Below are 72089 nucleotides of genomic sequence, written 5' to 3' on the forward strand. Positions count from 1 at the left end.
CCTAAGCAATATGCATTTCAAATCTATTGTCTGTTGTACATGCTACTAAATTCGAGACAAACGGCCAAGAGAAAACTACTATGTGGCAGTGCTGGCAGTCACACCAGAGATGAGACACTTCAGGCAAGAGTCCTTTCTGGCAAGGCTTGTCCTTGATAAGGAACGAAGTGATGCTGAGCTGCAAATGGGTACTTGGGGAGTAGGGATATGGGTCTGCTTCTAATGACCTTCTCTCCAAGCTGATTTCACTTCTATTCCAGTGGAGCATAAGAGCATCTTCCAGATGCTGGTTCTAAATTCCTGGCTCTCATTGTAATGTCTGGAGGAATCTGTTTAGAGTAGCTTTTTTTTAAAAAAAAAATTAATTAATTTTTGGCTGCGTTGGGTCTCGTTGGTGCGCGGGCTTTCTCTAGTTGGGGCAAGCGGGGGCTACTCTTCCTTGTAGTGCGTGGGCTTCTCTTGTTGTGGAGCATGGGGTCTAGGCATGCAGGCTTCAGTAGTTGTGGCTCGCGGGCTCTAGAGCACAGGCTCAGTAGTTGCGGCGCACGGGCTTAGTTGCTCCGCAGCATGTGGGATCTTCCCGGACCAGTGCTTGAACCCGTGTCCCCTGCATTGGTAGACGGATTCTTAACCACTGCGCCACCAGAGAAGCCCTGCTATTTTTTTTTTAACATCTTTATTGGAGTATAATTGCTTTACAATGGTGTGTTAGTTTCTGCTTTATAACAAAGTGAATCAGTTTTACGTATACATATATCCCCATATCTCTTCCCTCTTGTGTCTCCCTCCCTCTCACCTTCCCTATCCCACCCCTCTAGGTGGTCAGAAAGCACCGAGCTGATCGCCCTGTGCTATGCGGCTGCTTCCCACTAGCTATCTATTTTACATTTGGTAGTGTATGTATGTCCATGCCACTCTCTCACTTTGTCCCAGCTTACACTTCCCCCTTCCCATATACTTAAGTCCATTCTCTAGTAGGTCTGCGTCTTTATTCCCATCTTGCCCTTAGGTTCTTCATGACCATTTCTTTTTTTTTTTTTTTAATTCCATATATATGTGTTAGCACATGGTACGTGTTTTTCTCTTTCTGACTTACTTCACTCTGTATGACAGACTCTAGGTCTATCCACCTCACTACAAATAACTCAATTTCGTTTCTTTTTATGGCTGAGTAATATTCCATTGTATATAGGTGCCACATCTTCTTTATCCATTCATCTGTTGATGGACACTTAGGTTGCTTCCATGTCCTGGCTACTGTAAACAGAGCTGCAATGAACATTGTGGTACATGACTCTTTTTGAATTATGGTTTTCTCAGGGTATATGCCCAGTAGTGGGATTGCTGGGTGGTATGGTAGTTCTATTTTTAGTTTTTTAAGGAACCTCCATACTGTTCTCCATAGTGGCTGTATCAACTTACATTCCCACCCACAGTGCAAGAGGGTTCCCTTTTCTCCACACCCTCTCCAGCATTTATTGTTTCTAGATTTTTTGATGATGGCCATTCTGACCGGTGTGAGATGATATCTCATTGTAGTTTTGATTTGCGTTTCTCTAATGATTAATGATGTTGAACATTCTTTCATGTGTTTGTTGGCAATCTGTATATCTTCTTTGGAGAAATGTCTACTTAGGTAGCCCTGCTATTTTTAAAATAAAATGCCTTTCCATGAAAAAAAAATTAAAAATTAAAAAAATAATAAAAATATATTAAAAAATGTAATTATAATCTATATCAGTTTTGTTCTGATCTCTATGTGTTTGTGTACTCCTTGTTTTTTTTTTTTTTTTTGGTCTTTTTCTCATTTTATATTCTTGCCTCCTTTGTCATAGATTAACTGACCATATATGCGTGAGTTTATGTATGTGTAATTCTTAATTGTCCAGACAGAATGCAGGCTCCTTAAAGAAGTGGGAAAAAGTATAGCTTTGGAGACTGGAAGTTGAACTTTGAGGCTGATTGTGCCACTACCTAGTTAAGGAAGCTGCCTTAGTCTGTGTTTGTGCTTTGCCATCACTAAACTGCAGGGCTAGAACAGATGGTACCTACTAGCAGATGGCATTTCGTTGTAGATCTTAGGTTTCTCTTCAGTTCACCATAGTCTCGTTTAGCACACTGTTAGGTACAGGGCGGGTTTTTAACATATGCTTTTCATTAATTGATAAAACATCTATTTTACATGCATGATGAGGTATGTGAGGCCAAGAAAATTCTAATCTTGTACTGTATGCGAATGTAGAATTGAATCCAGTGCAGTGAAGAAAGCTACTCAGCGGGTAAAACTCAGCTGACCCAGAAATGGTGTAGTTAGTTCAACAGTTTCTTATCAGCACTAATCACTTAAAGTGATAATCAACTTAGTCATTTCTCTTATAGCCAAATTGTAATCCACCAAATTCTCAAGCATTTAAAGATGCATTATGTTTTTAATCAAGGAATTCGTTATCCTAAATTGATGAAAAGTGCATTTTCCAGATCAAAATATAGGAGAGGTCAAAACCTGACCATGGTGTGGGTGGGGCACTAGAAGGTTAAAGGGAAAGGAGTGTGGATGATGAGGTAATGTAGATAGGGATGAGGTCAGAGTTTCAAAAATTGAAAAAAAATTAGAGAGTCTCTTGAGAGTTATAGCTTTGGCAATTGTGTAAGGCTGCTTTTAAGGGTGAAGATGGTTTCTCATTTGGTTTCTGATTCAATAAAGCTACTCAATCAAGATGGAGGACATTTACACTCTACTCCCTGTTCCCTATTGAGAGTGTGCACCTTGCTCCCAACTGTACACTTCATAAAGCTAAATACTATCATTTCACGTCAAATATGACTGGTGTGGCTGGTTTCTGTATGGGAGAGGCTCATCCCAGACGGAACTCGCTTGGGTTTTCTCCTTGCTCTCCTCGCAGGCAACATGCCACTTTTGATTGTTTAGGCTCCTATGATGTGTGCGGCAAACAAGAAGTGACTTCTTACTCTAAGCAGAAGCTGCCTGATAAACAGCAGGGATGAATAATTTATAAGGTAGCAGTATGGAAAGTGGCATTTCACGCTTCTTTCCATGTAAAATGTCGCATGAATTCCAAACAGGCTAAACAGTTTAGAAGAAAACCTAAAATCGCCGGCAAGAGAAAGGAAAGAGCAGGCTCAATAATGTGGTAGTTACGACATTACTCGGGAAGGATTCTGATCCATATATTGCTCTCCATTGATTAAATGTGAAAACAAATTACAGTTTCTCAGATCAATGTTATGAAATAATTATTATATACATGGAAATAGCATCAATAAGGCAAGTAGGCTTAGGTTTTTTTCCACTCAATTTCAGTCAATTTACAGTAAATGAATCCTGAAAAAACTGCATTTTTCATTTTCTAATCATGCAGTAAGCCCTCCATTAACAGAGAACCCCCAAATGGGGTTTGATATATTATTATGCATCATATTGCAAAGTTAACATTAGTCCACTTAATCAGAAAACCCAAGCACATTGGGTCTCTGAATCCAAATCACCAAGCCCTTACTAGCTCTTTATTACTAAAGATGGTTAGTAAGATTAAACTGAAACTGTAGAAGATCAAACTTTTGAAAGTAAGATCACACTTTTATTTGATAATTAATATTTAGTAAGTTGATATTTTGGAAAGCTAAAAATTTAGAATTATCTTATTAAATTCTTGAATTATTACTTAATTTGGCTTGTGGTAATATACCCTTTTTAAAAGAACATTAAAAAAATTAGATTCTTCAAAGAAATCTATTAAATTCCCTTATATGAAATATTATAAGGAACACTCTGGGGGACAGAAAATATTACATTATTACTTTTTTTCTTTAAGGATCCATCACTCAATCTGGATGGGAGGAGGGCAAGCAGTAACACCTTAGAGAATTAGAGATGATGAAATGGAATATTGTTTGGTACTAACTATTGCTCAACAGGAATTCAGAGAGAAAAGGTCAGCCTCGCCTGGAACACTCATGGAAGGCTTTATAAATGGCTGGAAAGTTTGTTATTTAGTTCTCAACTCTTCCCTTTCCCCCCTAGTTTACCAATAATTCCACATGATTCTACTGGCCAAGTAATTTTTCTGCCTTCACCCCATCCATAAGGCCACCAGCCCGAATATGGCAGCATATTTCTAAATGGTAGCCGTGCACTCAGTCAGACATTCCTAATGCATCCTAAAAGCCCCTGCTTGGGTGGTCTTCCTAAATAACTCCACTGTACAAAGAGCACCACTCAATCTAGCTCCTTAGCCAAATGTATAAGGTTATTCTCGACGGGCGCCTAACTTGCCCTTGTTCACAGAGCCAGTAAGTGGTGGAGCCAGGACACACATCCATGTGCTTTGCTTCAAAGCCTACGTACTTAATCCAAAATACCGTATTGTAATCACCAGGGATTTGCCTGTCTCCTGGGAAACTATTCTTTGAGAACAGCAGCTGCACTGTGTCTTATTCATTTCTGCATCATCAGTACCACGCCCATCAGATACTCAATACTAACTACCTGTTAAAGAATTTCAGAAATCTTGTATGTTGAAGGTAGGGGGACCCAATCAGGAAAACAGAGCCTATGCCAGCCACATCAAGAGAGGATATTTAGGGGAGAACTAGCGAAAAAAGTCTTAGCAAGGCTAAACAGACAAAAAGGGGAGTGATTGTTTGTTGGGTACAACATTTCAGTTTTCCAAGATGAAGAGAGTTCTGGAGACAGATCGTGGTGGTAGCTGCATAATACAAATGTACTTACTGTCACTGAATTGTCACTTAAAAATGTTTAAGGTAGTAAATTTTATGTTATGTGTATTTTACCACAATAAAAAAAATTCTGAGGCAAAAAGGGGACAGGAACTCAACCCAGAAGTTGGTATCAAGAGAAAGGGAACCAGCTTTGGGGCTAGGAGGACAAAGGGAAGATTGTGTGGCCAGAGCTAGGGAGACTGGGCTGCCTGTGGTGAGCTAGGGCCCCAGAAGGAGGGGCTCTCTGGTCAGAGCAGAGACACGGAGGAGACAGAGCTAGTGCCAGAGCTGGGGAACAGTGCACAGGCAGGTGCTGGCTTCTCTTCATACGCTGCTCTCTGGTCGCCCCACCGGCCGGACCCAAGGGGAAGCCAGCTGTCAACGTAGCCTGAGTGATATCATTTGCAGAAGTGAGGAGTAGGGGAAGGGCAGGGAATGGATTTTTTTCAGGGAAACATGCACAAAACTGGCACAGGGAAAGATGCTTCAGGGGACAAAGAGCGGGGTCTAAGACACAGTGGAACCGTATTGCATGTGGGGAGTAGGTAAACTAAAGATGCTATTCAGGTTGGGAACGACATATAAACACGTACTTGGGAATAACAGGGACACACGTTCAGTTAATAGAGTGAGGCCAATCTGGGGATATCTTTACGTGTAGGTGGAAGAGTTTTTATATAACATCACTAAATATTTGGAAACGGAAAGCATTAAGTGCACTCTTCAGTAGCATATAAAGATACCATGGACCCATCATACGTTAGAGGTAAATTAGGGCAGTTGCCAAGCACAGACTCCGATCCTCAGAATCAAATAATAGAAAGTCGTGATGTCATCTCTCACAACCTCATTCTAGAGAGGCTTTTATTATTCTACATAACAACCATATGAGAGAGGTATTACTCTTGCCCCTATTTTAAAAGTCAGGAAGTTGAGGTTTAGAGAAGTCAAGTAACTTTCAAGGTCACTCACCTGGGAAGTGACGGAGCTGGAACTTGAATGAGGCCATTAGACTCCAGAGCCACGTGCTCCCCATAGGATCTCCTGCCTTGGTTTAGGCACACTCAGCTCTCCAGCTGCTATATTTGGAGATCTCTGAAGACAGATGGCACAGTTGTCGGTAGCTTGGTCCAATGATTAGTCACTCCACAATCAATACATGATTTTTAATTTTAATTTCCAAATGACTTTTTCTCCCTATGCTTCATTCCTTTATCCAAGTAGAGAACATCTGCTCTGGGAGTTGTACTTATCTAAATTCAATCTCTTTCCTTTCCACACAAAACTACTTCCTATGCATTGAGGTATGAGAGTAAAAATGGATTCGTTCATTAGGAACAATCTTTGCCCTTGGGAAACTTGAATACTTTGAAGAGTTAAAATCCCCTTAGGAAAGTTTCACCAATTCCACCTCCTTTGCCGTTTCTTCACCAATTTTGTCTTCCCTAATTGCTTGTTTGTTTTTATCAGAAGTATTTTCTGGTTTCTAGTTTTTTTTCAACATCAATTGCATGGCTGCTATAGCTTTTATGATTTTCCCTCTACCACATTGTTGTGGTTTGGAAAGATTTTGTTGACTTACCTGATTCTTCAAATTAAGCATGGGAGATTTTTTTTCACTTTTCCTTGCACTTTGAAGTTTCCAAAGTCCTAACAGACGTGAGATGTGGGCAATGCTTGGCTGGATCTCCATCAAGGACCCAAGTAGATTTTCTCCTCTTTGTGAAATTCTCTGAGGCTTGCATGCAGTGATAATGCGGCAAGCAAAACATGTTCTTTCTATATAAAGAGAGAAAGTTATTTACAATAATTTTAAGACATGAGAAACTGCTCAGAACATATTTTATTAGGGGTGTACTTGGGGTGATTTCGAGTTGGTCACAGGGAAACGTAAACAGTCACCGCTCTCCACCACTCGTTCTGGACAAAATCCTCAGGACAGAGAACATATCTTTTTTTTTTTTTTTTTTTTTAACATCTTTATTGGGGTATAATTGCTTTACAATGGTGTGTTAGTTTCTGCTTTATAACAAAGTGAATCAGTCATACATAAACATATGTTCCCATATGTCTTCCCTGTGAGAACATATCTTGAAGCACATTTGGTATATTATTACACATCCAGTAAGTAATTAATTATAATATTTTCAATGGTTGTGAAGGGAGCCTGAGGCACCAGTGCTTTTGGAAACAGATTTTGCATATCTACTAAACTGAACAGCATAATAGCTAGTTTCTGAAAATATTAGTCTTAGAGGCATCGTTCTATCCTTACTGTACTCTTTGTATTTATGCCTGAAACTTCTCCTGTGATGAGGATTTCTTTTAATTTGCAAGTATCTAGAGGTCATGTACCAGGTTATGTTATTTATTACGAAAAGTCCACAATTCCACCACGTGATGAGCTAGTTAATTTACTTCATTTCTCGGGCCTAGACTGTGATCCTAATCCTATACATATGTGCTGACGTGGTCCTAGGGCCAGGGAAAAATGACTCATTCAACATGTACATTGTTTCGTCTGTTTTGGGCAAGACAGTTTTAGATGATGGGTGCAGGGGAGGGGTTTAAAGAGAAAGCCAGCATTGACCTTGATGAGGGGAACCACCTGAGCTAGGCTTGCGGGGTTTCCTGGGTCTTAAATCTGGGCGAACCAGGAGTTGATTCCCTTATTTTCCCCCAAAGAACTTACAATCTAATTGGAAAGAGAAGTGCCTGTAAAAGATGAGAAATAAAAATAAAGTACTCTCAATGGTGAGGAGGGAGAAATAATTTCCAGCTGAAAGGATCTGGGGCAAGGTGAGTGTAAATCCCTTAATACAGCTGGGGAGCTGGAGGAGAAAAATTAAATGAATGGTATTTTGGTAGGAAGGGATTTGATTATGTCAAGGGATTTCGTTCTCCTAGATCTCCTTTGAAATGACCAAAATGATATAAAGCAAAGGGAGACAATGTTGTTATTACCAAAAACTGGGGAAAAGAACAAATCCCTTGAGAGAAAATTGCAAATAGTTTCTGCTGGATAGAGAGCTACAGGCGCCAAATTGAAGGAACACTGGAGGTTGTTTCACAACGTCCCCTTCTGAGAAGTTGGTGCAAGCTTGGAAATAAAAGAAAGCAAATCTTGGGAGAGCTCCATGGATATTCCTTAATTTGGGGTGGTGAGGGCAGGCTGTAGGCAGACACGGGATGCACTGTCATTAGGATCACTTCCACTGCTCTCCTGGGAATTAAGGAGCAATCCAAAGCAGACACTTGTGAACGTCCAGAGTTTCCAGTGAAGCTGCTACACTGAGCAGAGTGTGTAGTAGGGTAAAGCTTTCCTCTAGGCAGTGGCCCTTCCCCTGATAAAGTAGAACTTCTTCCTGAACCAGCAGCCTTCTCAGGAGAAGCCTGTATCTGTGTGCCTGTCATAGAGACCAAGATAAGTGCAGAGTCAGATATGGAGAGCTGACCCCTGACCACACAGAGAGAAACCTAACAGAGCTGGCCTTGATTGCCCACAGTTCTGATTTTCTTCTTGTTTCTTTTAGGCTGCTGGTTTCACTGAACTGGCAAAGCTGACTTAAAAACAAACAAAAACTGCTTGAGCTTAAAGTTTTAGAGGAGACTTCTAACAGCAAGCAGATGGACAGTGAGACCAGGAGCATCCTCCTACTCTATTTATGTGCAAACATGCTAGAAGAGACCTCTCCTCTCTCTAGGATGTGTAAACAGAAAACAGCCAATAGGAGGCTGGCAAAAAGATTTTACAGCTCAAAATAAGGAGAGGGACGCAGTACTCAATCTCCAGGAAGAGAGCTGGTTTTGAAGATTTACTACAGGAAATAAATTATATTTGGGCAATACCTTCTTTATGATCTCAGTAAAATAAAAGACAAGAGGGGCTTTTATATAAGAAGTGAAAGATGACACGGAACTGTAAAAGACCGAGGTGAAACACGAGCTATCTGAAAGTCAAAAAGAAAATGAAAGGAAGTAAAATAATTCGAGAAAATTAAAAATGCAATAGTGGAATTTAAAACTGTAATTAGAAGTCATAAAGTAACAGAACCAATACTGCAGAAATTTTAATTCGTAGATAGAAAACACGCTTGAAGCGGCTAACGGAATACAATGAAATGGACAGAAAAACAGTATTGATGAGAGAGGTAGTGGATTGAACAGACTTGGAGTTCCTATATATGCTTATTTGATGTTTCTGAACCAAAGACTAAAACAAATAGAATCATTTAAACATATAAAATTAGTAATTTTCTGAGCTGAATAAAAACTTAAACCTTCATATAAAAAGAACTCAAGGAGTACCTGGAAAAAGTTATGAAACATGGAAAATGTTATGAAAAGAGAGAAAAATTTAAATTTTCTCGCCATGAACACTTGGTATTTCTACAGTAAAATGTAAAGAATACTAGAAGAATAAGAGCTTTTAAGGGTGCTGATCAAAAAAATATTAAAAATTAGTAACTTTTCTATATACTAACCAAAACAATTTATTAAAGATAAGGGTTAAAGATATAATTAATAATAATAATGATAATAATAACAATAATAATAAATAGCTAGAAATAAGCCTAAGAAGGAAGTGTCTATATACAGAAGAAGTTTTATGCATAATACTATAAAATTTGAATGAGTGATGTGAATGCAAGCTAGAAAAAGTTGAGAATTAGTTCCTATTCTTAGATGAAAAGATTCAGTAATGCACAGATATCAATTTGCCCCCAATTTAATGCAATTCCAATTAGTATCTCAACAAGAATTTTTTGGAACTTGGCAAGATTATTCTGTGATGTGGAATTATCGGTGTCCATAAAAGAACAAAAATATTTTGAAAAAGAGGAATAACAGAGAGTGATTTTTCTATTACAGTGTTATAATGAATAACATAGCTGACTAGATAGTGAAGTCAATAAATAAAAACAGAAAAACAAAAAATAGGGAAAAATGCAGAAGTTTGTAGGATATAATTCAATTTATAGTAAAATCAATAGGAAAAATACAGATTATTTATTAAATAATATTGAGAATGTTTACTATTAGGAAAGTAAAATGTTATTTCTTTCTTTATACTATGCCACAAAATTAATTCTAGATTAATTAGAAACCTAACTATAAACATTAATACCATAAAATAATGAACATAACATGGGGATAAGCATATCCACACATGAATGTCAATTTGATTACATGACACATTAAAATTTTTTTTATATTATAAAACAATTAGTAGAGCCAAGAACACAGAAAGAAAATATTTAATCAACATATGAAGAACTACTGAAATCCATAAGAAAAGTTTTAATACCTTATTAGAAAAAATTTTAAAGGACATCTAAAGTTGATTTACAAAGAAGTAATAATAATAGTGGTCAAAAATTAGAGGGGAACTACTTTTATATGATTCTAATAAAATGTAATTTTTAAATATCATTATTTTTCATTTATGGACTTAGTGCATATTTAAAATACTGAGAATTGTTGAGGACATGTAGAGAACTCTGAAACACTGCTGATGAAATTGTAAATTTGTATACTTCTGGAAGGGAATTTAGAAAGATGTGCTAGTGACAATGCTTTTAGAAATATTTATAAGTTTTGGCCCAGAAATTCCATTTTCCGTTGGTTCCTTAAGAAAATAATCTGAAATATTTGTTTAAAATAAATAATTTCACCATTAATTTTAATGGTGGAAACTAGAAAAATCTAATTAGGCACCGTTACACTATTATTTAAGAAAACTATGGTACATGCTTATCATAGAATACCATGAAAGATGGTATTAGTAACCATGAAAGATGTATTTTCAAAGGCCCTAACAGCTAAATTAATGTGCTGTGAATTAAACCCCAAAATGCAGAAGTTTGTAGGATATAATTCAATTTATAGTAAAACCAATAGGAGAAATACAGATTATTTATTAAATAATATTGTATATTTTCAAAATTTATGCTATTTTTCTGAAAACCAACGAGTTTGCCTCACAACTGTTAATTCCGTAGCACAATATTTGTAGCAAAAGCTGCTTATAATTTCTACTTAAGACAAGGAATTCTGATTTTCTCAGAAACACTACTTACTATAACTTTGGAGAAAAAAACCTTAACTTAAAACTTAAAGTTTCTCTGTTTTCAGGTCAAGGTTTGAACATGAGCTGTATTTCATATTTAATATCAGATTTGCTTGTTCTTATGATGATTTACAAGAACTTTTAAAATGTAGAAGATGTGTGAAGAATTACTCAACTTGGTCAGAAGAGGGAGCTTATAGACAACAAAAAGAAAAAAAAAAGCAAAAATCTATGCACTCTTATCAGAAGTATAGTATTATTTCAAATCCACATATCCACTGCTAATGAAAAAATACGTAGCCAAAGAAATATCTCGATGATAGCTTAAAAATCTGTTTTGTCTTATAATTTGATGAAATATTGAACTTACCTTCACTGTTAAGAGAATTTCATGTCTCATTCTAACAACTGTCTTCATATTATTTGCACATCTGACTACGTAAGTGTTGCTGATAGATAAGAAGTCTGGCTGATGGAGGTGCGTATCTGTATTGCTTTATCTTTTTCTCTTGCGTGTAGTTGGTAAATGAGCCAAGGGATGAGACGGTGCACAGCAAGAAGTCATGAAAAACTGACCACTGAATAATGAAAGATTTACTATATGTTATTTAAGAAAAATACAGGGGCAAAGTTCTCTGTTCAAAATAGTTTATTAAGGATAATGCTATAAATATAAAAGGTGAAATACATCAATCTAATTAAAGATTTTTTTTCTATATCAACACTCAAAATGTAAAACTAGCGTTCTAGTTCCCAGTAATGTGTGAAGTCTTCATAAACCTAACCATGTTGGAGGTGTGATAGTAAACTATAGCAAACCAAGAACCAGAAGAGAGTTTTGTTATTATGATAAACATATGATAGTGAGAAGTATAACCCAGAGCTCAGGATGTAATATTAAAGATAATCCTTTTAAAATTAGTGCTGATGAACGCCAAGTTCTGCATTCAACTCTTGGCTCTATATCTTGAGGGAGAAGTAAAAAATTTGAAGTGGGTTTACACCAGAGCCATAAGTAACAAATTTGGAAAAGAAATCATGACAAAATTCCGCAAATAAGGTGAATTCTTAAGTTAGTTACCTTGAAGAGAGAATTTGAAATTGTTACTCAACGTTTTTCAAATATAGGATGGTTGATCATACCCAGGGGGTGGGACCAGATGTCTTCCATCCTATGAGTGAAAAAAGACAATGAATTGTTCATTTCAGTGACTACTGTAAAACCAAAAAAAGTGAATAATTGGGGAGTTTACGCTTCTCCTCTTCTTTGGTGTGGATCAGTGCTAATCTGGCATGAAGCCTGGACCTGAACAAACTTAGATGTGTCCTATTATTTGTATGCAGCCTGGCTTAGATTGTTCTAAGTCTTTTTTGAATTTATGTGTGTTGCTGATTTAATTTGACAAAAAACGTCTGGTAGGGTCTAGGCGCTAAGGTGGCAAGAAGAATTGAAGGTTCTTATCAAGTAAGGGAGAAAGAAAGGAAGCTGGGGTTTTTAAGCAGAGAGAAAATGGAGGGCTGTTATTCACATCGATAGGAGGAAAAGATATTCTCTTTCTTTATTTCATTCTTTACCTTCTCCTTCTTATCAGTAATCAACCATTTACTTTCACTGTTTTAAGAGATGAAACTGTCCTAAGAAGAGGAGCAAAGCATTCTTTTTTTTTTTAACATCTTTATTGGAGTATAATTGCTTTACAGTGTTGTGTTAGTTTCTGCTGTATAACAAAGTGCATCAGCTATATGCATACGTATATCCCCACATCCCCTCCCTCTTGCGTCTCCCTCCCACCCTCCTTATCCCACCTCTCTAGGCGGTCGCAAAGCACCGAACTGATGTCCCTGTGCTATGCAGCTGCTTCCCACTAGCTATCTATTTCACATTTGGTAGTGTATATATGTCCATGCCACTCTCTCACTTCGTCCCAGCTTACCCTTCCCCCTCCCCATGTCCTCAAGTCCATTCTCTACGTCTGCATCTTTATTTCTGTCCTGCCACTATGTTCTTCAGAACCATTAAAAAATTTTTTTTCATATATATGTGTTAGCATACGGTATTTGTTTTTCTCTTTCTGACTTACTTCACTCTGCATGACAGACTCTAGGTCCATCCACCTTACTATAAATAACTCAATTTCGTTTCTTTTTATGGCTGAGTAATATTCCATTGTATACAGATGCCACATTTTCTTTATCCACTCATCTGTCGATGGACACTTAGGTTGCTTCCATGTCCTGGCTATTGTAAATAGAGCTGCAATGAACATTGTGGTACATGACTCCTTTTGAATTATGGTTTTCTCAGGGTATATGCCCAGTAGTGGGATTGCTGGGTGGTATGGTAGTTCTAGTTTTAGTTTTTTTAGCAACCTCCATACTCTTCTCCATAGTAGCTGTATCAATTTACACTCCCACCAACAGTGCAAGAGGATTCCCTTTTCTTCACACTCTCTCCAGCATTTACTGTTTGTAGATTTTTTGGTGATGGCCATTCTGAACAGTATGAGGTGATACCTCATTGTAGTTTTGATTTGCATTTCTCTAATGATTAGTGATGTTGAACATCTTTTCATGTGTTTGTTGGCAATCTGTACATCTTCTTTGGAGAAATGTCTATTTAGATCTTCTGCCCATTTTTGGATTGGGTTGTTTGTTTTTTTGATATTGAGCTGCATGAGCTGCTTGTATATTTTGGAGATTAATCCTTTGTCAGTTGCTTTGTTTGCAAATATTTTCTCCCATTCTGAGGGTTGTCTTTTCTTCTTGTTTATGGTCTCCTTTGCTGTGCAAAAGGTTTAAGTTTCATTAGGTCCTATTTGTTTACTTTTGTTTTTATTTCCATTTCTCTAGGAGGTGGGTCAAAAAGGATCTTGCTGTGATTTATGTCATAGAGTGTTCTGCCTATGTTTTCCTCTAAGAGTTTGATAGTGTCTGGCCTTACATTTAGGTCTTTACTCCATTTTGAGTTTATTTTTGTGTATGGTGTTAGGGAGTGTTCTAATTTCATTCTTTTACACATAGCTGTCCAGTTTTCCCAGCACCACTTATTCAAGGGGCTGTCTTTTCTCGATTGTATACTCTTGCCTCCTTTATCAAAGATAAGGTGACCATAGGTGCGTGGGTTTATCTCTGGGCTTTCTATCCTGTTCCATTGATCTATATTTCTGTTTTAGTGCCAGTACCATACTGTCTTGATTACTGTAACTTCGTAGTATAGTTTGATGTCCATAAGCCTGATTCCTCTAGCTCCATTTTTCTTTCTCAAGATTGCTTTGGCTACTCGGGGTCTTTTGTGTTTCCATACAAATTGTGCAATTATTTGTTTTAGTTCTGTGACAAATGCCATTGGTATTTTGATAGGGATTGCATTGAATTTGTAGACTGCTTTGGATAGTAGTCATTTTCACAATGTTGATTCTTCCAGTCCAAGAACATAGTATATCTATCCATCTATTTGTATCATCTTTAATTTCCTTCATCAGTGTTTTATAGTTTTCTGCATACAGGTCTTTTGTCTCCTTAGGTACATTTATTCTTAGGTATTTCATTCTTTTTGTTGCAGTGGTAAGTGGGAGTGTTTCCTTAATTTCTCTTTCAGAGTTTTCATCTTTAGTGTATAGGAATGCAAGAGATTTTCTGTGCATTAATTTTGTATCCTTCTACTCTACCAAATTCATTGATTAGTTCTAGTAGTTTTCGGGTAGCATCTTTAGGGTTCTCTATGTGTAGTATCATGTCATCTGCAAACAGTGACAGCTTTACTTCTTTTCTGATTTGGATTCCTTTTATTTGTTTTTCTTCTCTGATTGCTGTGGCTAAAACTTCCAAAACTATGTTGAATAACAGTGGTGAGAGTGGGCAACCTTGTCTTGTTCCTGATCTTAGAGGAAATGGTTTCAGTTTTTCATCAATGAGAATGATGTTTGCTGTGTGTTTGTCAAATATGACCTTTGTTATGTTGAGGTAGTTTCCCTCTGTGCCTACTTTCTGGAGAGTTTTTATCATAAATGGGTGTTGAATTTTGTCAAAAGCTTTTTATGCATCTATTGAGATTATCACATGGTTTTTATCCTTCAATTTGTTAATGTGGTGTATTGCATTGATTGATTTTCATATGTTGAAGAATCCTTGCATTCCTGGGATAAACCCCACTTGATCATGGTGCATGACCCTTTTAATGTGCTGTGGGATTCTGTTTGCTAGTATTTTGTTGAGGATTTTTGCATCTATGTTCATCAGATATATTGGCCTGTAGTTTTCTTTTTTTGTGACATCTTTGTCTGGTTTTGGTATCAGAGTGATGGTGGCCTCATAGAATGAGTTGCAAAGCATTCTTATAATTGTATTTTATATACAGTCTACCGGGAGACATTTATTTTATTGTTTGCATATTTTCATGGGTATCTCTGATCCCTAAATATGACCACATTTCAAGTATGCATGCTCTTTAAGTCTGTGACTTAAAACAGTTATTTAAAAGCACCATTTATCAAGCCCTGACCTCATGCCAAATTTTGGGTGATGTGTGATGGATGTAAAGATGAATGACACACAGTCCCAGAAGCTCACAGCCTCACAGAGGAGTCAGGCATGTCAACATACATTTAAAATCTGCCAAGAACTAGGTCCAAAGTTCAGTGATTAGATACAGGAAGCCATGGAGACAGGATCAGGTATGGATGGGGAAGAGTGATCTGTGGTTACAGAGTTGACCCTAAGCTTTAAAATGATCCCTCTCGGGAAAGCAAAACTCTTGCTACCTCATCACCTGAATTCACTTGACTTACTTTTCTTTTTGCTGTCACAGGATTTCAGAGAGGATTTAACATGTAACGGGAGGAATTCTTCTCTCAGTTTGAAACTGGGTTTTCGGTCAGCAGCAGTCTCTTGGTTTCATTAGGTACCGGGATCCTTATTTCTAATTGCAATTGATTGATTTTGTGATGTCTACATCCTTCCAAGCTGTTAGTTGCACTTTTCTGAATGCTTTCCTGATATGTTCTACATGACTAAGTCCACAAGTCAAATAGCATTGTGTGGTTCCTTGTTAACATACCTGCAGCATTTTAGGAAATTATTTAGGAACTAACAAATAAGTTCAAAGTTGTACTCAGCTGTAGGATGCTCTATGCTGCTCTGGGCATTCATATAAAGAGAAAACCAGCTGCACATTTGGACTCTGAATTAGTGGCAGTCTCTGTTTATAATGCAACCCTACTTTGACAATTCTAATGTTTTTAAAGGAAGACTTAATAGACTTAATATCTAATTCTTCTTATAAGAGAGTTGGCTTGCTAACTCCAAGTTTTAGATTTTTTTTTTTGATGGAGGACGGTTATGACAGGATTCTCTGGCCTTGTGGAAAGCCCTGTGTAATATATAAAGTAATAAGCTGTGTACCAAACTAGAGTTTGCTCTGTGTGACTCTTCAATACCCCACAAAGCTACCCAGCCCTCGTATTTCAATTCATTAAATGCACAGAAGGTAAATTTGGGCTCTTCACTATATGACGCTTCTTGGAAGTGTGAAGAAGCATCACACGAGGGCCCGTGTTTCTTCAACATGAGTTCAGTACCGTCCCTGGGCCAGACTGTGCTCCTTTTCAGGGGCTTTCCTACAACAGCCTGGAATTAGGTCAAGGATTGTGAAATCGGTCCCTCTAGGTCACTGGTCATTAGTGGAAACTCAATCGAACCTACCTTTACCGGTATCCTAAAGCAAAGTAGTGCCAATAACTGAAACAACTCATAAAGTCTTAGGATAAATTGATTTTCTCTTTTTATCTGAAATCAAAAATAAATGTTCTCTTTTTACCTGACAAATTACCTCCTATGCATTTATAACTTACGCATTTCTCCAGGGATTTACTGCATTTTAAAATGAGCACTTGAGAGATCTGTGCACATATGTGCCCATATATGGCTTCCTGTTTTATTATATCAGGCAGTTGCCTGCTTCTGAGTAGGAGAGCGATGAATAAATGTCCCATGGCGGGTTGCTGATGAGAGTGTCGTGATTATTTTGTTGGAGACAGAGTGTGCTTGTATCCCCATCTATTTTATGGAGAGGAGCAAGGTGCTTGCTTTCCAGAGATCCTTACCAAAGTCCTCTGCAAATGTCCTCTGTGAAAATTCCAAATGTTTGGAATGATCGTTTCATCATCAGGAGCACGAAGCTGGACATCTTCGCAGATGCTCTGAGTAACTCGATCTCTGCTGTTGCAAAGTACTATTTATCTGCAATCTAATTTGAGGCTCATTGTGAGTTTGTATTCAGTACCCCCCTTTTTATGGTTGCTTCAACTCAGAAGAAGAGATTGAGAAGCTGTTACAATTTGGTATTTAAAAAATGTTACCTGGTGAAATCTATGATCAAAAAATTAAGGAAAAAAGCCCACTAAAATTGTATAAACATGAAGTATACATACACATTTCCTACAAGGTGCTCCTTGCTTACTGGTATATGATGACAGAGACGTTTCATTCCCCCAAATCTGCAGTAAAATGGAATTTCAAGGCATGCCATTGTTCAGTTCATTTTTTCAAAGAGGCCACAGACACTTCCGATGGTGTCAATAGTACAGTAAGTATTACGTATTCCATGGGAGGATCCGGGTTGGCAGATGAGAGACGCAGCACAATTTTCAATAGCTTGCGGTTATTTTCACGCGAACCAGATTAGGGGAAAATAGCAATTCTGAGTGACACTGGAGAAATATAATTAAAAAGACTTTGCTCCCTGTGCTTGTTCATACCCTGCAATTGGCCATGGCCGGACGTTACGGTTTGTAGTCATGCACATGACATTGTTTCCAGTGACATTCTGGCCTAACCCAGGGAAGGAAATGCGAGCAATTTGTCAACAGAGTTAGCCTTTGAGATTTCTGCTTTTACAAACCGAAGCTCTGACTGGTACCTGAACTTTAGAAGGTTTATTTAATGCTAAAGAACTTCAGCGTTTTCAGGTTACCCTTCAGTTCAGGATTTTCTACATGTTTTATCCAGTGATCCATGACTTACCTCTGCTTAGCCCTCTAATCCCCTTGCTCTTGAGGTTGGCTTCTCTCGGCGAGTTTCCGTAAGTTTGGGCACGTGTTTGGCCCGGAGGCATGACAGGCTGGCTGAGACAGCACCTATCTTCTGGCTTTTCAGGCAATGGCGTCTTTACTTCACACTCCATCTGACTGCTTTACTTTTTTCTACCTCTGCAAACTTAGATCTTTTCACCACTTAGAGGCTTGAGGCTCCAATTACAAATGCTCTGAGGCACCCATTCCCTGTGCCATCCTGTTTCTGCCATTTATCTCCAGTTGCTATACTGTCCTATAGAGTTTCTGGGTCCTATCATGGTACCTGCATAATGCTTTACTGCCCCTGAAATGTGAAGAAATAACACCGATTTGTCATTTAAACCAATGCTTCTCTGCCAGTGTTCTGATGATGAGCCCATGGGCTAGCATGTCAAGTGTGTTTGCTTGTGGAGTGAAGAACGCACGGACTCAGGTACAGCTGTGGGGCTTCCATGGAGTCAAGGTGGAGACAAAGGGCTCAGGAAGAACTGGGATTAGGCTAGCAAGTAGATAAGAAAAGACAAAACAGAAACACGGCCTTGTTTCATTCTTCCCGTTTGGATTGGTGGTTTAAGCAGCAAATTGGCCACCTGCAGTTTTATTCGCTTACAGAAGAAACTAAGCTTCATAAATTATCTCAGAGAGTGCCACATGAGGAAAACTCCTGGAAACTAGTGAGCAAGCTACTGTATACAGAGAGTGACATCGTGGCTAAGAAGTGGAGTGGAATTAATTTGCACCTCAGGCCAGGCCTCTAAAATATTTTTCGTAATCCTTTTTTTGCTCTTACTCTCTTGCGTGATTCAAAGAGAAGGAATCCAAGATGGTGGAGCCACGTGGTGAAAAGAACCCAGATCCCTGAGTCACACTAAAAATAACAGAGTCCTTGGTGCAGGAGAAGGGAGGTTCATGGCAGAAGGGTTTGGGTTGATTGGAGGTGCCTAATCTCCTCCAATTTCTGGGCACATGCTCTGGGACAAAGAGACGAGTGGTCGAATGCTTTAGTAGGTGTCATGCCCGAGCAAGCACTGGGGATGTCTGAGGTGAGAGTGCCAAGGACTAACGGGGAGGATTTGACCTGCGGCAGGTACTCCTCATAGAGACGGTAAATACTGGTGGATCTGTAGAGTGTAGAGGAAAGAGAAAAACTGACAGAAGATCTCTGAAGTCCTTAAAGATTCAGGTGCCTGAGTGGTGGTGGCTGACCTTCTGCAGGCACCGAGAGAGACGGAATGCAGGAAGCAGTGGCTCATGCATCCCACGTTTGTGACTAATGAAAAGGAATTGAGAAAAGTCCTCTGCACTTGTGTTCAAAGGCGGACTATGGTGAATGTCCAGAGAATGGAAAACAGGTTTCCCCAGGTACAGAAATACATTGCAGACTCAGTGTCATTGGAGATACAAAGGGACCTTGGTTCCTTATGTTATTAGTATTAATTTGTAGGGAGGAGAGAGGGATGTGGCTGATGCATCTCTGAGGGTAGAGAACTATACTGCAGAGTCAGACCTGGGGGGCAGAGTGAAGGTCAGTGAGGCCCCATGACTGAGACCTGTCATGATAATGAGGCCCTGGAGTGATGACAGGCTTGCCCCACACCTCGAGGCACAGGGCTCTCCAGATGCCTCAGGGACCAACACAAGCAGGATTGCTGGGACCAGGCAGACAAACGACGTCTAAAAGTCTACAGTCTGTATGGTATGATTAAGGTAAAGACACAGAATAATACACCCAGCTTTCTGTTCTTTGGAGCAGTGTCTTACACCCAGGTTGGAAAACTACTATCCTTAAAAAAATGGGGATTTCTGATTTCTGGATGATGGTGAAACTCTAGGACTTGAGGAAGCAGACATATTCACTTCTGTTATGGTTGTAGGGAGGGCGGGATTTTTCTGTTAAAATCCCCAGCATGGTAAGAACCTGCTTGATTCTATGGGGGAAGCAAAGGATGGTTTGGAGTGCCTGGGGAATGAGGGACAGGGGACTCATGGAAGAAGAAGTGAACCCCATGAATGTTATGAGTTCGTATGACAAGTTGATTCTGGTCCTTCCTCTTCTCTCAGGTGGATGGAGAGAAATCAGGGAAGCTGAAAACTCGTCAGAGAATTCAGGGACTCTGCTAGTTAAATCTAACCCTCACAAACTGCTGCTGCTCTTTGGGGGCTAAGGACACTAGAGTCCCACTCCTTGCTCACAGAGGCCGATTAGAGTTGCCCTCCCCCCCTCAAGACTGAAGAATTAGAGCCAGGATTGACGTGTGTGTGTTTGTGAGAAAACAAAGGCTGAGACAAATAAGAGCGAGGAATAACGACTTCACCGGGCTCACACGCACAGCTCTTAGAAGGGAAGTCCACAGTCACACCCACAAACAGTAGTGTTTGGTGTGTGGTAGGTGCTTTCACTCTGGGACCAGACCCAAATAAGTGTCCAAATAAATAATTTGTTTATATATTTCCTACCCATCTGTCAGTGAATAAACATATAGGGTAGAGCCTTGGCAAGGACTACGAAGTCTTTATGCAGTGGAGGATGGAACAGGGAGAAGAAGGAAAAGATATAACAAAATCTAGCGTTTCTTCCCATTCAGGGGATTAAAAACAAATTTTGTTCTTTCCCCATATGTGCATTGAGGGAGAAAGCCCTGCTGAAAAATTAGCTAGGACACGTTATACCATCACTCCATTAGAAAAATTACTATTTTACATGTGTAGTGGTGTGAAATGGGTTTCTAGAAGAGTGTTAGTTTTACTAAGGATTTGAGAAAAATAGATTCAATCTCAGGGTAGGTGCTCTGATGAGTAAACTAAGAGAATAACAGCCAGTAGGCTGACAGCGAGTCCTGCAACCCAGACCAACACAATGTTCTTTACTTGGGGTTGGTGCATGGGAAATAGACCAGTTCAAGAGAGGGAAAGAGTATTATAGCTTGGCATGTGAGGAATTGCCTATAATGCAAGACAGGGTGAAAGGTTAGAGAAATTCAATGGGAAGGACCTGATTTTTTATTGATCAAAACAGCTTTGGTCAGAGGCTGTGTCTCTTCGGTGGTAGAAATAGGGATTAAAATAGGAATTGACAACAAAGTCATGTTTCGTGTGATAGCCATGGGTATATTTGAGTAATCAGATGAAGGACTCATAACTGACTTCTATATTGAGCTGTCTTCTTACTGACACTGTCAGCATCCCCATCAGTACCACCATGGCTTCCATTTTTATTTAGCTTCTACTGTTTTTGGAAGTATGTTGGGAACGTTTCCATCTGTGACCTCACTAATCCTAACAACAATTCTGGTAGATAAAAATATTACTGACGTTCATCATACCTGTTTTTACGCTTTCTTCTTGAGCACAGAGAGGGCTGCCCTTCCTGTCCTCCCCCTGGCTGGGCGTGGCTATGTGCTTATTACTAGCCAATGGACAAAGAGGGGAACTGGTGTGTGCCACTGTCAGGCCCAACACTCAACTGCCAGTGGGAGACTCTGCTCTACCTTGTTACGGAAATCCAGGGGGACACTTTGTGTTAAGATGGCAGGGTCAAATAATTAGGTGGCTTGGATCCCTGAGATATCTTCTGGTCTCACAGGGGACTTTGCATGAATAGGAAATAACATTACTGTATGTATTACTATAACATTACTATATTTATTTATACTATTACTATATTGAAAACCACTGTGTGGGACTGTTTGTTATCACAGCATCACCTAGACTCTCCTTTTTCTACAAACTATACCTCCTATGAGTTACATTTTACAGATGAGAAAACTAAGGCCTCAGGAAGTAAGACGCCTTTCTTGATATTGCACGTTAGGTCATTGAGCTGGAGTATGAATGTGTCTGTTTTTGCCTTCAAAACCTGACGGTAGTAAAATAGTTTGGGTAAGTTAACCAGCTAACTGGGATCTGCTAGACCAACAGCACTGTAGAGGAATGGTAGCTTAGAAAAGCAAAGGGGAACGTCTTTGGGGTATAAATGAAACAGGTTTTGAAGAAGAAATGCTTGTGTTTTTTTTGTGGTGACATATAAAGTTACCAACACAAAACACTTGGGAACCTGCTTGGAAATGACTTAGTTTTCTTGTCTAGGACCTTGTATCTGTGTCTATATTTTAGGTTCTTCCTCTCATGAGTTGTTCCCAAGTTTACAGAGGTCCCTGCTGCCAAGTATGGAATACAGAATAAAATACACAACCACCACAAAGGACCCTTTGCTGTGGTCTGACACAAGCACGGCTCATTCATTCATGCTATACTTGAAAATATTAGGAATAACTGTGGCCATCGCTACCTGTGGCAAAACACCTTGCTGTGGATGGATGCACTGCTAATGACCTCCCAGCATGAAATATGGCTCCAAAATCATTTCTTGGTTTCCAATGCAGGGTGACTGGGGTGTTTTTCTACATCCTGAGTAGTGCCTGAGCACCTCTGTGTGGTGCTTTCTGAGAACAGAGTGGGGCTCCGTTTTGTTAAATACTGTGGGTACGGATGATTGGCAACCGCAGATCAAATGAACCTGTCAGAGGAAAGACCATGTGGGGAAAAAGTACTACAAACTGCCTTCAGATATATAGTTTCAGTCCTTTGACATTTCGTTCGTCAGGATGATTTCCTTGTTATGACAACTCATGTTTTTCCATTTCAATTCTTTAAAGAATGATTAACAGAGCTTCTAGCTCCCCTTCCTTCAAGACCAGCCGTCAATGTGGGATAGGAAAGAAGGCAGGGCGTGTTCCTTACAAGACTGCAAATTCCTTGGCAGACAGGATTTGGCCTTACTCACTCCTCCGCCCAGATCCCAGCCTGGTACCTGGCACACAGCAGGCTCTCAGCGCTGGATGAGAGAGCAAGGAGATGACCAGCCTCTGAGCTCACTCAGGCTCAGATGCCAAAGAAGCTCCTTGACACCACTTCATTTCTATGTTTGAAATGTGAATTCTTGTCTCTAGAATAGTAAAGAAAATAAATAATTGTAATATTGTAAAACAGAATATGAAAGGACTGAGGTCAGCTGGTTGACTAAAAAGTAGAAGACCAGTGCCCTAAACTTGAACCCTTTTACCATGTGATCCTGCCTGGAGAAGTGAGTCTGGGGAGAAGACTGCAGTGTTGCCCCTTTCTCTGTCCTGTCTGCATGTCTGTCTGGTCTCCAAAACTGCCTGCATAAAGCAGTCTAGGGCTTCCCTGGTGGCGCAGTGGTTGGGAGTCCACCTGCCGATGCAGGGGACACGGGTTCGTGCCCTGGTCCGGGAGGATCCCGCATGCCACGGAGCGGCTGGGCCCGTGAGCCATGGCCGCTGGGCCTGTGCGTCCAGAGCCTGTGCTCCGCAACGGGAGAGGCCACAACAGTGAGAGGCCCGCATACCACAAATAATAAAAAAAAAAAAAAAAAAAAAAAAAGAAAGCAGTCTAAGCTCCTTCAGGGAAGTGCTACGGAGGCAATGCGTTTCCATGCCAGGCTTCCTAAGGATTATGAGAAGCAGGTTTTGATACTTTTTAATAGTAAAATTTAATTAAACTAAATGTACCTCAGGGAAGAATAATGTATGCAAACTTATCACAAAATCAAGCACCATGCTGAGAAAAAGTGAGAGCGCAATGTGGATGAATTCCAAAATATCTGGCTTAAGCAACAAAACCAACTTATTCTGTTATTTCCCCTTAATATGTTGTGTGAGTCTTTCAACAGTTGGTTGTTTAATAATAGTAATCTTCAAGCTTATTTCTCCAATCAGCCCGCCTGTGACAGTCCTTCATTGTCAGTAAACACTGTGATACAATCAGTCTGCCGCAGATGCTCCTTATTCTATTACTGCGGCATAATCATTTGGGGGGATCTGTGAAACTAAGGCAAAATCTCACAAAGCTATTCAGAAATATGGATTGAAAATGGAAGGCTGGAAAAATAGCTTGTCATAGCCCATTAGCAGCTACACAAGCTATTTAAGGAATTATTTTTCAAACGGTTCCTTTTTGCACATTACTTAAAAAAAAAAAGATCCAAACTTGTTTATTCCTGAAGAACAATGGGAACATTTATCACAGAATGTTAAGTCAGTTTGCCACATACTAATACGTCCACTGGAATAAATGATGCGGCTTGACTTAAGGTTAGTGTGTGCATTTTTCTCAGAGAGAAACAGCATTTCTGGTGTTATTTTTATTGAGAAGCGAGGATATTAATGTAGTAGAATTTAATGGTATAATTTCATTTATCTTTGATGAGCAAGATTCTGTACTTAACGACTGGCCAGTACTTCATCAGAGAGGATATTCGTTCTTTCATTTTTTTCTCTTTCTCCACTGTTTTGTAAATGTTCATTCACAAATCCTGCTTCCCTCCAGCCTTCTCTAACACTGGTGTCTTTTCTCCGATCATTGATTTCTCTTTCTTTATTTACCGATCAACGGTGTTAGCTTCATATTTGGATACACTATTGTCCTCTGAGATGTCAGCAATTTTACTTGTTTTTCTCAACTCCTGATTAAGAAAACAACAGGTTTTTGTTTTCTGTTTTCTGTTTCTTTTTTCTCCCTATACTCCAGGAAGGAAAAGAAGGCATCTAATACTTAACAGTCACTGTGAGCCTATTATTACACTTGGGGCATTCTACTGAGCTCTTATGACAATGGAAAACTGACATTAAGAGGTACTGAAAAACTTGTCTAAGTTTTTTTGTTGTTGTTTTTTTTTTTTTTGGCGGTACGCGGCCCTCTCGCTGTTGCGGCCTCTCCCGTTGCAGAGCACAGGCTCCAGACGCGCAGGCTCAGCGGCCACGGCTCACGGGCCCAGCCGCTCCGCGGCACGTGGGATCTTCCCGGACCGGGGCACGAACCCGTGTCCCCTGCATCGGCAGGCGGACTCTCAACCACTGCGCCACCAGGGAAGCCCTTGTCTAAATTCTACCGATCGAGCATATTGCAGAGTCAACATTCAAAATCATTTCATTCTGACACTCAAGCTCCTGGTCCTTCCACTTGCCCAGGGTAACATGGTCAATTCCGCCCTTATCTGGCTGATCCTCTAACAGCACAGTTAGAGACAGCATAAGCATGGGCTGTGTAGCCAGACGTACCCTAGAACCACTTATTCACTCTACCACTTACTGCCTTAGCAATTTACTTAGTTTCCAGTTAAAATGAGAGTCAGCTTACCAATTTAGAATGAAAACCTTGTAGGTAATGTAGCACGATGCCTAGTTATTAGTGACAGCCAGAGAATGAGATTACTACAACTACGACCCCAAGTGTAGTGTGCACATTCATCCCGGAAGAGAGTCATGAATTATGTTCCTTGATTTGACTATTTCTTTAAAGCTCAAAATTTCTACTCCCCACTCCCTCCATCACCCCCAGGCCAATGGAAAACAAATACTTATAGGTTGCTTAGAGGACCTGCACGTTTAGACCCCTGTGCTGGTTACACTGCATGTGAGAGTGATAAGACTCACACTTTCTGCTTTCCCCTCAGCCCCAGAGAGAAGTGTAAGTGCTGGTAAGCATTTGGGTCGCATCATTCTGGAGCCCCTGTTCTGCCAGCAGAAACAAGATGGCCGGTGACACTCAACCTCAGTGTATGTGAGCCCGATATATGTATGGCAGATGTGTGAAGAAGAGATAGGTAATCTCGACCTTGACCACTGCTTCTGGAAGCCCACGCAGCCATAAGAAGATGCTGCTGTTTTCCACGAGGTGTCTTTGGAGACTCTTTAGACTTTCTAGAACATACAAACATTTGAAATCCTCTCAAATGTGAATTTCTGTTGATATATTCACAAATAACTATTAATCAAGTCTGGAGTAGAGATTTATGATATTTATGAGAAGCACATAGAAATGGGAGAAAATATAAATTTCAGGGTCCTAAAATGAGCATTTCCAAAAGGGTTCTCCCTGCCAGTATCTTCAGTGATGTTTTCTGAATCCCACTCTGGGAAAGCAAAGGGGCATCTCGTTTTGTTATCCCAAACTCTTCTGCAGAGGATGGCTGAATGAACAAAATGTAAGTTCACCATGTGTTATGAACCAGGGTGATTCTGCTTCAGTTCATGACAGTTTATACCCTAAGTCTATACTGGAACTTTCTGATATCTCCTTTGGTGCTTATTCCTAAGAATGTTTATTGTTTTGTGTTTTTTAATGAGTCTGTGTGAGAAGCTAGCGGGCGTGGTGGTGACGCACATAAGGAAAAACGTCTGGAAAACTTCCAAGCATTTCAAAATGTCCTTCTTCTCCCATCTCCAACCAACTGCCCCCAAGCAGCACTAGGGCGATGCACCAATTTGCAGTCAGTCCCTTTAGGTGGTTTTGAGAGAACAAGGTGCTCTGTCAGCCAGGGAAAGCCGTGTGCTGAAATTTAGGCGAAGCTGTGAAAACCACACTCTCCCCACCTTACCTTCAACCCAAATCATCTGCCTTATCCACATTTCACAAGTATCAGTTTTGTTCTAGAGGGTCTGTCTAGTGTGCAGGATTTTGTGTCCCCAGATGTCCACTGTGCATATGCAGGTAACCTCAGTGACATTAATCTACCACCAACCATCAATTAGGGTATAAGCAGAGATCAAGCTATCAGGCATCCCACTGAGAAAGTAGGAGGCTTTCCAGCTCGAGGGTTTTGCCAGGAAGGAGGAAGGTGAGGTAGGAGTGACCTGTAGGTGATTTTTTTTGGGTGTGTATATGGCCTGTCTGTGGGGATAAGTGAGGAGGGAAATGTGGAGGTGTCAGATGAGACAGTGGAAGGAGAGCCTAAAGACACACTCTCTGTATTAAAACATTGTAGGATATTAAAGGGAAGTGGATCCCAGGTTTCTTTATGAAATTGCCTTACGGGTAGGGCCTAGATGGCCCTAATGTTCTCTTCAGCTGGACTAAACTTTCAATAGGGTCTTCCTGCTTCTAGACCCCTGACCTTCCTTCACTTGGAGGCTTTACTCCAGAAAACTTGCAAGTAGAAATTCTTTTCTCTACCTTTTTGAGATGCAAATCTTGCTAAAAGCCTCTGGCTGGCTTACAACTCAGGACTGTCTTTCTCAAGGACCTGGGAGTCATCCCTTTGAAATGTCATGGCCAAGGAAGACAGCACACTTATTTCCCAGTTTCTGTGGGAGGGCAGGAGCCTCACTTGCTCCAAGTTATAAAGGCCAGCTAGTGAACACAGATGCCCTAAAATCCCACCGTGTCAACCCTTTGGCGCTTTGTTTCAGTCAAGTTCGGGAGTTAAGTGCGGCCCTCTCTCCCGTCCTACAATAGCCTCCAATAAAGGCTTAAAGGCTCTCCACCTGCTTAACTGCGTTTGGTGCAGTTTCTGCTTTGATAGTTGGGTGAAAATGCTTGGTTTTCTTTCTTACAAACAGAAAGGGCTAAACTCACCAACTGCTTTAAATTTTCCACAGGCTTCAACAGAAATGATTCCTGAGGCGTGGAGAGGGCCTCTTCTGTGGTACGGTGCGAAAACCCACAAACTCGATACCTTTATTGAAACAAAGCAAAACAAAATAGTAGAAACAGGTCTTTTTTTTCCAGGTGATTTAGCAACTCTTTATTCCACTGGGTCACCACTTAGGATAGTTTTTAAAAGCGCATCATCGGTATCTAAGTGGTACAAATCACAAGTTCAGGTAGAGGGCAGCTCTTGGTTTCTCCAACAGGCAGATACAGCCCTTCTCTCCATGTTTCCATGACTTTTTTTTTCCTCTAAACCCAGAAAAGTGATATTTAAAGTCAAGCCCTTCTTGAGAAGCTTGTAGGGTAGAGCAAATGAAACCATCTACGGTGTCAGGCTCATTCCCGGCTCTGCCTGTTTCTCTCTTCTTTGCCCTTTGGTAAATAAGCAGCGTCATTTCTCTAAGGCTTTGTTTTGTCTCTTAAAGAGTGGTGAGAATAATACCTATCTTTTCTAATTATTAGGTGGAGGAAAACTCAGAAAGCCTTGAGCCTCCGGACTGAATGCATTATATAAAAGTAATTACTCAGTGTGAACAGCTAGGACGTATTTTATTCTAGTCGGGGGTGCCTCTGGTATTTACTTTGCATAAATAGAATGAGCTTAAAGGAACCTCAGCCATCACCTCCTCTAATGCTCTTATTTTACAGATAAAGAAAATGCATGATTCTGTGATATTATGAAACTGAAGTCAGTTAGGCTAAGTGTAGAAATTCCCATGCTTGATCTCCTCCCCAGACCTGAAACGTTGCCCACCCTTGAGCATTGTAAGGAGGAAGAGCCCTTCATTAACAACCTCTCCTGAGAATCAGCTGACTTTGACGAAAACAATTCCCCCAATCGATCAGATCTCAACTCAACATCAACACATCTTTCCTCCCTCCACCAACTCCACTTCTTGATAACTTTGTTTACCTGTGTCTGTAAAGGGAAGGTTTCTGCCTGACCTTCGAGACACTTGCAGAATCTCACAATAGGGGCTCTTCTTCCTACTGTCACAGTCTCCCTCCCCCTGCTTGAATTGGTCCCCTCACTGTATTGGGATAGACCCCCTCCCCTACAACGATGGCCTTCCCCCTCCTATTGCAATAGTTTTCTCAAATAAAATCTCTCCTTACCTAAGTCCAGGTTTGGTTTTATTTGATATTTCTACTCAACCATTATACCAGACACTTGTTAACTCATAGTTTTTGCACTGCTCACTTTATACTTATTTGCATTATTGGTTATCTTTCACCAGTCTAGCTCTTATTTCCCCAACTATAAAATAAAACTACTTGATAGGGTCCCTGCTTTATGTACGTATTTTTTATATCTTCCTTCATACACAGGACTATACTCTGTATCAGGTAGGGGCTTAATGACTATGTGTTGTTTGAAATTGGTTTATTTGATTTTCTTCATATAATTAATATCGCTATGTACAGCATATATTTAATGAATATCACTTTTGTGCAAGTGTAGAAAAATAGGAATCATAGGTCTTGATCTTCAAGAATGCATGCTTTAGCTAAGGAGATAAGACTTTTTGTCAGGCAATTAATAGCTAAGTGACAAAAGCAAAGGTATATATATTCCGATGGAATGAAGAGAGAGATGTAGCTTCCTGAGGTTAAAGAATTCCGAGAGGAGAAGGGATTTTCAGTAATCCTTGAGTGAAACTAAGAGGGAGAAGAGAGAGATCATTCTAGGCAGGTGAACCGACTGAGTAAGGACTGGAGCTGGTCTGGACAGTAGGACATCATTTAGGAAGTGGTTAGATAGAAATTCCAAGAGTTTCATGAACTTCAGATTAGAAAAGGGCTTGATTTTTCATTTAGCATACTTTTAAACCAATTTACTGATTCACTGCAATTAATAATTATATACAATTAATTATGTGTTGACTTTTACTGGGCTAAATATTAAAGGGATTAAAAATAGGAGATGAAATGGATACAGGTGCTTTTACTGCACAAGATACGGTAAGAACTTCTAGGAGTCCAGTTGTTATAGACATTCTGCCTGTTGACAAAAATTCATCAACAATACTTTTTCACATTTCTGTTTTGATTGAAAATTACTATGACATGATTCCTCATAGTGAATGAATGGGATAAGTACCTCTCCCATGAGCTTTTGCCAAGATACTTTTTCTGTGTCTCCTCCTGCAGTGGTGAGATGGGTTTTCTTGAACCTCACTGATAGTAGGCAAGAAACTGAAAATCTTCTGGATTATTCTACCTCAAAGACTGATCTATTACTCACATCATCTTTTCTCCATGGCTGTTTTTTACATCTTATTACTGTCTTGGGACACAATTTTGCTTTTGCTTTTGGGTATACTTATGTAGTCTGTCTGATAGATGCTAAAAATGAAGTCTGTCAGGTAGATACTAAAATTGACAGTAATGATTCTCTTCTATGTGAATAAAAATAGCTAAAAGTATGGAAAGAAAGAACAGCCATCATAACAAAAAGCTGCATGAAAAATAAGCTTTGCGTCTTGATTTTTTTTTGTACCCTCCTCCCCTCATTTTTTGAGAAGCAGTTATACCTAATTAGTTTTCTTTAAACATAGATTTATGACCACTGGAGGGGGGCACCTTTTTTTTTGCGGTACGCGGGCCTCTCACTGTTGTGGTCTCTCCCGTTGCAGAGCACAGGCTCCGGACGCGCAGGCTCAGCGGCCATGGCTCACGGGCCCAGCCGCTCCGCGGCATGTGGGATCTTCCCGGACCGGGGCACGAACCCGTGTCCCCTGCATCGGCAGGCGGACTCTCAACCACTGCGCCACCAGGGAAGCCCGGGTGGCGGGGGGTGCCGCCTTTCTATGAAGAGACCAGGAGCGTGAGCAATGAGAGCACAGCTGTTAAAGGCTCAGACCCGATGTGGAGCGTAATTAGCAGAGAAACCAAGCCAATTGTGATGGGACGTTGTGTAGAACAGATACTCCTCCTCTATCTTCTAAGATGGCTTTGATATTTTTTGTTAGTTTAAAGAGATTCTAAAATCTGAGTGAAAGTTAAATTTAGAGACACACACACCAAATCTTTCTATTAACTGCTACAGCTGGTTCAGATGAATGATCTAGTACTCCTGTGTGAAATGCACACAGCGATAAGTTAAATGTGCACTTTAAGATACTCTCTTAGGCTCTGGTACAGTTTAGAAAAATTCCTGCATAACATATTAAGGGCTGAGATGATTGAGAATATTTGTTTTAGCACTGACTTTCTTTGTGCATCTGTGAGATGTCTGGGGTACATTTCAGATGCTCAAGGAGAACCAATATATAGTTTTGTTTTGTTCTACGTAGGGAAGTTGTAGCCTCTTTAATCCTCCATTATTCAGCTTCTAGAGACCAAGGCATGAATGACAGCAATTTAGTTATCATGTTCTATTTCCAGCAGAACTGTTTGTAGTTTAGCTCAAAATATCTATCTTCTTAATTTTAACTGGTTTTGCCAGTTGCCAGTTAAACCAGATTGCAAGTGAAAATGAATATCATCAACACACTTAAATATTTCTGTGCATGATACAAAGCAGACTGTAGACAATTATAGACTACTGGAAAACGTGTTTCCACAGAAACTTTCTTGGAAATTGCTAGGAGTGTGTTAGACTTTAAAATCACTCATAGATGTATGCCCGAAATTTTAGTAAATTAGAAAAATATATTCTGCTTTAAAAGTACAGGTCTTCCACCTCCTAGAGAAATGGAAATAAAAACAAAAATAAACAAATGGGACCTAATGAAACTTCAAAGCTTTTGCACAGCAAAGGAAACCATAAACAAGGCCAAAAGACAACCCTCAGAATGGGAGAAAATATTTGCAAATGAAGCAACTGACAAAGGATTAATCTCCAAAATTTATAAGCAGCTCATGCAGCTTAATAAAAAAAAAACAAACAACCCAATCCAAAAATGGGCAGAAGACCTAAATAGACATTTCTCCAAAGAAGATATACAGACTGCCAACAAACACATGAAAGAATGCTCAACATCACTAATCATTAGAGAAACGCAAATCAAAACTACAATGAGATATCATCTCACACCAGTCAGAATGGCCATCATCAAAAAACCTAGAAACAATAAATGCTGGAGAGGGTGTGGAGAAAAGGGAACCCTCTTGCACTGTTGGTGGGAATGTAAATTGATACAGCCACTGTGGAGAACAGTATGGAGGTTCCTTAAAAAACTAAAAATAGAACTACCATACGACCCAGCAATCCCACTACTGGGCATATACCCTGAGAAAACCATAATTCAAAAAGAGTCATGTACCAAATTGTTCATTGCAGCTCTATTTACAATAGCCCGGAGATGGAAACAACCTAAGTGTCCATCATCAGATGAATGGATAAAGAAGATGTGGCACATATATACAATAGAATATTATTCAGCCATAAAAAGAAACAAAATTGAGCTATTTGTAATGAGGTAGATAGACCCAGAGTCTGTCATACAGAGTGAAGTAAGTCAGAAAGAGAGAGACAAATACCGTATACTAACACATATATATGGAATTTAAGAAAAAAAAATGTCATGAAGAACCTAGGGGTAAGACAGGAATAAAGACACAGACCTACTAGAGAATGGACTTGAGGATATGGGGAGGGGGAAGGGTAAGCTGTGACAAAGCGAGAGAGTGGCATGGACATATATACAGTACCAAACATAAGGTAGATAGCTAGTGGGAAGCAGCCACCTAGCGCAGGGAGATCACCTTGGTGCTTTGTGACCACCTGGAGGGGTGGGATAGGGAGGGTGGGAGGGAGGGAGACATAAGAGGGAAGAGATATGGGAACATATGTATATATATATATAACTGATTCATTTTGCTGTAAAGCAGAAACTAACACACCATTGTAAAGCAATTATACTCCAATAAAGATGTTAAAAAAAAAAAAAGTACAGGTCTTCCTCAAGTGTATTGGGTTACATCCTGATAAACCATGTTATGTCAAAAACACATTTAATACATCTACCCTACCAAACATCATAGGCTTAACCCAGCCTACCTTAAACGTGTTCAGAACACTTCCATTAGCCTATAGTTGGGCAAAATCATCTAATACACAGACTATTTTATAATATAATGTTCAACAGCTCATGTAACTTACTGAATACTGCACTGAAAGAGAAAAACAGAATAGTTGTCTGGGTACAGAATGGTCCCAAGTGTACTAGTTGTTTACCCTCATGACTGAGAGCTGTGGCTGGCTGCCCACTGTCACAAGAGAGGATCATACCACATATCACTAGCCCAAGAAAAGATCACAATTCATAATTCAACGTATGGTTTCTACCGAATGTGTATCGCCTTCATGCCATTATAAAGTTGAAAAGTTGTAAGTCGAACAATTGTAAGTTGGGGACTGTCTGTATATTATATTTAGGGCAGTGAAACTGCTCTTTATGATATTATAATAGTGGATATATGTCACTATACATTTGCCAAAACCCATAGAACGTACAACACCAAGAGTGAATCTTATTGTAAACTATAGACTCTGGGCAATTACCACGTATCAATGCAGGTTCACTGATTTTAACAAGTGTACCACTCTGATGCGGAATATTGATAGGGAGGCCGTGCATGTTGGGGACAGCGGTACATGGGAAATCTCTGTATCTTCTGCTCAATTTTGCTGTCAACCTAAAACTGCTCTAAAAGATAGTCTATTAAAATTTTAAAAAGCATATTATGTAAAGAGAGTAATAGACTTTAAGGCAATGATTCATACATTCCCCTACAGTTTAAGTATGGTACATATAACATTCATGTTGCTCACAAGATAACTTTGATAGCCATGTGCCATCATCGTAAACACTACAAATCACTAAACATTCACCATGAAACTGCTGATCACCCTTTCAACGTCTCCCTAAGCACCTGCCCTAGGTTATCCCATCATCATTTTTCTCCTGGACTGTAGCTATAGCCTGATAGGACCCTCTCCTTCTACTAGCTCCTTCCAAATGAACTTAGAATTGTCTTCCTAAAATGATCTTCAAGGTTCACAAATTGCAACACAAGTCAGACTACTCAGACCACACATGTACGTCCTGTACCCTAGCCCCTCTCAAAATGTCCAGTCTTTTTATCACACTCTACCCCTTTCTCTGCTAGTAAATCTGCACACTAGCTGCACCTTGATATGTATTCTGGTGTCCCCCATCCTTAACCCTATCCTTTGGCTCATCTGTTTTCACATTTCTGTATGTTAATGTCTTATCATCAAAGGTCCATATAAATGCTACCCATCTCACACACACAGACACATACACACAGACACACACAGACACACACACACAGACACACACAGACACACACACAGACACACAGACACACACACACACACACACACTATTAGCCTTGAGATTATACTTCTCCAGGAATGGCATTCACAATATTTACCTTCTGCACAGCTTCTACCCACTGATCAGAACCTAACTGGTTATAAACATCCAATATGTTCTGGTTGAATGGTTAGCCTACAGCCCTTAGGATCTCTTGATTGGTTTCCCTGAGTCTTTTAGGAAGAGTTCAAACATCTTTCTGACTAACACAACCCTCCTCTGTGGTCCCATAGCACCTGTGTGTATCTCTATCATGGCTCTAACCACACTGTGCTTGAATCACACTTTGCTATGATTTCCATGCTCTGCCACGTAGAACGGCTGGCACACACAGACATTCAATAAAAGTTCGCTGGTGAACTGACTGAATTACAAAAAAAATGAATTGAGGCCAAAGACCAATTTTATCCATCTTCCCATAACTGTTTATACTAATTGCATCCATAAAGTGCTAGAAAAACATTTGTTGAATGAAACTGGAGCAGTTGTTCTCTAATGAAATCTTACTATTAATCATTTAATAATAGCAGTAACGATGATGATGGTAATAATGATGACAATGATACTACCAAACAATTGTACAGCATTCACTGTATGCCTGGCCTGTATTCAATGCTTCAAATGTACTTATTTAATCCTCATATCTACCCCTGTGTAGTGGTTCTATTATTTTTCCTGACTTGTAGGTGAGAACTGAGAGATTAAGTAGATTGTCTGAGTTCAGGCACCTCGTCTGTGGCGTGGCCACACTTCTATCCTGGGCAGTCTGACCCCAAATCCAATGCTCTCTTGCTCTGAATTCATTTTTGATGAAAACATGTTTTGATCTAATGAACCTATGATATATACGCATTGTTTTCCTTTCCCAACCGCCTGTCCTTTCTATTAACCACTGATACTCAGGCTTTGACCCTATTTCTCTGTAGAATATTTTCAATCAAAAGCTTGTAAATAACTTTCTTAGAGAAATCCTCTAAGACCTGCAACCGTTGTCCGCACGCTAAACTATTTCTTTCCCGCCTTCCATGAAATTACTCTTCTGTCTCCATATCTGTGTCCACCCCTTCATGGCTTCCCAGCTGAGGACACCTCGTGAAAGTTTGTTCCTCCTTCACTCTGCCTGGGCCGCTCAGCTTCTCGGTGGCCTCTTTACTCCTTAGGCATCTCCTGCCACAAATACCTCAATATCTTTTCCTCTCATCCTAATTATTCACCCACATTTCAGTCTCAAGTCTACTAAATAGATGTTGGTTTTTCTTTCACAATTAAAAACAAGCACCTAAAGAGTATCACCGCCATCTTAAATCATACTCTGAAATATTGATCCCTTAATTATATTAATAAACATGATTGGCTGATCCAATCAGCCAGTGAATCAGCCAGTGATCTCTTCAAGTTTCCTGATCCAATCAGCCACGTGGTGGTTTCATTTCTCATTTTTGCTTAAGGAATTGCTAGTTTGGCTTTGAACATCATCCTTGAGAGCTTGGTTTACATCTTTTTGGTTAAGAGACAGGTGAGCAAGAGCATAACTGTTTTCAGTATTAAAATACTTCTCTACCAATTGATAAATAATCACTGTACTCAGCCCCCTGAGCAAAGTCCCTCCAATCAAAGACCTTCCCTCAGGACCCCTGGACTTGCCCACAATCCAACAAATAAAGGAAATAATATTCCCAAACACAGCAGGACTCTTCTCAGGCTCTGTACCAATACCAAGGCCTGTACCATTCTGTTGTTAAATATTTTAAGTATTGCCCCTGAAATGAGAAGTGGAGAACTTGAGTGGGCTGGCTCTTATACAAGATCAATTCAAGAAATACTCCTTTTATAGGATTCTTTGGAGCTTTTACGAAACTGCAGTGGAAGGTAGGATCTATGATGAGTCTATTGTCTCTCATTATAGGATTCATGTGATAAATTTCTTAATTTCTCTGGGAGCACCTTTTTTCTGGGAATGTAATTTGCTTCTCAGGAAATCTCTTGTTTCTTTTAATCTAACAGAAGGACTACATTATAGTATAGTTTTCTTTTTGCTTTGTCTTTTAGGAATTCCAGAATTAAAAATAATACTCAATTGAACAATAAAATTTTACAAGCTATTTGGTACATCTCTCTTTCCTCCTAAATGATTTATTAATTTAACATTTTTATTTATTTTAATACGATTTCACATTAGTAGCTGCATCAAAAAAATTTTTTTTGGGGGGGGTAGGTGGTAAAAAATTATACATAAATGAAGTATGCTCTGTGTTCTACTGGGCTTAGTGCTTTGGGTACCATGAGCTGCAGGGTCACTGCTGTGGTTTACCGTGTTCTCCTGGATGCCTCCAGACTTAGATCTTTATGCTTCTAAATTCAGGACTAAAGTTTCTTACTGTTAAAGATGAAATGGGTGGGAATAAATACTGAAAACACATTTAATTGTCCATGTACTTTACTCAAGAGTCCTCCTCTGAGATTTGTATATCCCTAAAGTTGACCTAGCTAAAAACAGGGAGAGAAAATCTCCAAATGATTTATTATTATTATTTTATGTTTTGCCTTATGTATTGAATTACTCTATCTGTGAGTAAATCCAACTACTCTTGGTACTTACTTAGTTCATGGACAATTACAGTTTTTCCAGTTCTTTCCTTTTCCTACCTTCCTTGTAGCCAAACCACATAAACATGTCTATTTTGTAGAATTAGTGAAGGCAGAAAGAAGTTACATTCAAAGTTGTCATCTTTGCTAAAGGTGATTTACAACGAGTCTAAGAAAAAGTGATGTGAAATGTTGCATGTTGAGGAGACCAATTAGAGTGAATACAGGTTTTAAATTTTCTATGCATGTCATTTTCAAGAACATTATTTTTTTAAATCATATATACCATGGATGAGAGGCCCAAATGAGAACCAACCCTATTTTAATACTTTCTATTTATTTCCAACAGTCTACCCATTCCACAAATTTACACACAGTATTCTTTTAGTCTTTGTAGTTCCCATTCTTTGTTCAAGACTTTATACATGATATGTGGTCAGTGAATGTATATCCAATTTTCTTTTATTATAAACTATGCACTGTGTGCTTTGCTCAATGGGGAACAACTAAGTTCCTTTTCTTTTTCTCACAGTTTCTCTGTATTTTAAATGTCTCTTATTTAAAGTTCTGCCATTCTGCCAATCAAATGAATAATTATTATCATCCATCTGTCCTACCTTTTTAGCTACCCAATCAATCAATAATATATTGTGTGCCAAACATGTTTCCAAAAGAATACATACATAAATTAGACATTTTTCTTCTGATAAATATGCTTACCTTTCAGACTAGAAGATAGATATATAAGTAAATATTTTTCTATATAACGTAGTAAAATTAAACGGAAATTTGACAAAGTGCTACAGGAACGGAGAGAAGAGATCAACTCTATCCTCAGGAATTCAGTAAATGCTTCACAGAGTCATTGATATTTGTGCTATTGTTCAAAGTATGAATATGAATTTCCTCGGTAAAAGGAAAGAGAGCAGACAATGGTAGTCCAGATGAAGTGACGACTTTGTTCAATGATCTGGTTTATTCAAGGAACCTTGAGATGCTCAAGTTGCATGGTGGGGAGAGGCGGTGAGTAAATGCGGACAGGTGGAAAAGTGCTTTTATACAGGACCTTCCAAACCATGCTGGCCCAGTCGGTTTGGGCTGCAATTACAAAAATACCATAGACTGGGAGCTTAAACAACAGAAATTATTTCTCATAGTTCCGGAGGCTGGAGGTTGGAGACCACGGTGTCCCCAGGTTCTTGGGGAGCACCCTCTTCCTGGATTGTAGATGGCTGTCTTCTTGCTGTGTCCTCACATGGTGAAGTAAGAGAGCGAGGAAGAAAGCTCTCTGTGTTTCTTCTTATAACTAATCCCATGTACCCCCAATTGCCCTTAATCTCCAAATACCATCCCATTGGAGGTTAAAGTTTCAACATATGAATTTTGGATGGGGGTGGACACGAACATGCAGTCTGTAAAACACGCCTAATAACTTGAGTTTTAGTTGGTAGTAAAGGACAGAGACGGCTGGCCAAGCAGCAAAGTCACAGCTATCAACTTGTGTTGATAAGCGTGAACCAGAGACAAGGGATGAGGTATCTCACTTAGATTTTTGTGTGTCCATTTAACCCATGGACAAGGCATACTGCAAAAATATGGGAATTTATGATTAAGAAAGTAGAAATGGTATGTTCTTCAGCTGTACATATAACTAAAAGGGCTTCTTTTTAAACAAATCTAAATGAATAATATTCATGATGAAAAATTGGGAAGGTATGCTACTATTTATTAAAAAAATACGGTAGTGATTTCTTTATCATTCTAGATTATTGTGGGAACACTGACCTCTATATGTTATGCCACAAATTTAACTTACACCTAGAAAGTATTTATGCTAGACTTATGTGACATCTGCTGAGAAATCTAAATTACCAGTTGACAAAGATCATTCAGATAGGAAAATCTAAATCTATGTAAAAACGTTGAAGGGAGCAGATTTGGGCATCTGTAGGGGAGAGATGATAAATCATCCACTGATGTCAGAGGAAAGTGCGTGCTTCTGTATTGTTGGTGCGTCATGTGGTTCAGGTTGGAAATACAAAGCTAATTATTTTTCTTTATATATAGCATCTGTCCATGAAGGGCTCAAATAGCATTTATGTAATGGTTTCTCACAATGTTTCAGTGGAATAAGGGATAACCTATGATTGTAATTTATGGATCAGCAGGGATTGCTGGAAAAGTACTAGAAAGGTTGCAGCATCAACTTGTTTGGGATTTGGTACAACAAGCAGGCAAGACCAGAGAAGGCTGCAGTAGGTGGCTGAATTGCGGAAAGCAATGTACTGTGTAGAGACAGCCCCAGAAGTGTCATTAGAAACGGCGATTAACAATGCCAAGATGGAGGCATTGCCAGCCTATAGGAAATAAAGAAATATATAAGAAGCAACTTATCTCCCCCAAATTAAAAATCATTAATTTTCCAGGCCCAACACGTTGTCTAGTGAGCTCCATCATATTATTTATTATCCATTGTGTTGCTTTTTGTATTTGCAATAGCAAATATTTTTTATTTTGTTTTGTAATACGGGGTGAACACGATTTAAAATGAAATGAAAATTTATTAGGTCATTATTAGTGTATTTCTATATTCATTAAAATAAGGAAATGAAGGAAATCGGGAGAGTGTCTTATGATTTAAGTGCTATTCTGTAGGAATTTCAATGTATTCAGGCATAAAAAGTATCCTTTTAAATAATCTCTCCAAAAGAAAAATAGGTAGAATTATTCTACACTCTGCATGAACAGAGCAATTAGGAGTAGATCTTTTGTTAAATAGATTAATAGATAATTAGTCATTAAAAGCTTCAGAATTCTCTTCCTTCTCCCATGGTTCTTTGTGTTTATATGTGTGTAATGATAGGGGTGCCTCATTATTTCAATTATTTGCATGTATTGAGTAATAATCTGTTTCAGGCACTGTGCCGAATTCTTTACATGCATCATCTCAGGTAAATCTTAGATAACGTTTTACGCAGTTGATATTGTTCCCACTCTACGCGAGAAAAACAAAGCACAAACTATGGAATTTAGTAGTCGCCTTGGACCACACACCCACTGATGGGCAGAGTCAGGATTATGAGTTGAACCCGAGCTCCATGATTCTTCTCAGCTCTGCCTAACCCCTTTAGGGATGGAAAAAGCAGAGAAGAGAAAGTCTTGAATTCCTGCTCTCTGGCAGGAGGTGTTTGCTTTGGGCAGAGCTGTAGATGGGGAAGTAGCTGCAGGATCACGCCCAGGAAACACTGAGGGGCTGTCTGGGTGACATCTGTCTTCGTCTTCTGGGGGCGGCACCAACCCAGCATGATATGACTCCCAGGATAAAGTCAGGAGGGATGAAGACTCTGGCTGTGTGGCCAACAGTGCTGACAAATTAAGTGGAGAGAATTAGTGAGTCCTCAATATGCTTCTAGAGGACATGGAGTGACTGGGACAGCTGGGACTCCAGCCATGACATTGGGTTATTTATATCCCTTTGCTCATCACCTGGAAAGTCTGGGAGAGCTGTCTAAGAAAATGGAATTGTACAGATGGCCAACGGGCACATGAAAAGATGCTCAACGTCGCTAATCATTAGAGAAATGCAAATCAAAACTACAATGAGTTACCTACCACCTGACACTGGTCAAAATCGCCATCATTAAAAAAATCTACAAACAATAAATGCTGGAGAGGAGGTGGAGAAAAGGGAATCCTCCTACATTGGTGCAACGTAAATTGGGAATGTGAATTGGTGCAGCCAATCAGGCTGCTTAACTCTCTGGACCTGTTTCTTTACTGTCACTGAGGAGTGAATAGATAATGTCCATATTAATTTTCTAGGGCTAAGTACCACAAACTGTGCGATCTCAACAACTAAAATTCATTGCTTCACAAATTTGGAGGCCAGAAGTCCGAAATCAAGGTGCCGACAGGGCTGCTTCCCTCTGAGAGCTGTAAGGGAAAGATCTGTTCCAGGGCTCTCTGCCTTGGAGATGTCCCATCTCCCTGTGTCTTTTCATTTTCACCTCCCCTCTATGTGTGTCTGTCTCTGTGTCCAAATTTCCCCTTTTCATAAGGACACCAGTAATGTTGGATTAGGACCCACCCTAACGACCTCATTTTAACTTGGTTACATCTGTGAAAACCATATCTCCAAATAACAACACATTCTGAGGCACTGGGATTTAGGACTCCAATATGTCTTTTTTTGGAGGGGACGCAATTCAACCCATTACAATGTCCAAAATCTTTCCTTTCAGCTTTAACATTTTGTCAAGGCCAGATATGTGCTAGTTTGTATCCCTGAGGTTATTTTAGTGAGAGAAACACAAATGCACCTGGTTTCAGCTGAATGGAAGGAATTTGTTAGTTCACAGAATCCAGAAACATGAAATGACAGACACCAGCCAGATCCTTAAATGCTGAGAGGATTCTCTATTTGTTCAGCTCTGCTTTGTATCAGCTTTATTTCCCTTCTTTATAGATTGACTTCTTACATAACCAAAAAGTTGATGGCCGGCATCTTCAAGTCTTCCAAGGGTAAGGGAGGGGAGGGATAGGTGTGGATAACTATCTTCCTTGGAGTTTGAACAATCACAGACCGGGCATCTGAGGGTCCAGCTTAGACCAGGTGCTTCCCCTGGAATGGGGCAGCTGTAGCCCCACCCACAAGATTAGGTAGGAGCGGGACAGATATTTCTGAGGAGAATGGTAGTTCATAGAGTCGGCAGTTCCACAGAATTTACTACAGTTATGCCATTTAAAAATGTGTCATTCCCATTGATTGTCTGAGCATGTGTGATGCAGGACTTGTTCAGATCTCTGCCTGCCTGGTACAGAAGTAATCACACTGGAATAATCGTCTTGGCTGCGAAGGCTAAAATGAGCAGGCATTAAACAACAGTGTGTATGAACGCAGAGTGAATGGCCAAGCCGTGGGAAGAGGCAACACAAGGAAGGAAATCGCAAAGTATGAGGGGAGCTTCGGAACAGAGCATGTGTGTGCAGTTCCTTTTATCTGAGGCCTTGTTCTGCCTCAAGAAGGGAAGTTACACTGTGCAAGGGGCACTTGGGCAGGCAGGTGAGTGTGTGCTGGGCTGAGGGACACACGGACCTGATCAAAGCTCACAAAAGACGTAAGAACAAAGGGCGGGGATGCTGCGTGATGCTCACTTGATGTAACATTGCCCTGTATTGGTCACTGTCTGCCCACTCCTCTAAATTCATGTCTGCACGGAAACTGCAAATGGGACCTTATTTGGAAAGACGGTCTTTGCAGGTGTAATCAAGTTAAAATGAGGCCCTACGGGCTCACCCGAATCCAGTGACTGGTGTCTTTCTAGGAGGAAGGAGAGGGTGATTTGGACACACAGGCACACAGCGAGAATGTCATGTGACCACAGAGGAGGACATTGGAGGGACGCAGCCACAAGCTAAGGATCTGGAGGGTTGCTGGCAGCCTCCAGAGCTCAAGGAGGCAAGGAAGTGTTCCCCTTTGGAGGAGCCCTTGGAGGGAGCACACCCTTGTCGACACCTTGACTTTATACTTCTAGGGCCCCACAACTGTGGTAAGAATAAAGTTTTGGCGTTTAAACCACACAGTTTACAGTAATTTGTTAGGACGGCCCTGGGAAACCACCACAGACAGCATGCTTCAATTTTAAGCAAGAGCCTGTGAGCACAGACATAACTCCTTTTGAGGAGGCTTATGGCTTGTTGTAGAAGTCAAAAGTTAAGCCACTTCAACAATTAAAACCCAGAACTAACTTTCTGTAGTGGAGGTCTGTGAGGAGTGACGCTCCACTATAATGTTCTCTTTGGGGACCTGCTCAACTGGGCTCAGGGAGTCGCTAATTTTCACCTCTGTGTTGTCAGATATCCTAAACTTCCGAGGTTGAAATCAAATATACATGGTTTAGAGAAGAAAACCTATATCAAAGATTGAAGTTAATAAGAAAAATTTCTCTGAGCGTTCAACATGTCATTAAAACACACAATAAAAAGCACAAATAACACAGAGCGCTAATTTTCCTTCTTTTGTATCTTCTCGTTTTATTATTTTTTTTCTATAGCCTTTAGTGCTGTCTTAATTCCAGAGCATTGCCTGATTTGGATGGGAAATATCAATTTCCTCTACTGAAATTCTTCAGATTGCTTCTCTAAATGTCAGTTGTATTGGGCTTTCCCTGAAAAAAAAATGCTGTCAGGGAAGCAGTTTGCAGATCAAGTAGATAACAGAAACCAGGAGGCTATTATTAGCTATGGAGAAGGCAGTGAGCTTGCTGGTTACATAAGTGAGAGAACTGGTAGCCTTCTGGGAATGAGGAGAGAAATGGAGAATTGATCAGTAAGGAAGATCTGGGCTGTTTCTCATTATCTCTGTTTTCCACCAAAAAAAAAAAAAAAAAAAAACTAGCCAAGAATTGTGTTCTGGCCCTTCTGTCTGTCTCCTGTCATTTGAATCCAGTCCACAAAAGAATAATGTTTAAAGTGTTTCAACGTTGATTATAAAATCCCTAGGTCAAGTCAGTGGATACAAGCGAGAAGTAAAGAGTCAAGCACCTCTGTATGGAAATGTTATATCACACCCTGCTTTTGCTGTGTTACAGTTTATAAAAGTGTAGACAGCCCTCTCTCAAATTTCTTCACAGTTCATAACAATCTGACTGGTGGTTTGCAATTTCTTTTCTAATTAGATTTTTTGGCATGTAAAAATGCAGGGCTGCTTTAGTTCTAGTCCAGGGTTTTGTTTTGTTTTTGTTTTCCTCCACCTTTTTCTTCTTTTTCCTTTGTTTCCTTTTTATTCAGCAGTGGTTTGTTGCCTTCTGTTATTTTCTCACCCTTGGCCATGACATACTTAGTTAATTTCTGGCAGACTCTTGCCTAATGCTTGTCAAGTTCCATTTCTCTCTGTGTGTTTTCTTAGTATATAAAGCTCAACCATCACTCATTGTGTTTTTGAAGATAATGTTGGTTGTGAGCCTCGGAGGACTTCAGTAAACTTGCAATAAATGACCTTTTCCAAATGCAGGGAACAGTAGGCAGGGGCACAGCTGATAACCAGCGCATGGAGACGGTATCAGTAAAAGCTGTCAGCGCCCCGGCAGAAACACTGAGAACTGCCACAGGCAGCTCCTCAGAATAGAACTCTTGCAGGAAACGGTTTCTTTTCAGTGACATTGTCCTTAAGAGCCTCCAAACATTCTCCCTCTGTCGGCACACTCCACCTCCAATCAAAAATCGAAATTCTAAACCAGCAGACTGAAATGCTTTTCAGCAAACCACTCAATGCTTAATCTCCTGAAAATTAAGGAACCAAATCTCCAGCTGGGAGAGATTCAGAGCAGCAGCCTCCAAACAAGGTCATCTTCGTGTTCTCTCCTCAAAGCACGCTCCTGTGTGCTTGCTCACATAATTAAGGACGAAACGATGCTAGGTGAGGGGTACATGGAAATGAAGTCACATGTGTCATCTGATTGTATGGAAAGGATAATATATGAAACCTGATAAAATTCCTAGGCCAGTAACTTGGCTGCTACTGGTTTACAATTAGATGTGACAGAGTAAGGTAGGAATTAGTTGTTTTTCGTCTGAGTGGTACACCTGCCTAGTTTTCTAAATCAGTCCAGCATTTTCTGAAGCACATGCAATGTCTTGGGCAAGTTCAAGAATCTCCCCCTCATAATAAAAAAAGAAAAGAAAATTTGTATGTGTGCGTTTTAATCTTGAAAGATCTAAATGATTGGGTGACTAAAAGTAAACTCTATCAATAAATAATAAATGGTACAGTTACCCAAAAATAAATGAAGCAAGTGATAGGACACCCTGTTTCTGACCTGTGAATCTAAGCAGAGATCCAAGTGAGCTTGCCAGACTCCTCACCAATGAAAACCCTAGGTTATAAATTTGTGTTTTAAGCCCTAAGTTTGTGAGAATGTGTTAGAGCAGCAATAGGAAACTAATGCAATAGGCGGTCAATACGTATTTACTGGTTGAGTTGGTGACCTGAGATGAGCTGGCCTGTCTTGGGTGACTTATATATCTCTGACTCAGTCACAGGGGACGGGATGGTCTAACGGGTCAGGCCTGACTCAGGTGTCTATTCCTGGAACGTGGATGGAAGGTTGGGGAGGAATGATTTCTCACAGCATGCTGAGGACTTTTATAGAGGGAAAGAGGGAGAAAAATTACAGAAAAATAACATACGATTCCCACACGAGCACCAGGATTCATCTTGAGAACAGATGGGCAGCCTCCTGAACACGACTGTCAAAATCTCCATCTGTCCTACAGCTCAGGAAGCACCAGAGTTGAATTACAGAGAAGAGCCCTCTGTGGACTGGAGAAGCTGAGGCAAACCTTTCACAGCAGGAGACCTTAATTGGGGGTGTGCATTACCATCACCTCTGGGACTTGGTCAGTATTCAGATACCCAGAGTCTGCCCCAGGCCTAATACAGTACGACGTCTGGGTGTGAGGCTTGAGCACCTATATCTTAAAATTGTTCCACAGATGAATCTGATGCAGGCGTTAGTCTGGAGTAGGGGTCGGCAGGCAGACTTTTCCCGTGAAAGGGTCAAACAGTAAATATTTTAGACTTTGTGGGCTATGTGGTCGCTGTAGTTAATATTCAAGTCTATCATTAAAGAGGAAAGTAGCCACAGACAGTTCATATACAAATGGATGTTGTGGCCGTGTTCCAATAAAGTTTTATTGACAAAGGAAGATTGTGGGTTGGATTTAGCCCCTGGGCTGTAGTTTGTGACTCCTGGTCCACAGCATGAGGATCTGTACAGAGAAGCAGACCTGGAGGGACAGCAGAATTCCCAGGAAGGTCAGAGGTTGTTAAGAGAGACACCAGCACCCGGTGGATGGGGCATGAAGGATAAACCCATAATTTGCTTAGAGAAAATAAAAGTGCCTGATGAAAAGCATACATTTCTAAGAAAAGACAAGGCTATAGTTAGCAATCATATGCACATTAACATTATATTCTCTTTCCCAGTTAAATTCATAGGTTGGAGTTAAAAACAAAACAAAACAAGACAAAACAAAACATCGTATTTAAAAATAAAAAGAAGTAAAGCCTGTTATTTGCAACACCATGGAGGAACCTGGAGGACATTATGCTATGTGAAATAAGCCAGACACAGCAGGACAAGTACTGCATGATTCCACTTATATGTGGCATCTAAAAGAGTCAAACTCACAGAAACAGAGAATACGCTAGTGATTACCAGGGAGATGGGGGAAATTGGGAATTGTTCAATGGGTATAAAGTTTCAGTTATGCAAGATGAATACATTCTGGAAACATAGTACCAAGAGTTAACAACATCGTATCCATGCATTTCAAAATCTGTTGAGAGTAGACCTCATGTTAAGTGTTCTTACTACAAAAAACCAACTAAAAACCAAAGGGGAACAAAGAAACTTTGGAAGGTGTTCGGTACCTCTATTACCTTGATTGTGGTAAAGTTATCACAGGTGTTTGCATACGGGCAAACTCATCAAATTGCACATAGTTAATATTTGATATTTATTTGCATTCAATTATACCTGAATAAGGCAGTTAAAAAAGTTTTAAATGAAATTATGGTTTCAGGATGTATTAATCACATATCTATACCTGCTTTGTCCTTCACAAGTTTAGAGGAGTGAAAAATTGAGCAAAGTGAAGTTAAAAAACTGAAGAATAAAGAAAAAATTAGAGATTACCTACAAGACAGTTTGTTTTTGGCATTTAATATCCCAAAGAGAAAGGACTGAGTGGTTTCTTAATTTATCTGTTATTACATGGAAGAAGTTCAAAGTAAGGGCTGTACATAAGGTATACACTTAAATGTTATAAAATTGAACAGGCTTTTAAGTAGGTTGCCATTGAAAATAAGTGTGGATTCTCTTTTATTTAGGAGAGGTTGTGTTGTAATTTCATCATTCTAGGCCAGTGACCTTGGACAAGTCACTTAACATTGAAATAATGATAGTATCTACTCACAAGGGGCTTGTGAAGAACCAGAGATAGTGTTTAAAAAAAATGTTTTGTAAATGGTAAAAAAATCATAAAATATGGGTTGTTAAAATATGATAACAACTCTCTTGGATGTACTGGAACTGTTATCCTTAGAAGAATTCTATGCTATTCTGGTAATTATGGGATTCATTTATTTTCAGAAATGCATTTTTTCTAAGCACTTTGAAATGATACTCACACATATAAAACAACGTGCTGTAGCATTATCTGCATACTTAAAATGGGAATATTCTCACTTCATGATTAATGTGAGGGTGAGAAGCTCGCTCAAAATATTTATGGCATGTTTAAGGCTGATTAATTTTATGATCTCGCAAACCTGATCTGTTTCACAGTTTCTAAACTAAAATAGGATGTATGTTATTGAGCTATAAAGGTCTTGGAATGAAATTTTCTCACATCTTCATACTTGTATATGAACAAGCATAAGAAATGGCATTTTGCTGGCGGAGCTTCAGCTCATACTCCGCTGCCTGTAAGCACTGGTGGGTACAGAGTCGGGTTTGTACGTGGGGTGGTGGTTTAACATTTTCCCCAACAATCTGGATACACTTATTGTTCAGTATGGGCTTTCAGTTTATAACTGGCAGAAGAGATTGTAGTTTGTTTGGGTATAGAGGCTGGTGGGAGGAGGTATAGATAGATTCTCTGGAGTGGGTTTACAGCATCTCATTCTGGTCTGGCCCTTGGATTCAGGATTCAGGTTAATCACAGGAGTGAGGGTCCAAGGCTGTTGGAACTGTATTTAGGAGAGGACTGTAATGCTCTTGGCAAAAATAAGTGAAAAAGTGATACAAAGTCCAGGAGACAATTATTCCCATCACTTCTGAATGGGACGGGCTCTGCTGTTTGATGAGTCTCTAGACAACAAGTGTAAACTAGACTACGGATCACAGGGAAACCCATGCACTGCTGGTGAGAGCATACCCCAGAGTAACCCTCGTGGGTGGAGCATGAATATGTAGCACTTGGTGAAATGAGGACTGATTGTTATGCTATGAAAGACCCACCCCCCGCAACACACTCCCTTGTATGTAACCAGAGAAACCTAGTCTAGTTGTCAGAGTAGTTGAAAGTTATTTACTGTTCAGTAATAGGAGAATGCATATGGATACACACATGGAATATCACAAAGCAGTTGGAAGCAATGAATGATGTGTACATACTGCAACTTGGACAGATTTTTAAAAATACAGTGTTGACTAGGAAAAGTTAGCAGCAGAATAAATCCATAGTTCATTGCCATTTATGGAAATAAAAACATTAAATATTTTAAAGGATCAAAAACACACCCACAGAAATACAGCAAGCAAAGTAGATATCATGAGGAGCAGAGGAAGAAAGTGGGAACTGAAACTTTATGAACCAGCATACAGTGACAGCAACATTTTAAAAATTTCTGTTAGAACTGGAAGTAAAGGGATATATCTGGTCTTGGGTTGTTTGACAATATAGCTAAGTCCTTTATTTTGAAATGATCTACTTGTTTCCATTTTATCTATATGATTCCCCTTATTTGCTTATCAAATCTGAATGAATTTTAAAAAGTAGCAACAAGAGGGCTTCCCTGGTGGCGCAGTGGTTGAGAGTCCGCCTGCCTTTGCAGGGGACACGGGTTCGTGCCCTGGTCCAGGAAGATCCCACATGCCGCGGAGCGGCTGGGCCCGTGAGCCATGGCCGCTGAGCGTGCGCATCCGGAGCCTGTGCTCCGCAAAGGGAGAGGCCACAACAGTGAGAGGCCCGCATACCGCAAAAAAAAAAAAAAAAAAAAGTAGCAACAAGAAGATTAATACAGCATCAAGATAAGGAACTATTGATATCTAACTTGGCAGCTTTGATTCCATTATATAGTAATTGGTAGATGACCCAATATCTGAAAAATATTGAATATGTATATATATATATATATAATTTCTAAATTAAGACATGCCAGAAATTTGGAGAACCTTTTCAAATAAATGTGGATTTAAGAGGTAAGAAGCACTCTGTCTTCAGGAAACACCACAAGTATCTACTCTTCGTGAATTACATGCAGCACCTAGTGTTTATGCCAAAATTTGCCTCTTTATCAATTTTTAAAATGCCGTTTATAGCTCCTTGGGTATTGGTAGTTGGCAAAAAAGAAACCTTGTTTTTCTATCTAGTCTGCATACTTTGGGTTTTATTTCTGTGAAATCAAAAGACTCTTAGACACACAGGAAGTTGACAAAAGTTGGTCAATTATTAATGTTCTATAGAATTAAGTTTTGCTGCCCATCACTTTATGTGCTTTTCTTTCGGTGGCAGACAGAATAATGGGCCCCTAAGATATTCACATTCTAATCTCTATAACCTTGATAATAATGAACGTGTTACCTTACACATAAAAGGAGAATTAAGGTATCAAGAAGATGAAGTTAAGGTTGCTAATCAGCTGAATACAAGACAGGAAGATTATCCTGGACTAACCAGGTGAGTCCAAGGTAATCATAAGGGTCCTTAAAAGTGTAAGAGGGACAGAGTTCAGAGTCAGAGGGATATGTGACTATGGAAGAATGGTCATAGAGACGGAACAATGCTGGCTTTGAGGATGGAAAAAGGGGGCCAGGAACCGAGGAATGCACACAGCCTCTAGAAGCTGGAAAAGGCAAGCAAATGAATTCTCCTCCATTGCCTCCAGGAAAGAATGCACTCCTACATTCTTGATTTTCTTCCCAGTGGGGCCTGTGTCAAACACCTAATTTACAGAACTGTGAGATAAGAAAATTGTGTTGTTCTAAGCCACTGAACTGTGGTTATTTATTATGGCAGCAACAGAAAATTAATGTACTGTTTGTTATTACACAATCATATGCCTATACAATGATATGCCCTCAAATTTAAGCTGACTGTTCCTGCTGAGTGTATCACTTCTCTTTTTGTAGAGTCCACTTGGTTTTAAAAGCCATTAAGTTTTGACCTCAAAAGAGGTTTCAGAGTTAACTGCATTAAAATTGTAGAGTACTTATTTAGTCATTCCAAAATGAGGAAAAAAGTCTATGTAAAATATTAATATTTCATGGAAAGAACAAACCTCAGGCTATCCTCAGTAATTAGGAAAAAAGTTTTAAAAGAGAATTAACTTTTAATTTTAAGTTAATATTACAAAGTTTTAGTCAGCACTGTGTTAATTTTGTTCAAGTTACATGGTAACCAATATGAATTATTTTTTGGCCTTGGTCAAGAAAGTTTTGGGAATAATGTTATTACACAAATTGTCTATAGTAGCACAGACTGGTTATAAAGAATGCTTTTTTTTTTTCCTTTGGTATGGAATGTCTGAAGGTGACAATGTATGTTTTTCAAGAAGTGGTTCACATTATGATTTTTTCTAGATTTTACCAGTTTTTAATTTAATTGGCGTGTGTAATTTATGAACGTGTGTAAATATGTGATGAGAACTCAAAAGGTGAATGTGGCCTTATGAAGCATCTTAAGTGACCAGTACCCATTCTAGGTTGAATACTGAGATATTGTGCCAATGAAATAACATAGATGTGAAGGATTTGAAGTGATCCACCCTGTGCTCTGACAATCGTCCTGAAGAGAAGGAACATGACATAGCCAGTAAGCATCAAAGATCAGACCTGAACAGACTCAACCAGGTGGGGTTTCACAGGCAAACACATGTTGAGTTTACTGCTCCTCAGTTGCCGTTGAAATATCCATTAATGGATGAACCACTAGGCAACATTAAGATGCCTAAATCTTTTGAGAGATTAAAAAATGGAATGTGATATTTAAGTAGAATCAGGCTTTAACACATGCTGTGGGGGAATAGAGCAATACAAGTGCAGAAAATTTTTCTGGCAGACTTGGACCTATTTTGAGAGGGGAGGTTTAAGTGTGTGTGTGTTTATTATATTGAACTGCTGCTAAATTAATAATTAGTGAACCTTCTGCTGAAAACTAAAGGAGATGCTTTCATTTCAGCTTCACATATTAGCAAGTCAATTTGTATGCTTTCCAGATTTTTTTTAACAGAATGATTTTATTACACTGTTTTCCCAAGTTTTTTCTTCTTCCAAAAGTATACATACAGCTTGCATAATGGAGAGCCGTGTATTTGGTGTAAAGGAACCATAGCACTCACGTGCATTCAATCATTTTGAATATCCCTCAATACCACATGTAAATCCTTTGGAATATTACCAGTGGTTTACATGGGACTTAGAGATTCAGCACCGTTCATTCCCCTCAGGAAATGAAAATTCATGGATACCTTCAAGCTAATTCATGGATACCTTATAAAGAGTTATACCAAATGGGTATGGTGGTATTATATGGTAACATAAGAACTTCAGCCATTGAACTAATATATTTCTATAGTGGTGTTAATGGTGGATGAAATGTATTGAATGAGTTTATGTGAGTTGAAGTATTGAGGAAATTTACATATATTTGCACATACGTACCACTTGTCCCAAGTTACTCCACAGAGCTCTATCTGTTCTGTCTTCTGTTTTTAACATTGCAAGCAAGTTGCACTCAAAATGTACTGATTTGTACAAGCGATATACAAATATGTAACTTCATTTTTTTGCAACTAATCCCTTGTCCTCCACCCCCATCCTTGCTGAAAATGCCTGACCTTGCCCACCACAGGGGCTGCGATCTCTCTTGTTTTAAAAATTCACCATTTTGAGTTCCTTACTCAGCTCTTTAGATGGTTTCCCATTTCCACGCTTCCCACAATGCATCTGGATGCAAAAGGAAGTATATATAATACAATGAATGGGTGGAGGATGACGGGGGAGTGGGCTGCTCTAGGGTCCACATTTGTTGTCCCTCCTCGTTGGTTTTATCCTCTCAGTCAAGGCCCGACTCTGCTGTGCTAACTCAGGTGGCGTCCGTCTCAGGTTGACGCGCTTTGGGTACACCCTCAGCGGCCTCCCCTCGGCTGACCGAGCACCGCCATGTTGGATGCTGCACCACTTGCCATCCGGGAAGCAAAGAATCTTCCAGCCTCTGTCCAGAGAGTGAGAAACATCCTACCCAGGATCTGCACCCACCTCCAAGGGATCGCTATTGCAATCTCTCTTCTGAGATTCAATTCAGGGGGGTTAGGGGAGAAAAGACAGTAAAGTCTCACCTCATGCCCCCCCACCCCCCTCTCTCATGCTCAAGCGCCAGAAACTACAGTGGCCAGAAGAAATTTCTTCCTGTGAGGTGCAAACTTTCCTCACCTTTCCCTTATCTGATATTCTTATGTCTTTTCACTAGGACTAAATATAAAATTATTCTCAGATTTGTAAGTTTTGCTCTTATTTTGAAAAATCATGTTTTGCGGGGAGGGGGTCTATTGTATAATCTGCCTGCGTACCCACAATCAAGCCAGGCTTTCAACGCACGGTCTTATAAAGGAACGTAAGGATGCCTGCGGAGGAGCCCAAAGCAAAGCTAGGCTCCCTCTGCTCTAGGCCGTCTCCCAAGAAGTGGAGGGGCCAAAGGGGGTCCAAGTTTATGCTGCTTCTAAAAGTTGGAAGGAAAAAAATGTCTTCTTCCTTCTGGGCATATTCTCCTTCTTAGAGTCAAAGTTGGGATCTTCCACATATAGCAGCCTCAGTGTGGCTGTTGGTTGGTGTGCTTTATTTTATTTTACTTTATTTTTACTTTCAGCATCCTAGCAGAGAAGACAGTACTTTTGCAAGTACCTGGTGAAGGGCAGATTGTTTCCTCTGGTATGATGAATCTCTGGTTTCCAGGATGCCACGATCACAGCTGGTTCCAGGATTCCTGGAACCTGGCTTGGACAGGTTGGCCCTTGTCCGTGTGTGTCGCTGGGAGAAGCTAAGTCCTAAGGAAGAGGGCTGGAGGGATAAGCTGGAGACAGGTTCACAGGGGCAGGAGGGCAGAAGTCAGAGCTGGGTCCTTCCCTGAGCTAGCTAGCAGACAGTGGAGGTGGACTTGGCGAGCTGATAAACTGAAGGGGTGGAAATGTTCTCAAAATTTAAGGGAACAGAGTTGGAGCAGACAGCTATATCTGCTTGTAAAACAAATTAATCATATCTGCCTTCATGGCCACCGGAGGGAGGAATCCATGGGTTGAGTGCCTTGTGAAATATTGCCACGTCCCTTGGGGAGTGCTGGAAATGAATTTCTCACCATGGGATGGATGAGCACTAAAGACACCACCTGTAAATAGGAGAGCACCAGACTCGCCCTTTACAACAGGAAGTGTTTACCTGAGGTCCCTGAACTTCTAGGGGACCCTTCAATGGTAGGCACGGGTAAGTTTACCCTCGATATGGCTCGCAAACTTGTGTGCATGTGCCTTTGCGCATTTTGTCTCAGGAGATATTCTGGTACTTTCAGCAGATTCTCAACAGAATCCCTGATTCCAAAATATCAAGGGCCATGACATTAAAGGAAATGCAAACAGGTAACTTCTAACTTGGTACATGAAAACTCTTGTCCCTTTCCCAGAAATTCCATTGGAAAAAAGCGGTGTCACTGATCACAGAATTCATTTTCCAGTTTCATGAATCCCATTAGTGATAAAACTCATGCAAAAATGTCCACTTAAAAGAGAACAACAACAGAAACAATAAGAAAAGAGGACAAAGCCTGCCTTGGGCCCCCCATGAACATGCTCATAGGACCTTTACTATAAACTGGTGAGGAATTAAGAATTTCTTTAAATCACTGGGATTCTTTACAGGGATCCAGCTTTGGAAAATTCATTTGTGAGCCAAGCAGTGTGTGTGAGGACACGCAGTAGCACATGATAAATAAGTTAAAGTTTCTTTAAGGAATTAACGATTCATTCTCAGGAGGCCTTTATTTACTATAAAAACCCAAGTGACTTTTGTCCTTATCATGCTGATAGTTACAGGGAAATTGATTCTCTTCACAGAATTTCCTGATGGTCTTCATAAAGCATCAGATGCTCCTGGCCTTCCCCTCCTTGTTTCAGTAGCTGCTCTGCACTGTTCAGCATCATCCTCTCGGCAGCAATTAGAGGTAATAAGTAGGAGCTTACACAATTGATGGTGTAATTCGCCTGGACAGTGTGGAAGCAGCAGTTACGAAATGCCTCGCCAAGCAGAGCTCTTGTACCTGGTGCCTCCCTCCCATCAATTATCCACATAGCAAAGCCTAATGAAGGCACAAGGCAGGTGGTGTGGGGACTGTAGGAGTTCGGATGCAGAGCTTTCTGGTCCAGCTCAAAAGGACCAGACTTTGCTTAGTATGATTGCTATGAATTCCTTCTTCCACAACCCTAATTGATGCCTGTCTTAAATTAACCCTGAAAAGGTTTTGAGGAAAAGGGGGAGTAGAGGGGAAGGAGGAGAATGTGTATGATCTTCTCCTTATATGTCTTTCTGCAACAGTGTTTTTGATCTCTAGCATATCCTTTTGAGTCTTTCTTAGCATTACCCATCTCTCTGCTTATGTTGCCTATCTATTCTACATGTTGTCTCCTTTGTCTATTAGCACTCCCAGCATATTATATTATATAATATATAATAGTATATGCTCCCAGCATATTATATTATAGTTTTAAATTCCTGATCTGATAATTCCAACATCTCTGCCTTTTCTGAGTCTGGTTCTGATGCTCGTTCAGTCTCTTTGAACCGTGTTTTTGGCTTTAGTATGCCTTGTGACATTTTGGTGAATGCCACATGGCATGTACTGGGTAAAAGGAACTCTGGTAAGTGTTGGTATGTGGTATTGTTAAAGAATACTGGTAGTCAGATTTCTCTCTTTTGAGCAGCCCTTCCTAACGTTCTTCCAGTCTGCCTCTCCGTCTTCTCCTCTTCACAGTTTGAGTGCATCTAAGATTTGTTGCTCTGCTCTATTTCATAGGCTTAAGGGAACAGAACAGACCCCTCCAACTTTCCCATTTCAATTTTTCAACATCTCCTCATGTTGCACAGAATAAGCAAAGTGTAAGGCTGAATAAAAAATTAGGTACAAAGTTCCTCAGAGTATTGTTAGAAGTTATAGTTGATTAAAATTTGAGACTGTTACTTGTGAAAGATTGTCTGCTTTATGGAGAAAAGGCCCAGAGTATGAATCATAAATAAATAAAATGAATAATCCCATTTCCCATAAGAGACAGATAAAAATGAATTTTTTTTCTTAAAAGAAGTCAAACTGCAAAGAAGGAGAATAGGACCAATTGTGAATTTAAATGATGCCCAAATATTGCAATGATAACTGCATTTCTCATAAAGAGTGAAATATTTCTTAAGGATTACAGATTAAATTTAATTTCAAACCTCTGCAAGGATAATTTATTAAGTGGAAGGTACCATTTTACAAGGAATTACTTCTGTACATAGATTTTTTTTTTTCTTTTTCTCCTTTGCGTTCTCAAATCACACCACTTGATTCTGGATTGAACTTTCAGAAAAGTTTTTCTAAATGCAAACACTTTTTAAAAATAATGTGGTAAAAATATGGTTTGGGAGGTTGAGCCAGGAGAGTAGATATCACCAGTTACCAAGTGGTGATTTTCTTAACTATCAGAGTCTCAAACATAAGAAAACATTTATAAACCGAGAGTTAAAATCAACTGCACTTAACATTAACAACATGAGGATGGGGCTAGCTATATTCAATCATTTATAGTTTCAAGCATATTTTCCCTCAATCAATGTTCAAAAATACAGTTTGAAAGAATGGAATGCTATTTAACTACAACGAAGTGGAATAACTGGCAAAGCATTGGTACCTGCACATTTACTTAACAATAATCTACATTCCTCCAGAGCCATATTCCTATTTGAAAGTTTGAAGGAATTGGTCTAGATTTCATTTTGCTGAAACTCTGTATATGATTAATTATGTCTGTCAAAATTTGTGCCTATTTTTCCTGTAATAAAACCTTATATATCTGGGATTGATGGCAAGAAAACTCTAATATGCATGGACTGAGCATGATCTGCCATGAACCTTCTCACAACTAGACTGCTTCTTGGATTCTGATGATCAGTTGGTTCATTTGTGTGACTCTGTTGAACACATGACGTTGATAGTGAATGAGATAAATGGCACTATCAGTTCTCAGAAAATCCAGGATATCTGAACTTGAAATTACTCTAGTCAAATTGGGATTTTTTCTTTGTGATCAAATATCCCTGCATGCCTCTTCTAGATTCTCTCAAGTCACTTAACTTTTCCTGTGCTTCTGCTTTTCACATCTGTTTTTGGGAAAATGACACCTATCTGTCTCAGTCTTCTCCTGTGCTTTTGGGATGATTAGTAATTCTGGGAAAGGAAATGTCAAAGCCCAGAAAGCAGGTTGGGGGCTCTCTCAGACATCCTAGGATCAATCCACAGAGAAGCATTGTTTATTTATCTATTTATTTATGACCACGCTGTGTGGCATGTGGGATCTTAGTTCTCTGACCAGGGATCAAACGCATGCCCCCTGCAGTGGAAGCGTGTAATCTTAACCACTGGACCACCAGGGAAATCCTGAAGCATTTTATAAATAAGGAAATTCTGAGGATAGTGCAGTTTTATACCCCTGGATATTTTCAAAACTGCTTCTTTTGGAAATTCTTTGGGAAGAGGAGCTGTTCTACCTAAAGGTCATATTTTAAATATTTATTAGAAAGTAGTCTTCATTTACTGAGGGAACACTGTTTGCTCCAAGTTTTGGGAAAGTGGGATGGTAGGGGGGTGACTAGCTGTTCTTGCTTTTAACCTTGATAAATCATAGGTCTCTTTCCAGGGTTCACACTTATGTAAACCATGTTGGGCCAAGTTGGAGAAATTCAGGAGGGAACTTTGTGTTTGTTTTTGCTCTGAGCTCTTGTTACTATCCAGCTATGGTCTCGGGCAAAGAGACATCGGTGAAAGGTGTCCTGAGATTCCCATGATTTACCTTGTGACTTTGGATTTGTTACTCAAGGTTCTATTAAATCCTTTCACAAACACTTTGAGTTGTAATTTCTTGGCTTCAAGTCCCAGGTGAAAATGAGCCTCAGAAAGTAAACGTGAAGTCAGAGGGCCGCTCAATGGCTCCATCGGGGCTCGGACTCTGACGTGGAGCCACCCAGGGCATGTCCTGTGTTTATGACGTTTCCCAACTCCTTTCCTTTTTGTCAAAACTTCTGTCCCAAAAGCATTCCCTCAGGGCCTGTTCTGCTGGTTGATAGCCTGCTAAACTTATAAATGAATCCAAGCTAGTGTTCTACTGAGTGCTATTTTTCTGGGATAATGTAACTGCATTTCAACACAGATATTCTTCAGATAACTTATTAATATACGAGAGTGGATCTGATGCTGACATTAGAGTCACCTGGCCAACTGGTGAGGCAGACATTTGGGGGACAATTTGGGACTGTTAGCATCCTTCAAATTGAAGTGTGTGGTAGGCAGCCCCTACTTTGGAAATTCAAGAGTATTGGTCTTGATAATGGTGTTTCTACCCTTTTGCATGAATATTATTAAGAAGATATATATGGGAACACCAGTCTCTTCCAGTATAATGTTATAATTTCGTCCCTGAATATTCATAGGAATTTATGGTGTGGTTATACCTCCTGTGTATTTGGAGAAATACCCCCATTATATTCACTTAGGGCTACTGTTCTAGAGGCCTCACTGCTTTCTAGTAGCCTCCATTGCCTATGGCAGGGCTTTCTGGTGCAGAACAAGTCACCATGCATCTGGGTCTCAGTTGTCTCACCTGTAAGGTAAAATGGTGGCACTCAATGGTCTTCAAGTTTCCTTGCAGTTCTAATACTCAGAGTTTCAATGTTTGCCCTGCTTTCACTGGCTTCTAATCTATCCCAAAATGTCTTCAGATTTCTGGGTGGTGGAATGAACAATCTCTGTGTGTAGATTCAAGATAGAGAAAATCTGATTCTAGGAACTTGAAGCTCTCGGTTGCAGTAATTGCAGCTCACCTCTGACCTTGAAAGGCCATTCCTTGGCGGCCGTGGAACTCATTACTTGAGAGCGGTTTGCTGTAGCCCTAGTTTCTCTGCCTTTGGAAGAAATAAAGTTCCCCTGCCTCATTTCTAACCTTCCTTTCATGGCAGTACCATGATTTTACTGACTCCTCAGGAAAGATCTTACCCATCTCCCAACATTCAGTCACTTCTGGGTCTGATGGATGAAGAATCAAGGTCTTGTACCTTTTGCTCTTCCAGAGGTAATAAATATAGTTTGCTGTGTCCACATGCCATAGATATAGGCACCAGCAGATCAGAGAGGGAAGTAGAACATTAAGCACAGAGAGTTCATTCACTCTTTTTCATGATAATGTGTTTTTGACTGCCAACGGTAATCTTAGCTCCTCTTTTACTGGACTCTTTTCTTTCCCCCACCTCTCTACCCTATATTTTAAGAGGCTATATATTCATATAAATCCTCAGTTTTTCTTTTTTGAGCCTAGTGCACTGAGCATTTCTACTCATGCATAAAATATGCCCTGAAAATTCCCATCATGGCTGCCTAAGTGTTTATTTATTTTTTACTTTTTGAGAGTCAGGCTCTGAGATGGTGCCTTTCAAGAGACAAGCAGTTATAGTTTTGCTATATGATTTGGTTCAGTTTTTTTCCTTCCATCTTGTTTGTTTATCAGGAGTATAAAAGGGAATTAAAGATATTATAGAAAGAGTTTCCCTTGGTGGTTACTTTTAGGTATTTTGTGAATAAATGGAATATATGGGTTTTAAAAAGAAATAGAATTATGGGAAATAGGATGTATTGTATATAGATCAGGTATTATGAGAAAATTCCTTGCAAAGTTGATCTGAATAATGTTGAATGACTAATTTTAAATTTCATGCAATCTAGATATGAAACAGGTAATTTAATCATAAATTTTCTATATTTTGATATTGGATTCTGGTATAATCCTTAGAGTAAAACCGGATCATTTTAAATTATTTTGGTAAATTGCCTAGTTGTATATAAATGAGGCAAAAAAGAAACATTTTTGTACAATTTTGTAGCTTTAAAAGTTTTTATTTCCTTTATAGCTCCAGTGTTCTGATTTCTAAAGATAAGGTGAGGAAATGAAGGTGTTTTATACTAACATGCTAAATTTTAAAATAATTTTTGTTTAGAATATAAGAAACTGGGCTTCCCTGGTGGCGCAGTGGTTGAGAGTCCGCCTGCTGATGCAGGGGGCACGGGTTCATGCCCCAGTCCGGGAAGATCCCACATGCCGCGGAGCAGCTGGGCCCGTGAGCCATGGCCGCTGAGCCTGCGCGTCCGGAGCCTCTGCTCCGCAACGGGAGAGGCCACAACAGTGAGAGGCCCGCGTACCGCAAAAAAAAAAAAAAAAAAAAAGAATATAAGAAACTCAAAAACTACATCTTTGTTTTTTAATAATGAAGAATAATTTCTGAGTTACTGTTAAGGTGGACAGTATTGTTGGCCTCCTCTGAAGTGTACATTTAAAGACCAGACTGGAAATTTCCCCCATAGAGTTTTTTATGGGTGAAAATAAAAATCCAATTGTTTTCAGCTGCAACTAAGAAAATACATATGTGATAACCTATGCACAGCTATAAATCAGATGAGCTTTCAGCATTGTTAGAAGTGAAGTGCTCATGAAAGAGGCTGGGAAATGCCCACTGAAACCTTGGGCTGGCTCTGACCAGCTTATTTATAGCTTACAAGGATGAAATACCTCCTCCGGGATTTACTTACTACAGCTCTGCCAGGTGTTTCACATTCATAACCCCAGACTAAGACAACAGCCAAAGTCATGCAAGATCTCACTGCCAGAAGAATGCAAATTTCCCATTCTGCCCCAAAATTGTCTCAGAACGATATGTTTTCTCCTTCCTGATCTATAAGAATTAATATCCCAGTCCACAAAGAATGCCAAACTATGTCCATTTTCTTTCTCTTTCTTTTTTCACTTATTAGTCAAGCCATATTCTTCTAGCTTCTATTTTTTTATAGAGAGAATAAAAAGTTTGAATGATGATTTGAGATAGTGCAAAAATTCTATTTTGGCATCTGAAGTTTATCTAGATTAACTGAAAATCATCCAAATTGACTGGATTGTTTTTAGTAAATATTTATAACTTATAAATATTTAAAAATATCTATATTGGTTTTTCAATTGGACCAAAATACAAGAGCATAATATGAACATATAGGTCCCACTCAGACATCTCCGGTGCATTTATACATCTGAGTATAGAAAAAAGCAGACTCATCTTTAGCAGAGGTGTGCTTAACCTTGGATCAGACTTCTAGTGACTTTGAAGCAGTCGAAATAACTTTTAAAACTCCTGGCGGAGGGATAGAAGGATACACTATGATAGGGTTAACATCATTCTGTCAATATACATCTAATATTGATCAGACATACTATATTTTATAAAAACTGACAGCTTATAACGAAGCAATTCTATCAATTAATTTATATATAATCACATGGATGCTGAGAGGAAGGATTTTCACAAGTCCATGGATGTGCTAGAGTGAATATCATTATAGATGCTCCTGGGAGAAAATATGCATGAGCTGAAAGACGCTTTTAGGCAAATGATTCTCTGCCTGATGGAAGGATTCATATGATCAGTGCTGTATTTTCAGTAGTCAAGTGTTACCTTCAATATGTCTCCTATAGCTTGAGACACACTTTAGCTCATTCTTTCCCTATACTTTGGAAAGGAAGCAGCTACAGTAGCAGTTAATCATGATCTAGCTATAGACTTAATCAGGGAAGAAAACAAGAAGCCCTATCCTGATACAATTTACCCACAAAGCTTTCAAAGCAGGCAGCCCAGAGTTGCCTAGAGTGAATGAAATCAGAATCCTGTGCAATGTAGATGCAATAATTCTTTATTTCAGCACACCTATGCACCAGGTTGATATAGCTATCATTTGTCACAAAAGGCTTTTTGGAAACTAAGTGCAAGGTTGTCCCTTTAGCTAGAAGCTTACTTGGCTAGAAGGAAAATTGCTGGGGAGGGTGCAGAATAACTCACCTCCACTCTTCCTTCAGAAATGAGCTTACCCTGCATTTTCTTGCATTTAAATGGAAGAAAAGAGAGAGCTGAGTACTCAGGTGATCGACCTCGTCCTTGGGGGTTGGAAACCTATTAGAGAAGGCTTTACAGTTTCTCATAAGTGCAACCCTTTTAGGAGCTCTCCAGAGACGTCCTTCTGACCACTGCTCCCCTCAATCTCCACTCCCCACAACACAATTCTAAAGTGATTTTTTAATGTCCTTCAATTTCTCAGTCCTCATTTGTAAAGCATTCATAAAGGTATTTTTGAAGAATTTATGTGATACTTTATTCCTGGGAGAAAATAACCTAGTCAATGACAATAGTAAAAACAGAAACTTCTTAAACAATCTGGTTTGCTTTTCTGAATTAAGAGCCGAACTTACACTGTTACGGCACCTCTCAACACCTTCTTGTAATTTCTTGCCCTTTTTCTATTTCCTCTACTAGATTCTAAGTTCTGTGAGGCAGGGACACTATATGTCCTGTTCATCCTTGCATCTCCAGATGCATATAAGATTAGTTGGTACTTACATATTTGTTGATACTTACGTAAATGAAAGCAAGAAATAGGACACATGGAGAAAATATTGTGAGAGTACAACACATAATTCTCTCCCCAATATTGAGGATTCTTGTAATTTGACCAACCAAATATAAAATAGGGAAAACTGCTCCCTCAAATTAGGGATGACTCTTCTCCCCGAGCCAGACCTATTTTTAAATTCTTTTTACATAGGCAATTATGCAAACAGTTCAACATGAAAAAAGACCTGAAGACAAGTCAAAGGTTGTTTTATTGCTACTTTCATATCTACTTAAAGCAATACTGCAAAATATTCAGAGAGCCCCATGGTGACCTCAGCCTTCTATTTACGTAGTTTCAAGCCTTGCCTTATGAAATGAAAGTTTTGGGAACCCTTACCACACAGGTTTTTGGAGGATAGACAGGGACTATTTTAAAAAACCACTAGACATCTGTTTCAAATTGCAACCCATCTACTTTGGGCTCTTAAGGTTGAAAAGATTGGCTTGATGACATCAAATCATAACCCTATCACTTCACTTCTGCTAGGTTTTCTAGACCCTTTCTTGTTAACTGTAACATAAACAAAATGTTCACAGAAATTTTTTCATCGGATAATTTATTTGGGAACTTCCCAAACATTACATGTTCAATTTGATGTAATGATGTGAAATTTGTTATTCTGCAAAGATTCACATACATTATAGTGTGACTTACTTGAAAACACCGTTGTTTTCATCTTTTTTTCCCCAAGAGAAAGGGAGAAATAACCGAATACTATACGGTAGATATTAAGGGTACTTCATGCCTATAAAACTCCATGTTCTCCTGGAATACTGCATCATAATAGCAAGAAAGATGCCTCTCCCATCTCAGACATTTGGAGAAATTGCTGCTGAATACAGACTGCTGGGGACATGTTGAAGGAGCCTCATGATAACTACTGTAATGGGACTCAAGGTACCTGGACAGTCAGTGGTGGGGTTCCTGCCAAATCCCTAGGAACCCTTCTAACTCGGAGGAGTAAGGGCTGATCAGAGGCAGAGAGAAAGACAGATGTAGGCACAGAGCCTGCTGATGTGTCAGGCAATGTGCTAGGCTTGGGGGACAACACAGTTGAATATGACTCTAACTATGGCCGAGAGGTGTTGATAGGTAGACTTAGTGAGAGGGGAAAGGCATCTATATTGGGGTGTGTGTGTGTGTATGTGTCTCAAACATTTTCCAACTTTTAGAACTCATGTTTCTTTTGAAAACTCAACTCAACTTCACTCAAGTTAGCTCAACTAACACAAACTTCTCACAATACAGCACCCCTGGTTTTCTTATACATAACTCGAGGGGCCTGTGATCTCACCTCTCCTTAAGAACCAAACATTGATATTAACTAATGTTACAACACAGTCTAACATATGCTGTAACTGAAGTGTGAGCAGAGGGCAGTGGGGCATCAAGGAGTGAGAAATGGTCAGCGCTGACCCCTGCTGTGCAAAGCTGACATGGTGGCCATCACATCTGAACACAACTGGGTTCACTCCTCCACACGAAATTCTGCACTTTGTTTGAGCTGGAGAAACAAGTTGAGCAAAGCAACATGTACCATGGAGGGAACACAGTCGTACTCACTATGCAGCAAAATGCTCTGGTAACTGTTAAAACTGAGGTAACGTCTACACCGTAAGCTTCATGGCCATAATCCCAGGAATATCCCCCCAGTGGTGACTGGTAACAGGAGTACCCACTAGACTGTCAGCTGCAGCAGGCAGGACCCTAGTCTGGTTTGCTCAGTTTTGTGGCCTAGCTTCCCATACAGTGCTAGGTGCACGATAAACTCAATATTTGCTGAATGCCCTCATGAGTGACGGCCCTGTGGGAATACATAAAGAACTACTGAATTATGCTGAGGTGGCTTTATTTCTGACCAAAATCAGTATCAGCCTATATAAAAAAATAAGATTCACTTAAATTTTTTACTTTAACCACTGGGGAAAAATAGCTCTCTTATTCCTGATATTCCTCCAATGTGTAATTGCTATACTCTTGCAGCTTAAAAAATTACATCCAATGGAAATAGATATAAAAACTGAAGTTTTGTGTAAGAGATGATTAGAATTTTTTCCACAACTAAATATTTATTTGTAATTTGTCCTTCTAAAGAAGTTTTATACTTAACATATGATTGCTGTCTAGATGTAAATTTAAATCATTTGATATTCCCCAAATATTCTGAGTTTACCCCATTAGTAATAATGAGAGTTCAATGGTTGTATAAGCCTATTCACTAAATTCAGAATGTTCTCCTTTGGGAGAGTTTTAATTAGATTTTAATAAGAATGGTGAATTAAACATGATTATTAAGAGACCCTTTATGTTGTACATTACTATGCGTCAAGATAATAAGGTGTATTTTGGGTATTTCAAACATAGATAAAAATAAAGAGGGGATGTAGTCTCAACTTGGCTGTTACCGATATTGATGAATTTCTATTTACTGGTTTGGAAATACATTTTTTCATTGCTTACATATTTCATAATTATCAGCCGATGTGCTTTAATAAGAATGGCTTATTTCAACCAAAGTAAATAATTCATTGAGTTATAAATGAAAGGCATATTTGGCAAGCCAAAGTGAAAGCATTAACATATCTGGGTCCCCCTCCACCCTGCTCCTTCCACCCCAACTGTTTGCAGATCTCAACATTCAAATCTATAAACCACTTAGCACTTGACAACTCCTGCTGAGGCAAAGCTTTGCCAATGCTGAGTAACAGATTGTTCAGCAGCACAGGAAAATACATCAGAGTTAAGGAAAGAAGGATGGCGTTAGTGGTGTTACAAAAACTCCCTCTTCCCTGCTTCATTCTGTAGCCTTTAATACAGAATATTGCAAGCTCTTCCTTTTTAGTCCTGGGAAAGAACCTGGTCTGCCTTGAAGAATTATGTCTGTAATACATGAGGGTTAAAGAGTTAGAAAATTAATGGAGGACAGAGAAATATTTGAAAATAAAAGCAACCCCTTCCTTGAGTTAAAATAATTCTATCTCTTTGATAGTGAAATAAATTTGCCTTCATTTTAATTTGATACTTTAAATATTAAACTTGTACTTTGCAAATCTGATGGCTTGTGGGACGTTTCGATTGATATTGTGGATTACAAACCAAATTATATATTTCTTTCAGAAAATTTTATTTATTTATTTATTTATTTATTTTGCGGTATGCGGGCCTCTCACTGTTGTGGCCTCTCCCGTTGAGGAGCACAGGCTCCGGATGCGCAGGCTCAGCGGCCACGGCTCACGGGCCTACCCGCTCTGCGGCATGTGGGATCTTCCCGGACCGGGGCACGAATCCGTGCCCCTGCATCGGCAGGCGGACTCTCAACCACTGCGCCACCAGGGAAGCCCAGAAAATTTTACTTTAATATGTGTACGATAACAGTACTTTTCTATTTTACTTAATTGCATTTTAAATTTCTAAGATTGGATAGACGTTCTTATTAATTCTGCTTAAAATATATCAACTACTGTCTGGAATGAAACTGAAAAGTAATACTGTTAAGTAAATAATTACATTAATTATATAAATTTCATCACATGGTACAACATGTTCTAGCGGAGGTAACTAAGTTGATTTAATGATCAGTTAAGTTGGCTGGGGTGTGGGAGTGGTATGTGTGAAGTGGAAGCTGACAAATAACTTGGTTGAGATTATAAAGCCAGTATCAGCGTCAAGAATACAACTTTAGCTTTCTGCTTCCTTGTATATGTCTCTATTTGTAAAGAACACTGACTGCACAGTGAAAATGCCTTTCGCTATCACGTTCAAATGCCTAAAATTTAACCAGTGGGTAATGAGAGGAGCCTAGCTAATGGCGTGAACACGCAGGGAACAGGCTCACGGGTGTCCATTTTCTTTCAATGAAGCAAGGGAAGAGCTTATACTTTGGGGATTGCCCATTCCTTTCCCGTCATCTATCTATTTTTATGTGTTTTTGCCTTTGCTATGATCCAGGGAAGTTGACTGAAGCTGGTGTAGAAAGTCTTTAGTTATGATGGGTTCTGTGCTGTGTGTGAAGCAAATCGCACTTGCGCATGTTTCACCTGCTTCAGTGAAGAATTGAAACAATAAGAAACAAGGAACCTGACCTTGTTCTATTTCTCTTACCATGATAACAAAGTCAATATTTATAACTTATTTTTTGTGGCTTTTAAAAAAGTGCTGCAATTGCTACTATTCTGTCATTTAATTTAGGGCCTCTGTGGTCTCTCATAATTAGGGAGTGAGATATCTTGGTTAATAAAATAGCATGGTTGACATAAATGGCAATTCTCTTTAATCTCTCACTCTTGAATATTCCTGTAGAGGCTCTTTCATCGGTCTCTTTAACTACTGAAGTAGCCTCCTAATTGGTCTCCCTGTTCCCAGTCTTGAATTCCTCCAATCCCTTATCCTCAAAACATTCAGAGTGATTTTTAAGTGCAAGTTAGATCACACCAAACTTCTGCTCAAATTGCTGCTCCACGAATTGTTTCCACTGTACTTAAAAATATCTACATTTCTTTCCAAGGCCTCCAAAGCCCTTTAAAACCTGGTTCCTAAGTGGTCCCACTGCTCTCATCTGATTCCATTCTACTTCACTAAGAACTGCAGTCACATAGTCTGTATATTCCTTCAATGTGCCAACCTCTTCCTCATTCAGGTCTTTTGTACCATAAGACAACAGTGCTTTCTTTTTCTTTTTTTTTTTTAACATCTTTATTGGAGTATAACTGCTTTACAATGGTGTGTTAGTTTCTGCTTTATAACAAAGTGAATCACTTATACATATACATATGTTCCCATATCTCTTCTCTCTTGCGTCTCCCTCCCTCCCACCCTCCCTATCCCACCCCTCCAGGCGGTCACAAAAGTGCTTTCTTTTTATTGGGTTCTTTCAGATAAAAGCAGAGTACAGAGTAAAAGCAAAATCCACCAGGTCACAGTAAGAGGTTGCTTTCTTCCAACTTTATCATTATCTGAGGAAGCCCAGGAAACCATTCCAAAAACTATTGTGTCCCCTTAAATAAAATCACTGGAGTCACTGGAGTTTTATGCCTTCAAGCATTCATAACTTTATAATAGGAATGTTATTTGAATCTTCAAATTCATTGCTATTTCTATCATTTCCTCTATGCCTACCTCAAAAAAGCTTTGGATTAGCTTTTGGAAATGAAGTCTATCAGAATTTCTGAAAATTACTAAATTTAGAGCCTTCATCTTTTCTTTCATCAGCAGCAGCTGGCGTGATACCATGATACTGTAATTATCAACACGTTCAGGTTAGGAGTGAAATTCTAGGTTTGCCACCTTTTTATTTCTCTCTGTCTCTGTCTCTCTCTTATCATCTATCTGCCTGCCTATCTATCTACCTATCTATTTATCTATCTATCTACTTTTAGTATCAAATAAATAACAATAATAATCAAGGTTTTTAGAACACCAAATACACACGTAAGAAGAAAAAAAATCTTTTGGACTATGTCCCCACCAGTAAAATTGAACGAGTCACTGTATATGCTTTCCTTTTCCATATTTACCTGAAGAAAACTGATTTTCGCCTGGTGCCAATCTCTTAGGAAAATCAGTCAATTCATTTGATAGCATCTGCAAAATGTTGTCAACACCTCAGCACAGGATGTTCTACAAACACGATGTATTATTTTAATCATCATCTCTATCTCTTCTGCACCTAGTAGAGCATACTGTTTGCCATCCATCTCACACTGATGTTGTAGGGATTAATGAGATAATATCTCTAAGGTATTTAAAGCTTCTTGGAATCAGGGGGATATGTAAGTACAAGGGAATCTGATTATTAACCCAATACATTATGTTGCCACTTCACTCTCCCTTTTCATCAAGAGTAAATGTAAATGATTTATCAGATTTGCACAGATACAGCAATATAACATTAGGTTACTTTGGAAACTGGAGGGTGTGTGCGTGTGTGTGTGTGTGTGTGTGTGTGTGTTTGAAATATCATTTGAATCTAGTCTCTTAGGCAAACGCATTTCTATGCTGAACTATTTTGGTCACAATTAACAAATGTGATTAAAAGTTCAAATCTTGGTTCATGAAGCTAAATGTTTTGAACCACAAAGTCCATTAGGAAGAAAAAGTGATAAAATGAGATGTAAAGTCATTTCAGTAACCTTGTGACAAGACTAAACTTAACTGTTTTAACTGGGAGACCAGTTAGGAGTTTTACTAAATCTATGGACATATTAGTAGTAAAAGCCTGGATGGATGTTTCATAAACCTTGTCAATATTGCCCTTTCCCCATATAATATAACATTTCCTCTTTTAAAGAAATTTAGTATTCCTCAAATTAAAAACTGGATTTTGAATCAGAAACAGGGTGTGGGGATACTAGCATCAATCAGAAACAACCTGTGTATAATGAAGAATTAGAATCAATTAGAATAATATATATATATACACACACATATATATATATATATATATATGTAGTTCTGTGTAACAGACAAGAGCATTCCATCACAGCTTTTAGTACCAGTGCACTCTGCGATCATCTGTCTCTCTGTCATTCTGTCTTTTAATTCCTCTGTTGTCTCCATCTATCCCTCTATCTCTATTTCTTTTCTTTCTTTCTTTTTTTTTGGCTGCATGGCTTTTGGGATCTTAGTTCCCCGGCCAGGGATTCAACCCAGGGCCCATCTGTGAAAGCGCCAAATCCTAACCTTGGGACCTCCAGGGAATTCCCCCTCTATCTATATTTCAGTCCATCCATCTAACCATTTATTACTCTTTCATCTATCATATACCACAGTAGTTAATAAGCTAAGCTGTATATCTTCAGTGTGAAATAAGATTCATATTTTATGACAAGTAAAATTTAAACAAAAAATGATTCTTTGCACTTTGACTTCTTCTCTCCCCCCAATGTCATTGTATATCTGCATTATGCATCAACCAGACCTTCCCCATCGGCAGAAACTCCTGCTCAACCAAAAAGAGCAACGTTCTATTAGCATCAATAAGACGACTCCTTAAAGATAACATTCTTTCTTGATAAGGGGTCACACGGCACTTACAACATTTGATGTACAGCCGTTTGTCTCGAAAAGCTTATATAATTGTGCCTTGACTTCTAACAGGTGCAACAGTTCTAAGAGCTTTCTGAGTTTCTGTTCCCAGGTTATAAAACTCAAATTTGAGTTGAATAAAATTTCTCCTCTTTCATGGGTTGACTATGGATTCATTTTCGTCTACATCAGCCAAGATCTATCATCTGAGTTTCTGATTCTGCTGACTCTACATCTCAACCTGGATGTTTCAAGAGCATTACAAACTGAGCAAGCCTGAAAATGAACGTAAGCCCTCTCCACCACCATCTGCCTCAACCTGCCCTGGCCTGAATCTGCTCTCCCCTAAGGGTCTACTCATCAGTAAATGCACTTGATAGTTCCCAAGAGAACCTGGGAGACCCTGCCCCTCTCTGTCATCCCCCATTTTCACCTATTATGTTCTATTGTACATATTCTGTTTTCCTCCCTTAGTCTTATAATTGCTATTACTCAAAGAATTAAATGACTTCTCTTTAGTTCTCAAACTTGCAAATTGAAAGTTTAACTATTACATGTGTTTAGTTGGCTTCCTCTGCAGGGAATCATCAAAGCATTTGAATCAGGCGATCCTTTACCTAACTGGCCTACAAGGTATCAGCAATGGATCTGGGATATATTTAGGGGTTATAAATTTCTCACTGTTCCACCGAAGTCAAATAATTAAATGTACATGTAAATTATTTTTTCTAGATGTTTGTTACATGTGTGTTAACAATAAAAAATTAAAATTTTTGCCTAAACATTTTCTATAGTAATAAAGATTTTATAGTAAATTATACACATTCTCTACTTTCTTAAATTATCCTGAACATAGGGGCTTCCCTGGTGGTTGAGAGTCCACCTGCCGATGCAGGGGACACGGGTTCGTGCCCCGGTCCGGGAAGATCCCACATGCCGCGAAGCGGCTGGGCCCGTGAGCCATGGCCGCTGAGCCTGCGCGTCCGGAGCCTGTGCTCCGCAACGGGAGAGGCCACAACAGGGAGAGGCCCGCGTACCGTAAAAAAAATAAAAATAAAAAAAATAAAAATTATCCTGAACATAATAATTTAATATTTTCTTGAGAAGTCAGAATTGGTATTTTGGATATCAACTATTTTGTTATTGTGTAATATGTTGATGCCTTCTCTTGAGGTGTGTAGGGCCTGTTTTCTGTTCGCTTAATGGCCCCGGGCACCTGTACTTTTAAAGCTTGTGCTTCTGTTACTGTCTTGTTCAGATTTGATTCAGTCTGTGTATCTGTGTAAAATTACATGTTCCTAGAGGCAAGGGGTGGATCTATAGTTTTCTTCACACAGCTCTTAGCATAGAGCTTGCCCAAGTAGATTTCTTTTGACGGTAAACTATTTTTTTAAGTGATCGTCATCTTTTAATTCCATTTTTGAGCAAAAGGGAAATGCTGATAAAGTTAATGTAAGTTAACAATTTCATATTAGTTTTTCCTTGTATGTAGTTAAGTCTTCAGTGGCATGTTTTAATCCACAGCATATTTGTACCAGTGGAATAACAATCTACAAGGAATAACTTTACCAGTTACTGATAATTTGAATAATCCTCTGCTGCTGATGAGACAGCCCATTTTAATGGCTTAAATGTATTTGGATACTGAATTTCCTCCTATCCCGGTTCCCCTTTCACATGCTGTCCGCATTTATGGAGAAATATTGGGTGTGAAATAGTTTTATGGTGAAATCATTGGGTGTGGGAAGGCCCCATTCAAACAAGACTGCCGTACATTTTGATCCAGGGGAAAATGGGGGAAGCGAACATTTATTTTGATGGAAATAGGACGGACTTCTGGGAATTACAGGCTTTTAGCCCATAGTTTCCCTTGATTTCTCAGAAAAAAATGTATCAGCGTCCACTTGGGATGGCTTGATGTCACCAGTGGGAATCTAAACTAACATACCTTCCCTTCTCCCTCATCTACTTCCAAATCAGGCTACACATGAACTAGGATGTGGTGGTCCTGGGGATGGTCCTGCCTCAAGCTCAATGAGGGTGTGTTTCCTCAAGGGTGCACTGACTCTAAACGTGTCACTGGGGATGCTGCTTTAATACAAGACCATGTTTCTTGGGACATGAAGAGTCCTACAAAAGGGAAGCAGGTTCTCTAAGAAGATATTAGCTTGGGGATCAAATTTCCCTGACTAAAGCCACCGACTACCCAGTGCTGGTCATCCAGGCAGCCAATCTAAGGGACTTCCATATATAAGACTGACTGAGCCACCAGCCAACATACTACAATTCACATCAGCAGCAGGAGCAAGTTCTGACAGACTGAAGAAAAACGCGAGGCTCGTTTTGTCAAGCTCTTTTCATTCCTGCCATGCTTTCCCTTCTTCCTACCCCCCACCAAACCCATTTCATCTTCTTAGTTTTCATTTTTAAAATACAGTTATGACACTAGTGGTTTCCAGCAGAAATAACAGGGGTTTGAACAAAGAAAACTGACAAAAAGTACCCTGGGATGAGTTTGCCTAAAATATAAATTGTTTTGGGGGGCCTATACCAGCTTTCTTGCTGGTCTCAAGCTGTCACCCTGGGTTATTTTCACTGTAGTCACGGGGAAGGTTAGCGGAAAAGCAAGCACCTAAGAATGAATGAAGCAGAGAATGAGAGTGGCAGGCAAGGTCCCTGCAAAGCTTGGAGCCAGGCACACACACATGGAGGGGGTTCTCCAGCTCCCCTACATACACACACACACACACCACAGACACACACACCACACACACACACCACAGACACACACACATACACACACACACAACACAGTTGCTCAAAATTCTCCTTTTCTTTCCTTAAATATACAAAATATCAAGACAAAGCTAGAACATTTCCGTGAGTTCTCAGCTGTGAGCAAAAGGAGAAATCAAAATCTTTTTCGCCACAGTTTTAGAGTCTGAGTTAAAAGAGATGGATGGTTTTCAGCTCTTCACCTAAGTATCACCGACTCTCCCCTGCCCACTGTCTTTCTCTGCCTATTGGTCATCATTAGTGTGCTTTACCTTTGACTGCAGGGCAGAGTGGTGCCAAACCTCCTCCATTAATCAAGCCGCAGATGGAGATTTAGGGCCCATGAAACTGGAAAGCGGGGATCCTTTCTTTCTATTCCCTGAGTAAGCTTTAAGCTTTACAGTAAACTTTACAAATGGTGGCTCTTTTGGCGTGTGTGTGTATGTGTACGTGTGTAGTTTGGTGTATTTAAACAGCTGAGCAGAGTATTGACTCTGTACTTTCCAAAGTACTTTTCAAAACATGTCTTAAATATAAGCTTTGTTTAACATCCCATGTATTCTAATACCAGTGCTTAGTCAGTGAGCGCTCTTCAGTCTCTCGTGTATTTTTGAAGTTGACTTAGGGCCTGAACAGGGAGTGCCTTTTTAATATTTATGGAGACTCACAATGTGATAAATGCAAATGGGTGCAGGGGTAAATGCTCAGGGATGGCTTCATTTTGTTTAATTCCTAAGAAGCAGGGGTAGAACGTGTGCCTCTCTGGGTAGGAACAGACCTCATGCAAGTATTATTCAATAAAGACAGTTGACCTAGTGCTCCAGAGAAACAGAGCCAATAGGACGTGTATCTATATATACATACATATATATATATATATATATATAGAGAGAGAGAGAGAGAGAGAGAGAGAGAGAGAGAGAGAGACAGAGAGACAGAGAGACAGAGAGACAGAGACAGACACAGAGAGAGACACACACAGAGAGAGAGAGAGACTTATTTTAAGGAATTAGCTCACAGGATCATGGACTCTGGCAAGTCTGAAATCTACGGGGTGTGCCGGTCGACTGGAAGCCTAGGGGACAGCTGATTCTACAGCTCAAGTCTGAAGTCTATCATGCTGAAGACTCAGGAAAGAAGGGGTGTTGCAGTTCAAGTCCGAAGGCTGTCTGCTGTAGAATTCCCTTTTGCTCAGGGAAGTCAGTCTTTTGCTCTAGTTAGTCCTTCAAATGACTGGATGATATCCACTCAGATTATGAAGGGCTTTCCTCAAAGTCCACTGATCTAAATATTAATTTCATCCAAAAACAACCTCACAGAAACATCCAGGCTAAGTTTGACCACATATATGGGCACTGCAGTAGAGCCAAATAGATGCCTACAGTGAACTATCACACTTACTCCAACCCAAGGCTCTGACCAAGTGATGGTGGGATCCATCAGTCAGATATCTCTCTTTGTTTTTAAATG

The sequence above is a fragment of the Grampus griseus genome (genome assembly GCF_964374135.1).
Source record: "Grampus griseus genome assembly, chromosome: 12".
NCBI classification, from domain to species: Eukaryota; Metazoa; Chordata; class Mammalia; order Artiodactyla; family Delphinidae; genus Grampus; species Grampus griseus.